The sequence below is a fragment of the Equus quagga genome, chromosome 1 (genome assembly GCF_021613505.1).
Source record: "Equus quagga isolate Etosha38 chromosome 1, UCLA_HA_Equagga_1.0, whole genome shotgun sequence".
Taxonomy (NCBI): domain Eukaryota; kingdom Metazoa; phylum Chordata; class Mammalia; order Perissodactyla; family Equidae; genus Equus; species Equus quagga.
The window spans coordinates 75,189,161-75,261,249 of NC_060267.1; the positions used below are offsets into that span (position 1 = coordinate 75,189,161).

At 41.0% G+C, this 72,089-nt stretch overlaps 2 protein-coding genes across 2 annotated transcripts in view; one reads left to right on the forward strand and one right to left on the reverse strand.

The window, feature by feature from the left end:
• KIAA1958 (KIAA1958 ortholog) overlaps positions 1 to 14,230 on the forward strand; it is a 150,859-nt gene extending 136,629 nt beyond the window's left edge. Inside the window, exon 4 of the mRNA XM_046663783.1 lies at positions 9,980 to 14,230. Within this exon, the coding sequence (XP_046519739.1) occupies positions 9,980 to 10,786 (807 nt within the window). The 3' untranslated portion in view covers positions 10,787 to 14,230. The remainder of the gene's footprint in view (positions 1 to 9,979) is intronic.
• An 18,095-nt stretch (positions 14,231 to 32,325) lies between these two features.
• INIP (INTS3 and NABP interacting protein) lies at positions 32,326 to 56,514 on the reverse strand. Its single transcript, XM_046663793.1, has 5 exons — positions 56,375 to 56,514; positions 55,206 to 55,288; positions 38,713 to 38,815; positions 36,232 to 36,322; positions 32,326 to 35,087 (listed from the first exon to the last, which is right to left on the reverse strand). Exons 2-5 carry the CDS (start codon positions 55,228 to 55,230, stop codon positions 34,992 to 34,994), a joined length of 315 nt encoding a protein of 104 aa, XP_046519749.1. The 5' UTR covers positions 55,231 to 55,288; positions 56,375 to 56,514; the 3' UTR covers positions 32,326 to 34,991.
• Between the last annotated feature and the right edge of the window lie 15,575 nt (positions 56,515 to 72,089).

Sequence of the window (72,089 nt, forward strand, 5' to 3'; positions counted from 1 at the left end):
GGCCAGTCAAGTTTTTTTTTTCCTAAGGAAGATTCACCCTAAGCTAACATCTGTTCCCAATCTTCCTCTTTTTGTGCTTGAGGAAGTTTAGCCCTCAGCTAATATCTGTGCCAATCTTCCTTTATTTTATGTGTGGGTTGCTGCCACAGCATGGCTGACGAGTGGTGTAAGTCTGCGCCTGGGATCTGAACCTGTGAATCCTGGCCACTGATTCAGAGCATGCTGAACTTAACCACTACACCATGGGGCCAGCCCCTAAAATTAAATATTTTTAATAACAAATTCTTAAGAAAGAGGCCAATATCTTAGAGAAATAGCCAATATTTAGTTAAAAGAAGGAATTGTGGCATCAAGGCCCATACTCTTTAATCTCACTTTCTTGGTCTTAATGCAACGTATTTTTGGTCTAGATGTGTCTTTAAAGATAGTTACAGCTGGCAGCAGACGAGGGAGGGAACAGCTCTTGATGACTGTTTGGCAACTGGTGATCCTTGAATATAGTTGTTTGTTCAAGGAAGAAGGCAAGGAGTCAAATCAGACTTGAAAATGTTATCTAAATAAGCAGAGTGTACACTGCCACTCTGTGGTCACACTATGATCTACCAAGTGTGTTCCGCATAGTATTTTTTCTTCACAAGTGTGGCCTAATCCTCACTGATTCATCTCCCTCAAGGTTGCTATCTCATCAATGGGTATTCCTTAGACTCACTCAGAAAATAGAGCATTCTGAAGTTCCATACCTATCTTTCTGAATAAAGTAAAATTTGGTAACTGCAAAATGAAGTCATTTTTGTTGTCAGCAATGGTTACTTCAAGATTCATTTTGTTTTCCTATAAGAGTATTTGTAGTTCATAAGCATTTTCTCCATCCACCTAGACAGGATTACCACAAAGGGGAGTTTGAAGCATTCCCCAAAAGTAACTCTTGGTTTTGCTTGTCTTATAACTCTTTCAAGTGTCAAGGATTACTGTGTAGTTCCAGAACTTTGGAACTTGTCAAACAGTTCAATTTTTCTTTATTCCGGTCTTTCCCACCTGGAGTCATCAGCCTTCTGACCAAGCTCTTACATCTCTTTGGTCTTTTTGTTGTTGTTGCTGGTGGTGGTGGTGAGGAAGATTGGCCCTGAGCTAACATCTGTTGCCAGTTTTCCTCTTTTTGCTTGAGGAAGATTGTCCCTGAGCTAACATCTGTGCCAATCTTCCTCTGTTTTGTATGTGGGATACTGCTACAGCATGGCTTGATGAACGGTGTGTAGGTCCACGCCTTGGATCCAAACCCGTGAACCCTGGGCTGCCGAAGAGGAGTATACAAACTTAACCACTGTGCCACTTGGGCTGGTCCCTCCCTTTGGTCATTTTCATGTCAAGGAAGCCAGATTTATAATCCATGGTGAATTTTGACATGGTAAATATGTTCAGAGTGGATAATGAAGGAAAATAGTTCTTGCAGTGTCTTTGTAGCAAATTGAAGACCTTGGTAACCTGGAGGAATAATCACCAACGAAAACTCAGTGTGAGAAAACTAAGGAGGCAGCCAACATGGGCAGAATGAATGGTTTCTTGTGTGCAAACAATATAAATTTTGTGACTTGACATTTCTCTAGGAATTGCTTTCGCTATGATCTTATTTTGAAATTTGTGATATTCTGTGTAAATCAAGAAAAATGTTCTGCCTCCTAAGTCAACTTGGTTCTCCTGACTCCAAAGTTAATTCAGTAGTTTAACCCTTGTGTATCAGTTCATTGGGTCTCAATGATATATTTCAGTCAAACGGTGTTGGAGACCCAGTCGTGTATAAGATGTAGTGCTTGCTTTCAGGGAGCTTTCAGTCCACTTCGAGAAACAGACATATAATTAGACAAAAGACTGTGCAATATGGAGAGGACCATAATAAAATTTAAATTAAGTGCCATGAGATCCCAGTTGAGAGAGTAACTTTGCTTAGGAAAGCTGGAGAAGGCTTTATATAAGCAGAATTTGAGCTAGTTCTGAAATTGAATATTGCAAATAGAGAAGGTTAGAAAAAAAGCATTCTAGATAGAGGAAGTGCATGTGCAAAGACTTAGAAGCATGAAAGAGCCTGGTGGTTTCTATGAATGGCACAAAGTTCAGTAAGCCTGGAAAACAGAGTACAAAGAGAACAGAAGATGAGGCTAGAGAAATAGGGTGTGTACCAGTTATCTATTGCTGCATAACAAACCACCCGAAAACTCACTGGCTTAAAGCAACATTCACTTTATTTGCTCATGGTTCTATGGGTTGTACTCAGCTGGATGGTTCTTTTACTGGTCTCACTTGGGGTACTCATGTGGGTGCAGTCATCTGTATATTAGATGGGAGACAGCTTGTCTCTGCCTCCTGTGTTCCTGAGGTCTAACTGGCTTCCTCACGCGGCAACATCATGTACTAAGATGATGAAAGCAGAGCCTGTAAGAACCTATAAGACGAAAGCAGATGAAAGCAGCATCTCTTGAGGCCTAGGCTTGGATTCACACATTGTCACTTCTGCCATATTCTATGGTCCAATTAAGTCATGGCCAGTGCAGATTCCAAGGTTGGGAAAATAGATTCCACCTCTTGATGGGAAGACCAGCAAAGTCGCAGTGCAAAGGGGTGTGAGAACAGGGAGGGGAGGAATTGTGGCTGTCTTTGCAAACAATCTACCATAGGGTGGAAGCAGATTGTGAAGACTCGTATACAAGGTACACAGTTTGGAATTTGTCCTAAGAGCAACAGGAAGCTATCAGAGGTTAGTTGTTTTGTTTTATTTTGTTTTTAAGCACTAGGGTAATAAGGTTTTCTGCTCAGCACCTCTTATTTAGGAACCATTTCTCTTCTGTACTCCCCAGGGTTACTGCAGAAGCCATCATATTAGTACAGTGCCCCACCTTTTGGTCAGTTGGTTGGATCAGGAGTGGGCCAATCCGAATCCTTCCTTTAGACTTTTTCTACTGAAATGAGAGTTGGACTCATGCCAGTGGCTGAAACTGTAAGACATAAACCTTGGGGAGTGCTAGGTGGCTATGTTTTGAGCTATATAAAGAAAGCTGCTCTGTACAGAGAAGCAGAGATGAGAGGTAGAGAGTGTCCTGATGACCTTGGAGTCCACTAATTCTGATACCCCTCTTTGCCTAGGCTTGTTTGAGTTTGGACTATCTCTTGCAACCAAATGAGTCCCAACTAATACAAAGAGAGGTTAACATCTGCAAGTAGGGGGTTGTAAGTGACAACATAAAAATCTGAAACCAGCTGATTGGGGTGTCATGGTTATTGAGAAGTTATTTTAACTGGTTTCTACAGGTATGTAAGACAGCTGTTACTTTTTACATTTTGTATACAGCTACCCTCCTCTTCCATTTTCCTTTCCTATATGTGTATATACATACATATGTTTGTGTGTGTGTGTGTAATTTCTTTTTCTTGTCTTACCTGGTAGGCTAGAACCTCCAGCCCAGTATTATATAATAGCAGTGATATTCAGCATGCTCATCCTATTCCTGACTTTATTAAAAGTATTTTAATGTTTTCATCTTGGTTATAATTTTTATAGCTCTTGTCTGTAAAATCCTCTTCATCTAAGTAAGAGGATTTTTTTCTTCCAATCTAAATTTAATTTGAATTTTTAAAAATTTGAAATGGATGTCACATTCTTTCAAATTATTTCAGTAATTATCAAGTTCATATTATTTCTCCTTAATATACAAATGTCAATTATATTAAAATATTTAAGATTGAGTCATCCTTATACTTTACAGTAATCCCTACTTGTCATGATGTAGTTTTGCTTTCCTGCAAAGTAGCAATTAACATGGTACTACACAAAACAAGGACTGCCTATATTATCAAATCAAATTCAGGACTGCAGGAAAGCAATTATTTGAGAAGTCCCAAGGCTGATTGGAGATTCTCAAAGTTTTATTTTCTTTTTCTTCTTTTGCTGAGGAAGATTAGCCCTGAGCTAACACCTGTGCCAGTCTTCCTCCACTTTATATGTGGGTCGCTGCCACAGCATGGCTGACAAGTGGTGTAGGTCTGCGCCCAGGATTCAAACCTGTGAATCTGGACTTAAAAGCAGAGTGCGCCAAAGTTAACCACTACACTACAGGGCAGCCCCTCAAAGTTTTCTTAAGTCAAAAGAAAGACTTTAATTTTAGGACAGGTTCATCAAAAATATCAAAAAGTTTTAAAACATTTGGTGAAATGGGAAACAATGCTTAGTTATCCATTCAGTCAAGGTGACAACATAAACAGTCAAAGGCAAACAGAGTTAAAACAGTCCAAAACCCTTAACAGAGAGACCTCAGTCTCTTTGAACAGAGGAAATTACTTTAACAAAATTTAGATTTTTCTCTCTCTTAGGTAAATTCACTCAAAGAAGAACCTTTTATATAACCTCTTTGTCAAGAGTACACCAAAAGTTTAAGAGAATATCTTTTTAAGAGAGAAAACCAAATTCTGATTTTGTACCAGGTTACTTTTGATATTGAAACTCATTCATTTAATTGAATTCATTTTAATCTCAGCCAACTTGACCATGTATAAAACTCATCAGGGTTTTACTTCTTTAAACCTTCTGTCATTTACTTTTTTACATTCAGAATTTGTCCCTTGTTTTCTTTTGCTTTTTTCTTTCCTCTACTTTAGGACAAATTTATCTTTTTTTAACAAAACAAAAATATCTCTATTCTTTATACTTTCTTTACTGAAAACATACATTTTACTTTGTATACAGACTTTTTTGAAATATGTGCTTTCTCATAAGAAATTTCTCAGCATGCACAAAACACGTTTATTAATAAACTTCAGCATCTTTCAGTTTCTCTGAGATAAACCAAAGGCAGACAAATCTATGCTTAGTCAATTGCTAATATTTTATCTTATATGGAAATGACATAGATATTCAACAGGTTTTTATCACTTAATTTAGCAAAACTCTAAAGTTTTAAGTTACCAAAAAAGATTTTGGAAGCTATTTTTTAAATTATAGTACCCAAAATCTCTTACCAATTTTTGTGTAAATTATTTGTTTCCAACAATTATGTTTAGATTAGATTGCTTTCAAACTTTATGTGGCATTAAAGCAGTTAACCGTCATCGTAAGTTGTTTTAAGAACATACATTATAACGTGATTCTTGTTAAAAGTTTCTCCAAAAACTTTTATCTTTTTTTACATCTATTTAGTTTCCCTGTCCTCCTCAATTATATTTAGATTGTCTACAAAAACCTCATGAGACATCAAACAAAATCAGTTGTTATTCTAGGTTATTGCTTTTGCTGGCAAATTTTGTAAGAGATAACATGAGTTCATTTGACCAGTAAACCCAGGCTGTATGTGTGCATCATATCCAATGGTGATAACTCTGAGGACATGCCTATTTTAATAGAACCAGCAAACTTAAGTAAACTTTTATTTATTAAAGATTATTTCTTATCATGTTAACTTAAAAGACATTTGGGTTAGTTTCTGTTACATTTAGAAATAATTTATGTAAGCATTTACTTTAAGCCAATTAAACAGAGCTCTTAATTTTGGCCATACCATCCACAGGTAAAATATCATATATATGTGTGGTCATACATATATCAAAATCATACATGATATCAAAATATCATATATGTATATAACATATTCATAGACACACATACATTTAAGGACTCCATAGTTAATGTTTTAAAAATTTAGGACAATGTACCGCATCTTTAAAAGTCTGCGTAAAGCATTTAACAAAGGCCCTCTTTCTAAATGTACAGTTTAACCTTAGACCAATTTACCTTGTGTGTGGAGAAGCCTTATTACCATTTTAGTGTCTGATATTAGTCTCTAGTTTTGTCTCATATGGTGTGGGCTCAGGCAACCTTATTGCCTTCCCTTTAGTATGTTTAATTAACATTGTCTGATGGGCAGATTTACCCCCACAATCAGGCAAAAAGAGATGCAATCATTTTATGTAAAGCTCATTCAAATACACCACTTTTTACAAAATTTTATTTTAATTTTGTCAACACTTAAACCTCTAATTACATCTTATATTAGGATTTCCTTAACAAGTTTCATTATTATAGTACTGCATGGGGAAGCATTCCCAGCCAGACATAACATCTATTTCCAAAAAACATTTAGTCAAAGTTGAGAAAACTTTTTCATATAGTATTAGCTTAAACATTTTAATCTTTAGGGGCCGGCCCGGTGGCGCAACGGTTAAGTGCACACGTTCTGCTTCTCTGCAGCCCGGGGTTCACCAGTTTGGATCCCGGGTGCAGACAGGGCACCACTTGGCAAAAGCCATGCTGTGGTAGGTGTCCCACATGTAAAGTAGAGGAGGATGGGCATGGATGTTGGCTGGGGCCAGGCTTCCTCAGCAAAAAGAGGAGGACTGGCAGTAGTTAGCTCAGGGCTAATCTTCCTCACACACACAAAAAAATTTTAATCTTTATAGTCTTATGAACCTTAGCAGCCTAACTCTTGCCCCAAACAATTGTTGGTCAGGTTTCTCATTGTGATTTCTGCCTTCTGGCCTTTTAAATTTTTTCAAACTGGGGTGAATAGAATGGGCTTGTCTGAGGTCCTTTAATGTTGAGGAGGACCACTAGGGGTCCTTTTAGCCCGTCTAACCTTAGGCAGTGTTTTATTCGAACCTCTGTTTTAACTTCACTCATGTCATTCTATTCATCCCATTTTCATTTTTAATAACTGGCTAAACATTTCCATCCTGTTGGGATGAGTCCGGTGGCTGTTCCCTTTCTGACTTTTCGTTGTTTCTCCCTCTTTAATATTTGTCTTATTTACCTATTATTATTATCATAGTTTTAAAAACGCCTTTAAAAATTGCCACCTTGTTGAAGAGTCCCTTTATTTTTCCTCAACTTTCTTTTATTCTTTTGTTAACTTAATGTTTTCATTAGCATCTGTAAGACCATGAGAAGCTGAGACCCCAAGTTTATTTAAGTTCTCAAGACTAGTCATTGTATTTTTCCTTTAATTTGGCCTTTTCATAGGTACCAATAAAACAGCTGTTTATGATGGGAGCTCTCTAAAAATTTTTCCAACTTAAGGATCCTTTGTTTGGCCATTTTTTTCCTCCAGAGTCTAAACAATATTGTGGCCATGTGGTATTACAAAATCATCCTTTTTAGACATTGTCTTATAACTATAATCAGACTTTCTACTCAGAATCAGCCCCAGTGGGCTCTGCTTGGGGACAGATGGCATGTTCCCCATTCCAATACACAAAGACAGACAGACACACAGATCATCAGACACAGAAAAACCAGACACCAGTGAACTGGTTCCCAGATTTAGAGTAGAAAGTCCTACAACTGTTCCCACTCCAAATATGTGCCCAGATGGCCCCTCTGTGAACAGAAGGGACCCCAGATGGCCCTGCCATAAATGGAAGGACCCCAGACAGCCCTGCCATAAATGGAATGATCCCAGATGGAGGGCAAGACAGTTCGCAGGCATCCCCAAGGTGACTTACCCTATTCCACATTGAGTCCATTGACTCACCAGAAGCAAAAACAAACAAATCTAGAGCCTGTTTCCTTACACAAGAAAATGTGCCTAGGGCCAGCAGAGCTGCATCAGGTCAAAAGTACTGGGGACAGTCCCTAGGATAAATCACCTAGGCAGCTGCTGAACTGCCTCCCAGGAAATCCCAGTCAGCCTGGAGCCACAGAGCCATGAGCAAGAGCTTCCTGGCTGCTTGCAAAATTGTTACCCGGCCACAAACACCAGGCTGATGGCAAGGAAAAGGTTTATTATTATCAAAAGGCAGCCGGACGAGGAGATGGGAGTTAGTTAGAATTCAGATCCACCTCCTTGAAGGGAGAAAGGTAGAGGATTTTATCTGGGGTTTTAGGTAGGGGAGGGGGAGCATGTGCTGGGGTTTTAGGTAGGGGACGTTTAGCATGTGGACTTGCTGGTTGCCACCTTTCCACCAGCCTGCATTTGGCCTTAAGATGGAATTTCTTTTTCCCTGACTGTCTGGACTTTTCTGGTTAGATTTTATCTTCAGCCTGTGTTTTGCCTTGTGAGGCTGCTTGCAGAGAAGGGGATGGCGAGATGAGGGAATCCACAGGTGGGTGTCCTTGGTTGTCTGCCTCTGTGATGGGTGGTGGATTCTGGGGCCAGGAAGCTGAGGAGTTGGAGTCTGGGAAGCTTCAGGTTCTTGATATTCTCTGGATATCAGTCTTCCTGTAACAAACCTCAAGAACCCGTAATTAGCCAAAACTTCAGTGTGAGCCTAGGGTGAGGCCACCTGGGTTTTTTTAAAAACCATTTGTAACTTCTATTTGCCTTGTGCAGTTCAGGGATACAAAGGTTTGAAAAACTGCTATTTGCTTATGACTGTAACTTAGAGAAGCAGGGAAAGGAGATGTGTGCTTTTGCTTTTAACCCCATGTATGAACTGATATCAGGGGCAGCATCCTCTTTGGGAGCGCTGTACATCTTTGACAATCATTTCACTCCCTTGTTTGGGGCTCTTCAGATTTTTTACCTCCATTGAACCAAGTTTGGCAGTTTATATGTTGCTACAAAATTGTTCAGGCTATCTAGATTTTCAAATTAATATGCATAAAGTATATGACATTTTTCATATTCTTTATTCATTTTCTGTAGTTATAGTCTTTCTAATTCCTAATATTGTTTAAATATATATATTTCCTTTCCTTTTCTTTCTCTCTCTTTCTGTCAGACCTGCTAGAAATTCGTCAGCTTTATAGGTCTTTTCGAAGATTATATATTTTCATTTTTTATCTATCCCAATTTATAACTTTTCTAGTTCATTATTTTATGTTTTATTTTTATCGATTCACTCTACTATTTTTGAATTTGGTTTACTTTTTTAGCTTTTGAAATTGTGTTTGCTTATTTTCAGTGAAATTTCCTAACAAAGTCATTCAAGACTATGGTGCTATTGGAGTGTATTTAGCAACATCTCATACATTTTGATATGTAACATTTTGTTTGGTTCACTTTTCATCTATAATCCGGTTTTTATTTTCTCTTTGGCCCAAGGGCTATTAGAAGAACGAATGCTACCTGTACAGTTTCTGCTTTTAAAACATTTTTTATTGAGACTTTCTTTTGTCCTAGAATATTTATTCAGCCTGAATTGACTATGAGCAAGGTCTGGTTTTCCCTTGATAGCTCCCTCTTGAAAATAAAGCTTTCTTACCAGCCAACCTTCCTTTCTTCCCACCATGCCCAAATAAAGAGCTCTCTCTAATTGTCAGTATAATCCTAAAGTTTTTCATTTCTTTTGAACAAATATCGATATTGAAACCCTATGGATCATTAAGCCAGAGATCTTTCTGGACCTATTCAGATAAATTCAAGTGAAAAATCAAGGCGCAGTAACTTGCTATGCAAAATGAACACGTCAGTCGTCTTTCCTACAGCACCATGTTTAGTACCAGCAGTACCAAACAGTATGTGCAGATATCAAGGAAATTAATGTTGGAATGATTCAGAGTTTAAGTTTAGCTCAGGAATTCTTCAGAGAGGATGGTTGAATTTTGTTGAAGGGGAGGGAGGGAAGGAAATGCTTTGCTAGAGGAGAAGAAGAAAGAGCTTTCCGGAGAGGAAGGGTGAAAGTTACAAAGGCCAATAATAATAATAATGTGTGTGTGTGTGTGTGTGTGTGTGTGTGTTCATTACTATTTCCAAATCCTTTCACATCCACTCCTTTATTTAAGCGTTATAATAATCCTTTGGGAAGATATTGATTATTATGTCCCATTTTGCTGCTTGAAACACTGAGGTTTTAAGAGACTCAGAGCCAAGTATGGAAGCTAGATCATCCAGCTTGAAGTTCGCTGTCCTTTCTACTGTAGCATGCTAAGGAGTCACCCCTCTAGAGGCCACAAAATGTCTTGGCCACAGTCCAGCCCCTGGTGAGGATTAGGAGAAGGAAGGAGGGGTCTGGCTGTTTGGGTGTCCTCAAATGTGTAACCTCAGTGTTTGTCTCATTTGAGATCCCTGCAGTGAAGTTGAACGAGCTGCTCGAGAACTTTTACGTCACCGTGAAGAAGAGTGACGGCTCAGACTTCTTGGCCACCTCGCTCCATGCCATTCGCCGAGGTCTGGACCGTATCCTGAAGAATGCAGGTGTGGGCTTTTCCATCACCAGCAGCACCTTCAATTCTTCCACCAAGAAACTCAAGGAGAAGCTGTGGGTGCTGAGTAAGGCAGGGATGTCAGGTGCCCGTTCCCGCAATATTGTCTACTTCTCCCTTTCTGATGAGGAGGAGATGTGGCAAACAGGGTGTCTAGGGGATGACAGCCCTATCACTCTCCTCTCCACTGTGGTCAAGTACAACAGCCAATACCTGAATATGCGGACGCTGCAGGAGCATGCAGATCTGATGTATGGTGACATTGAGCTGCTCAAAGACCCACAAAACCAGCCCTATTTTGCCCGGACAGACAGTGTCAAGCGGGAGAGTCGGAGTGGTTCCACTAGAGTGTGTCACGGGAAGATCTACCATGAGCATTCCAGGGGACACAAACAGTGCCCTTACTGCCTCCTCTACAAGTACATGTACATCCACCGGCCGCCCACCCAAATGGAAGCCAAGTCTCCTTTCTACCTTACCGCCAGGAAGGAGGCCACTGACATGGGCAGTGTGTGGTATGAGGAACAGAGAATGGGACTGCGGTCTCTTCGGGGAATTGTCCCAAACTTAGCCAAGAAGGTCAAGCTGGAAAACTGTGAGAACTTCACCTTCGTCTCGTTTACTCAGGTGTCTAGGAGGCTTGGCTCCCACAGCTTCTGCCAGTGATTCCCTGGCTCCAGGCCACCTTCCTGCTCATCCTGATAGGCGAGCGCTCCCTCAGGCGGCCGCGGCCGGAGCCCTGAGGAGGCAGGAGATGACCAGGACTTCATGGTCATGCTGGTCTCTGTCAGTGTGACCTGCTATATCTTTGAGTTTGTTTTTTAACTGGAAGTAGAAGAGTATGAAAAATTAGGATGTTTTATCCAAATGTGTGTAACCTTTGTGAAATTACAGAATCTAATACAATGTATAATTGCTACATACGCAAGAGTGAGGAAGTTCATTTTATCTAGTGCCTTTTTAGCACAGATTTTCTCAAAAAAAAAATGGTGGGAAGAAAAAGGAAAACTGTTTAAGTAGTCATTAAAAAAAATCCCAGTAGCCTAGTAGCTTTAGAATGTTATAAAGACTAATACACTTCATTGAATTACACTCACAGTAAAGAACTAGAACCAGAGAGGCAGACACATGAACTAGTTCAAGGAGAAAAATTGCACTTGACACTTCTTTATATTTTGTGGATGGCTAGCTTGGTTCTGCAGAGCGAGCAGCCGTGCATGATGGAAGACGGTGGAGCTGCGCTCACTCATGCTAAGGGAGAGGCAGGGAGCTGGCCGGCTGCCCTCAGCACTGGGAGGACCTTGATCTCTGCGTCAGTGGAGACAATTTTATGAAAAAAGATGAATGCACCCAAAGGTGTTGGTGAGAACAAGGTTTCCAATGAACTCGATGGTTTGTACCATAAGGGAATTTCCAGTAGTGAAAGAAAGTGGCTTGGAAAAGCGATCTGTGACCAAAATGTGAAAACCTCCTGCAGCAGAAGTGCCTACGTTTTATTTCTCAGCACCACGTGAAAGCTAGTTCCCTTTGAACATTTTTTAGAGTGTTTTTTCTGTGTTCTTTGTGTCCTGTGGTTGTTCTGTCAGCACATAGCACTGGATCTGTCAAACAACTAAAGGTGATTTTCAGGCTTAACCAGGAAAATCCAACCAAAACAAGGTGCAAAGAAAACAAACCCCTAAATGTGTTTATTAAAGAGCTTTGAAATATTTTTATCAAAGTAGGGCTTTTTCATCCACAGTAGATGTCATCGTTTTAGGTGGGCACCAATGCTTGGGACATGAGGATGCTGGCAGCCTACCAGGTAAGCACACCCGGCAGTAAAGACTTATTGTCCCCTCAGAGCATGGTGACGGGTCATTAATGCATTTTGAAACCGTGTCACTCAGATAAAATCCAACCTGAGCACACGTTATTGAAACAGCAGCAGAATTTCCTAATAACTACTCTGAATGCAATAGTTAGTGGAAAAGGAGCCCAAAGAGTGCTGATTAATAGTAATAATTTCTAGGGATCTTTATTTTGTATTTGAAGAAAGACTGCGACAACTTTATACCACTTTGTTCCTATGTGTGCTTTCTAATCCAAAATTAAAATTCCAATACAAATTCACTTTGCAGGAGTCTTAAAATCAGTCCTATTTTTTTTCAAAACAGTATTTTAGTGTTTAGTTTAATCAATTGTTTTTAAAAATCATTCACTGATCATTGAAATATGTGATACTTCCTTTCCCAGAGAAGACTCAACCAATGCTGCCTTAAGGTTTAATGGTGTTCCCTTTTCAGTTATTGCCCATTTATAATTTTGTTTACTAGTTGGTCTTTGCTGAGTATAGATTAATTTGGTCTGTCTCCATCCATATATAAACAACAGGTAATATTTAATAATCAATGTTATGACCTGATATTGCATACTGTTCTGTTGTAGTTTCCTATGGTGATTTTAGGGTTTTGATTAAAAAGAGACACAAAACATTAGATACAGTTTCCTTTAGTTTGCCAAACACCCAAAGGATATTTTGTTTGTGGAAAGCAGATGGTCATTTTTCTTGTCAGTTCTGCACTTAAACAGAAATGTAATCTATGTGAACTTCTGGGCAGAGCCGGTAGCCTAATTAAATAAAACCTCCATTTTTATTTTAAATAGATGCAAGAAGAAATTGCCCTTAGGAATCACTGGGATCTTTTCAGATTTTAACATTTTGAAAAGTAGCAATAACTGATCCAGAGGTTGTAATCTTTCTGTTGATAGTGGCTTTTCGTCATTTGAATAACCGTCTCTGCCTCACATTTGTTGCTTATCGCCTGTTTGATGTACTATAAATCCCCAGAGTTCTGAAGTGAATGAGTATAATAAAAAATCAGAAGGGGAATCTTCAGTGATATCTGATGGAAGAAAGAATTGTATCTCAGCATCCTAAATGGAGTTCCTTACATGCCTCCTTGGGGAATGGGAGTGAGGAAAAAAAGAAATTTATCGATTGCCACTCTGTGCCACCCATTGTACTAGTCACTTTTTCTATTATGTATTTGTGTAGAGGTGTGAGCGTGCACACACGCTTACATAAAATTCAAATTCAAATGCCTAGTAAACCTGCTAAAATGGCAAAGCACCTATCCTCCCATATGGCCATGACCCTCCTCAGAGGACCTGAAAGGCGGCCAGAGTGGCTAGTTCCAGTTGGCGCCTGGCTAAGGCACTTGCTCTGTCTTTCCAGCAGCTCTAAACCCTACCCGCTGGCGGCCCAACCCAGGAGACAGGAGAATCCCAGAGAAGGAGGGGGGGAGGTTAAGTGTTTTCTACACTAATCTTCAGATTTTTTTTTTACTCAAAAATGGGAATGGATCTCAGGAGTTCGTGAGTTCCTCTGAGCACACGTTGCCTCTGGGCTCTGTGTCAGGAATGGTAGGTGTGACCCGTGGAGTCCTTTGCGTGACCCCTGCCCACAGCACCTTCTGCGTCTGCTCTAAAGTGAGGCCTGCTTGCTTGGTGCCCTCCTCCCCAGAATCCAGACCCTGGAAAGTCTCCCCCTGGAAGTTTATCCTGGCAGAGATGATAGGCCGTCAGCTTGAAGGACGTGACTCAATCAAATATAAAAGGTTTAGCACAACAGCAGCGCATGGGAGGCATGCAATAAACGTTAGCTCTTTCACTTACAACTTTTTGGTGATGGGATTAATTAATATTATTCGACTAACCTGCATTCTGTCACTTACTTCTTCCATTATGGAGATTCTCTCTTCCTTAAACTTTTAAACTTGAAGAGGAAACCAAACATGATAATCTGGTCACATTAATGCCCACGAATTCTACCTCCAACACAGCCAAGCCCTGATACCTCAGATACGAGCAAAAACAAGTGAAGGACAAACAGAGCGGCCATAAGAGGCTTTAGGAGAAAGCTTTTCGTTGTTTAGTGTGTTGGCAAAGGGGAATATTATTGGAGTACGTAACCAAAGTTGTGAAAGAAATGGTCTCCTTGGTCATGTGGCATTTTCCAGCTTTCCTGGGATTAAATGCTGTGTTAATCCGCCCTGACTGATAAATGGTGTTTGAAGAAATGTGAAATTCTGTTACTTTGATTTTTATTTTATTTTAACCTTATTAAAAGCATCAAGCACTATACCACTCTCTCAGCATGTTCATAGACAGTCGTTAGGAGAATCTGCACAAAGTAACCCTCCCGTAGAAGCGGAAGCCTCTTGCTGTAGTAGAAAGACGACTAGACTGGGAGCCCCTTCACCGCCCACTTGGCAAATTGTGCTCTCCCTTTCCGCAGTGATATAGTGGGATCATTGGATGGAGCATCTCCGAAGCGAACAACGTTACACTTCTCTAGCTCCTCAAGGTCACGTAGTTAGCAAGTGGCAAAACTAGGAAGCAAATTTCATAATGCCTCAGGGTCATATGGTAAGTCTCCTAATTTAGTGCTTCTGCCTGGAATGCTTTCTTTAAAAATAAGATTTTTCTTGAATTTTCAAGTTTCACACCTTCTAAAATTACTTTGCTATCTCTAGGCAGCAGAATGCTGAATATTTTTCTCAGTTTAGGCTAACACTGACCACACTGTTACTGGTTAAATAAAGTAAACAGAATGATTAAATGTTATCCTAATCGAAGATTCATCCTGTTGCTTTTAGTGAAATCTGGATTGCTAAATATTTTTGAGCTAGTAACCAGTTATCCTTTAGGCTCAATAAATGCAAATAGTGCAGACCTCAGTGCAGAGTTACCTCATTTTGTCTGCGAGCTCTAATTTAGTCTGTTAAGGCCCATACGTATTTAGAAGCTGTTAACAGACAGCCCTGAACAAAAGAATACATTAAAAGTTTCAAATTGGTAGATATCTTTAGATGCTTTTGCTTTGGGGTAAAATTTTTTTTTTTTTGGTGAGGAAATTGGCCCTGAGCTAACATTTGTTGCCAATCTTCCTCTTTTTGCTTGGGGAAGATTGTCGCTGAGCTAACATCTGTGCCCATCTTCCTCTACTTCATATGTGGGACACGACCACAGCTTGGCTTGATGAGCTGTGTGTATGTCCACAATCAGGATCCGAATCCAGCAACCTAGGCCGCTGAAGCAGAGCGGGCAAACTTAACCATTATGCCACCAGGCTGGCCCCAAGGGGTGAATTTTTAATGCTCTGAATTAAAAGAAAAACGTAACAGTTGTTTTGGCAGTTTTCTTAGGTAAAAATCTTTGTTGTATTTTCCCATATAAATTATTAACTACCACCAAAACATAACTGGAGGCAGAGATTCATGGTGACCTCAGGCCAGGCTTTCTGAGAGAAGAAGAGGCCGTGTGGGATGATAAACTAAGTCATCTCTGGAAATTCCTGTGTATTCTATATCCGTGTGTTCTGACATCACAGGATTTCCCACAATGCCTTTGAGGGAAGCGGCCCCTCCTTCCAGCCAATTTCACCTATTATTATGATTTTGAGTACTTCCATTCTTTACGGTCCAGGAAATCCAGACGAGTTCTCCATGTTCAGTTGTTGACCAGAATTAAATTATGTTCAACTAAAGTGCTTTATTATTCATCTAATGCAGCTCATAGGGAAATTAATCATTTCAGGAAATATTAATTTATTAAGATAAAAAATCACTAGGTTATATGTAGGTGCATATTGCTTCCATTACTATTAATAGCAATTAGAGCCCTCTCCCCCATTGAGATGAGAATGGGCTCCTAGATACTTTAGGTCAGTATAACTAATTTGATTAATTTGCATTTAACTGTAGTTAGTGTTACTGATTTGTTCAAATAAAAGTTTCTAGAAGGTTCAGATTTGCCTAACGCTGACTATGGTAAGCACTTTCTTACAGCTGCCTCATGTCCTCATTTAATTCTCACAGCAGCTCTGCAAGATAGGTCTAATTATTCCCATTTTACTTCTTGAGAAACCAAGGCTCAGAGAAGTTAAGTAAACTTCCCAAAGTCTCACAGAGCTAATAGGTTGGAGAACCCTGGTCTTCTGACTCCAAATCCAGCACACGATCCATTAGACCAAACTTCCTTCTTCAGGCCCACGGAGGTCCATTTATCACAGAGCTTTTAAAAAATTAAGCAGTTTCTATTTGTTTGGGAAAGATTTCATTTCCTAAGCTGTACTGTGTTATACCGTATATGTACTGGCCTACGAATTGATGGGCCACTTGGTATAATTTAGTAGTTCCTGGAAAGCCTGCTGGTTTTCCGTGAATGAGTATAACGTTTTCTGTCAATTGAGAACCTTCTGTCTTTATCTAACAAATAACCTATATTACCTATTATCTATCTTAAGGGGCAGATGGTTATGCCACTTTATTCTAATAAAAAGTCAATTACTTTATAAACTCTACCTGTTTTGACATTGGTATCATTGCTCAAAAGGTAAAGGACTTCCCAACCTATGTCACAAGTACATGCTGAGGTTTTTTACTTTTGCTTTTAAATTTTGGTGTCAGAGGATTTTTAAATCTTTAGGCTTATTTAGTCATTTGTTTCGCATGCTGTCCTTTATCAGGGCATGTTTATTTTCTGTTTTGAGACAAAAAACAATAGGTTATGGGTAACTCTGAGATAGACCAGTCATATTCCCTCATTTTACCAATAAGGAAATTGAAGCCCAGAGATACTACGGGCAGCCAGACTATCAGTAGTAGATTCAGGACTGGAAAATTAGTCCAGAGCACTTTCCTCCATATCACAGCTGGGAAGATTTGGATTTTTAAAAATTAATTAATGGAACTGCATCTGCAGAACAACATCTGGCTAGCAGAAGCCCCCGATGAACTCCTGCCTTCCCAGAAAACACACTCATAAAGACCCAGTTGAAGGCCACATCTCAATTCTAGAATCTAGAAGGAATCGATACAATTGGTGAGGCATATGGAGATGGATTGAGGCAAAACCTTCCAGGTTGCAGCTCAGTGTTTTCTCGGCTTCACTTCATGAAAGAGAGGCCCTGTGAAATAAAAAATTTGAAAGAGATTTAATATTTCTTCTCCCCAACCATGTCTGTCTCCTAACTCAGAGCCAGAGAGGTAGCCGGCAGATCCTGCCTCTCAACCAGGTGCCACACCGTGAAGTGAAACATTTCTCTCTTCCTTCTCCCCACCCCACCTCCTCTTCATGCCATCCAAGACTCCAAATCCTAGGGCTAAAACACAGCAGAAAGCAGAGAGGATCTATTAGAGGCATCGTGCGTTCTGAGAAAAATGCCCTTTAAGTGAGGGCAGCAACAGTAAATAACTAGGCAGCAGAAAATGCAAATATTTTGATGTTTTCATGTACAGTGTTGGTGCCGAGATCCAGAAGACCAGGCGATGGGAAGGAAAAGGATGCCCCTTCAATGGAAAAGTGTTTAACTAGAAACTGGACGTGGAAGTAGGTGCATTTCCTTACCGTCACACCTGCACATCCACAAAAGGGGTTTGACCACACTCAAGGGGACAGATAGCGTAACCAAGGGCAAACACTGAGTCTGGGACCAAAGGATCACATTTAAGGATGAGTATAGAGTAGAAAGCGAAAGAAGGCATATAAAATGCTGAACCAAGGAAAATGAATAGCTTCCAGAACACTTGAAAATGAAAGTGTTCTGCAAGAAACAAGAAAATTTTAGGATTCTCTGTCACAATTGAAAGAACGGAAGAATTGCTTCTATGCAGCCGTAGTGGGTTATCTTAACATGGGAATGGGCTCAGAGAGAAAGGCAATTGAAGAAAATGAAGGAGAAGATTAGAAAGAAGGATTTCCAGGAAGCGAAAAACACAATAGCAGATCAAAATCCGCACTGGAAGCAGAAAAGAATACTGATGCTTAAAAAAACACAAATCAATAATGTGAAGGACAGACTTGAGATTTTCTTCCTAATGTTCTTTCAAAAGAAATAAGAGATGAAAATAATGGGGAAAGATAATGGATTTGGAAGACAGAACATTAGCTAACATTACTGACATTTGCTTTTCTGCTGGAAAGACTATATGAGAAAAAATGTCATCAGACTATAAAATGAAAGCTTTCCTGAACAGAATGAAAATCTGTGTGTGTAGATTAAAAGGGCTCACTGCATTCCAGTAAAAAAAAAGGCGAGAGAGACCCACACATAAGCACCTGGCAAAATTGTTGATTTACCAAGGATGGAGAAGGAAGAATCCTGCGGGCAGTCCAGTCAGAAAGTAACCAGTTTCCTTTTCAAAAACAAGAGCATTCTGGCTTCAGACTTCTACTCTATAGCACCAAATGCCAGGAAACAATAGAGAATTTGGGGGGGGGAAAGTTGTGATTTTGGAATTTGATACATAGTTTATATGTTAAGATACAGAAAATATTTTTAGTTATGACATGCATTCAGAAAATAAACCATCTATGTGTTACTCCTTTAAAGGGAAACTGTACTGCAACCTACAAAGCTCGGTTAAAAAACCCTGCAATTTTAAGGAAAAAAATAAATGAAGCACAGGTAAAAGGACCTACACCTAGAGTATTCAACTGTGTACTAGTGGGGGGCTTTGGGGAGAAGGAGGGAAAAAAATGAAGCAGACTGGCAACAGCTGTTAGCTCAGGTGCCAATCTTTAAAAAAAAAAACCAAAGCAGTTTTTCCTCCATATCATAATTTCAAGGGACTCTGGGGTATTAAACATCAGATCATTACCCACGAGGAGGAAATGTATCCTTTTTAATAGATAATATAGCTAGAAGCCACAAATCTGAAAGTGCCCAAGGTCCTTACAGGAAGGAGCAAAACTAATACAAGAAAATGTCTCTGAAAATAACTGCCATATCGCAGCATCGTGTTTCTTCATTTTTATTACTGAAGTAATGCCTGATCATTATAGTATAGATAGAAGATTCAGATACATCTTTTATAAATTAAATTTAAATTGCTCTCGGTTTTCCCCACTACCATTTAAAACACTAGCCTGGGAGAGTTCCTTGCTTCCAAGTGAGAGAAGGCCAGGCGTCCCCACCTTTGCTTTGGGGTCTGACCTCCTGGACTAGAACTTGCTGAGGCCATCTCTTGTGCTTCTCAGCTCAGCTGCAAGATTAGGAAATTGCAGGATATATATCTGCGTTTTAAAAAAGAGATCAGGAAAAAGGAACTTTACTTTAGAATACAAATGCAAGAAAAGTTGGGTTTCAACAGCGGGAAGCTGGTCTGGGGCAGTGAGGTGCTTTCTTAGCTGCACTTGAAGTTTTATGCAACTGTGTTTAAATTCAGATAGTAAGTGAGTAAAGCAGTTAAGGAAACAAAAAAACAATTGCTTCCAGAGTCCACCATGTCTGTGTTAGGACTAAAGCTGGGTGGTTTTGCTTCTCATTTGCTTGCGCTGGAAGGACTTGAAAACACCCAGGAATGCAGAGTAGCATCGGCCTTAATGCTCAGTTCCTTCCCGGCAGTGTAAAGGTTTTATCTGTGCCCTAAGTTGTCTTGCCAATTTAAAGTCCAAATTTTCAACACCCCCAGCATGGCTGCTTTAAATTTAGCGCTAGAATGGTTGGTGGGTCGCTTTGTGGTTGCTTAGTTTTTCATTCAGAAGCACAGCGAACCTCTTCCAGATGGAGGGGGTCTCTCCGGGACAGCTTCCAAGTACCACCTCTCCCGGGGTCTCCTCTTGCTTGGCTGCGACTGACAAAAGTCTGTTCACTTTAACTACTTAGATAAGAAATACAATGCTTTTATTTAAAATTTTAATATTTTCTATGTGACCGAATGTTCCAAATGATAGCAACAAAACTGTGTCGTAATGTTTTCACTGTTCTGGATTTTTTTTTTTTTAATGTAGAGGAGGATATTCATCATTCCTTAACACTGGAAACATCATTCTGAATGACAGAGGAAATGGTCGGTAACTTGAATGATTTTATTGGGCCGTTTTCAACTTCTTCTTTCTTCCTCACCGATGCTGCCCATGTGCACACATGTAAGAGCATGTGGGAGCACGAGTGGGGCAGCACGTGTAGCATCTATTTTCTGTCACAGAGTGTCTAGCCCAGCCCTCTAGTTGATAGTCTAGTAGAGTCTGTTAACAATTTGCAAGATTCCGGGTTTTTTTTTTTAAACTTGGTGTTTGGTTTGGTTTATGTATATGCAGCTTGACTGTTTAACCCCGATTTTTGAAAATAAAAAAAGTTAATGTATATTTTATGTCTGTTTTATTAAAATAACTTAGTTATTTTAACTTAATCAGCAGTATGTATGGTTTCTGAATGTTTTTTATTTTAGTATCACATTCCTGGAAGTAATGTTTTCCTCTGTATTTTGCAACGTTAGACATTTTGAACAGTTCTGTATGCATATTCTATGCTTCCAAGCTAATGCTCCGAAGAAATAGTTGCTCTGCCTGACTCTCCCTCTGGTTCTTTGACGGATTTCTCCACTGGGTTGAGTCCATTGGAAAGCTCTTATGCTGATTAGGTATTGACCATTGTATACATACCTCTCATTGGTATTTTTCTGCTCTTTAAATGATTATTTATGGTTTTGGGTGAGTACATTTAATCCTAAAAACTTTTAAAGTAGAAATTTACTGCTCTGTATATACAACAGCTAAAATCATTCCTGAGAGACAAGTTTCTGAAAAATACATCCGAATGAGTATAATGGTGGTAATGGTGAAAAGATGAAGTGTTTCATTGACAATAATTGACCCTCAGGCAAATTGACTCTCTTCTCATTGTTCTACTTAGAGCAATAATTTTAAAATTTTAGACTCCTAAACCAGTTTAAAAAGTCAATAAGGGGCCAGCCCGATGGCACAGTGGTTAAGTGTGCACATTCTGCTTCTTGGCGGCCCAGGGTTCGCCGGTTCAGATCCTGGGTGTGGACATGGCACCACTTGGCAAAAAGCCATGCTGTGGTAGGCGTCCCACATATAAAGTAGAGGAAGATGGGCGTGGATGTTAGCTCGGGGCCAGTCTTCCTCAGCAAAAAGAGGATTGGCAGTAGTTAGCTCAGGGCTAATCATCCTCAAAAAAAAAAGAAAGTCAATGAAAGCTACAGACCATTTTCTTAGGAAGATGCATATGTGCCTGCAACATTTTACATACATAAACCCAGGTTTAAAGACTCCTGCACCAGATTTTTTAAAAAGAGTTCTTTTGTGTATGTGTGAGGAAGATTGGCCCTGAGCTAACATTTGTTGCTAATCCTCCTCTTTTCGCTTGAGGAAGACTTTTGCTGAGCTAACATCTGTGCCAATCTTCCTCTATTTCATGTGGGATGCCACCACAGCATGGCTTGACAAGCAGTGCTAGGTCCGTGCCCAGGATCCGAACCTGCAGACCCCTGGCCGCCAAAGTGGAGTGTTCAAACTTAACCACTACGCCACGAAGCCAGCCCCTAAAAAGAGTTGTCTTTTTGAGATATAGTCTAAAATATTTAAGGCTTTGCTTCAAAATAATCCAGAGGGGTAGAGACAGTGGAGGTGGAGGTGATATACAAATTGGCCTTGAGGAGATCATTGTTAAAGCAAATTGATGGGTACATGAGAGTTCATTATACTCTTCCCTGTTTTTTGTATATGTTTGAAATTTTCTATAAGGCAGAGTTTAAAATAAACACACACACACACAAATCTCCTGTACTAGAGATTCCACAACCCTCCTTACCAGTCTCATAGAATCAGAGAATCTTCAAGCTGAAAGGAAGGTCCTGAGGAGAGATGGGATAATGATGCTGACAAACACAGATGAGACCCTCCAGCTAATACCCGAGATAGATTTTTAGGTGTGGGAGCTGGGTTGGAGCAGTCATGGCAAGAACCAGTGAAATTTGGATTATTAACATGAATTTGTTTGTACCTACCAGATGGGAACATATTTTGTTCTTTCCCTTTAATGCAGAAAGTAGATCTGTGGAAATCTTGGGGGCTGATTCCGGCAGCCTTAAGAGAGCTGTAGTTATGACATACAGATTGAGATGCGATCCAGTCATGCTGAAAGTACTATGGAGACTGGTACACTGAGCCAGGAGGTCCAAGGGCCTGGGGTAGCTCATGGCCTTGAGGATAAACACGCCTGTTGGAGTTGCTATGGAAACTATATGCTACTGAAACTTTGAAAGAAAGAGAGAACCTCCATGCGAGCACTAGCAAAGGATGCGATGCAGAGCGTAGATGCATCAGTGGCCTGGTGCGTGCCCACTCTCGCTGAGGTGTCAAGACGTTATTTCCCAGTCCCTGAGGGAGTCTCATGACCGATGCCTTCTGGCTTATTTCACTGTGTTCCATCCTGCTCTTTCTTGCCCTCGCCTAGATTACGGCCTGGAGCCCCAGAAGCTGTGTGTGTTTTCCTCCCCCGGTGCATTTCTTTTCCTTGTCGTCCTTTCAGTTTTCCTGTTTTGTTTCTTCCTCTGCTTTGGAGCATTTTCACTACCGTTTTTGCTGGTAAGACACCAGGGACAGACATGAAAGACATTAAACAAGATATATTTCAGCAATAAACAAGATTCTTGTATTTCTCCTGGGATCCCAAAGAAATAAGGATGAGAAATAAAAATTCCTGCTGGAGTATTTACAATGTACTCAGCTGTTGAAATGTTGAAATGCAATCAAGGAAGTAATTTAGCACATTTCTAATACACTTAACTACGGCAATAATGTCTAAGAGTTTGGCCAAATTTAAAGAACCCAGTGGATCTTTTAGGACATTCTTAAAGAACCTAACCACCACCAATAACAAATACATTTTTGACAGTGAATAGTTAATACTCTATGTGTTTGTGGCTTTTGTTATGTCTGTCCCTAGGATAATGGCCCAGAATTGAAAGGATGCAATTTGACCTTCCCCAGGCAGGGAACAGTATGATCCAGATGTGTAGCCTATGTGTAGTGCCCTGTCATGTATTTCTCTTGCTCTCTCATTTTTTCTCAGTGTAACCATCCAGCCAGGGCACTTTGCCAAGAGCCATTCATTCATGTGCCTCCTTCACAATTTTTGTGATAGCTGAGTCCATTTGTCCTATTATTTATTTGCTATTTTCTTTAAATTAATTCTTTTTTTTTTTTAAGGATTGGCACCTGGGCTAACAACTGTTGCCAATCTTTTTTTTTTTTTTCTGCTTTATCTCCCCAAACCCCCCCTGTACACAGTTGTATATCTTAGTTGCAGCTCCTTCTAGTTGTGGGATGTGGGATGCCGCCTCAATGTGGCCTGATGAGCAGTGCCATGTCCGCGCCCAGGATCCGAACCCTGGGCTGCTGCAGCAGAGTGCGCGAACTTAACCACTCGGCCATGGAACCAGCCCCTAATTCATTTTTTTACTTGAATTTATTTTAAAGCAAGAAATAAGTACTTTTTTTTTTAAGCGGGGTTCCTGGAGTGAAATCACTTGGGTTCAAATTCCAGCTCTGCTTCTTACTAGTTTGACATTGGGTAAGTTATTTGACCTCTCTGTGCCTAAATTTCTTCGTCTTTAAAGGGCGGGTAACAATATTATCTATCTTGTGGAGTTGTGGTAAGGATTCACTAATAATATTCATACATATAAAGCTCTTAGAATGATGCCTGGTACATAATAACTGTCAAGAAATAATAACTGTTAGCTATGGTTGTTTATATTACTACATAAATGCTGTATTAACGCAATAAATATAAATTCATAAATATTAAAATTAGAAAGGTTTGCCCATATATACCCAAGAATCACCTCTAGCATCATCGCAGTGGCACAGTAACCACACTTTGGGAAACAGCTTGATGCCCCCCCCCCTTTCTGAAATCATCTTCGCCTTGGCTTCCATGATAACGTAAGGTGTCACTGTCTCCTGGTTTTTCCACTGTGTCTCTAGATTCTCTTTCTTAGGCTCTTCATCCTTGACCCTCATTTATACTGATTCAGTTTTATACACTTTCTCGGGGCAATTTCATCCGTTCCCATGGCCTTAGATAAGAAGACCCACATTATCTAAAACTTTCTCCCAGGGGTTCTTCATCTGAACCACAGAATGCAGAAAATGACTCGAGTGCCTATTTTCTCAGTTCTCTCAGGGAGAACTGAGGTGCACGACCAGTACCATTCTAGGTGCAGGGGAGAGACGTTAACTCACTCCAGACAGGAGAGGCCTTGGGGCATTAGGGCTTACTTCTCTAGTGGAACTTGAGTTGCGAAAGGCTCCTCAGCCCCATGTCCCCACCCCCTATTTCTTCCTAAGGAAGTGCTACCTGCATCCACCATGTTGCCCAACCAGAACCCTGACAGTCGTTCTAGGACTCCTCTTCCCTGTTCCTCTCTCATCCTCCATCACCAGTTTCCATTATTGGATAACTCTGCCTATCTTAATAACCTTTGAACCCCTTCCCTTTCCATTCTCCTCACTGCCACCAGTTTGGCCGGCTCATACCATTTTGCCCCATGATTGCTTAATTGCAACCTGACTGGTCTCCGTGCCTTTACTGGTCTCCACTGCTTCCTGGGAAAATCTCACTAAATCTTAATCTTATTCTATCATTTCCCCTTCAGTGGCTCTCCAAAGCCTTTCTGATAAAGCTTCAAACCCTCCACATGGATTGCTGGCTCCTGCTGTTACACCATTCCCTCCCTCTCTGCCATTGTGGCTGCTCCTCCTCTCACCCTCTGCCTGGGATGCCCTCTCCCTTCCACTCGCTCCTCTGCCATCGCCCCTTTCTTTTGTAACAGTCTTAGCCTTCAGTTCTCATCTAGCATGCTGTACATGTGAGCTCCTCTAAGGAGCAGCCAGTCCTCTTGGATTCTGCAGCCTCAGAAATTAGCAACGTTGAAAAGAATCTACAAGCCGATCACTGCCATCCTGCAGGTTGTCTCCTGTTCCCAAGGAGCCAAGTGTATTCAAAGGGAGCAGCTTTGCATGTGTGAGCATTTGACTCATGCAGTGGCTAAACTGGGAGAAGAACTCAGTTGTCTGATGCAGGTTTGCACCTTGTGGGATGGAGGCCTGTGCTTCAGCTCGTGGCTGCTCAGAGCCTGTATTTTCACCGTTGGATGTCTTCCTAAGAAACTTGAGTAGCTCCGTAAAGAAGAATGAGAGGCTGGCACACACTCCTGTTTTCTTAACAGTAATATGGCTGCCAGCTTCACGGTATTTACTGCAATATCGTAAAGCTCAGAATCTCCTGGGGGACTCCCAATGGTACTAACACCTGTGGACTTGAGAAGATTCCCAGAAGACTACATTGGAGAAGCAGCTAAAGAGGCAGCAGCTAAATTCCTTTTGATCAAAAGATTTGAACCTGGCACCCATGGCCGGGCTGCAGGGAGTCTAGGAATCCCCTAGAATCATAGGCATAGTTTTTTGTGTATATGTATGTGTACATTTCCCTTGGGGAGACGGTGCACTGCTGAGGACTGAGATGCCAGATTTCCCTTGGGATGGTCAGACTTGTTTCATTTATTCATTAAAATGTTGGAACACTTGCTGTGATGCAACAGGCACTTTGCTAAACACTGGAGATATTTATCAGTGAAAAAAAAAACATAAAAGTATCTGCACTTACAGCATTTATATTCCAGTAGGAGAAGGCAGACAATAAACAAAATAAGAAAGTAAGTTACATTCTATGTTAGAAGGTGCTAAGTGCCACAGGGAAAGATTAAGGAAGGTTGTACTCGGGGAGGGAGATGAAATTTTAAATAGAGTGGTCAAAGATGACTTTTTTTTTTTAAGATTTTTTTTACTTTTCCTTTTTCTCCCCAAAGCCCTCTGGTACATAGTTGTGTATTTTTAATTGTGGGTCCTTCTAGTTGTGGCATGTGGGACACCACCTCAGCATGGCCTGATGAGTGGTGCCATGTCCACACCCAGGATCCGAACTGGTGTAACCCTGGGCCACCGAAGCAGAGCGCGTGAACTTAACCACTCCGCCACAGGGCTGGCCCCCAGGAGATGACTTCTAGGTAAAGACTTGAGACTGTTGAAGGAGCAAGCTGCATGGGTATAAGGAAGAAGAGCATGCCAGGCAGGGGGAACAGCAGGTGCAAAGGCCCTGAGGTCCCAGAAGTATCTGGAGGACTGTCTCTTCAAAGTTGCTTTTGCCTGACATTAAGGCAGACAGCAGGGGCTAAGAAAACATCATCCCCTTCCTGCAGAGTGGATGGGCTGAGCATCTTGGGTCAAAGCACTTTCTGTTTGATGGACGAGGCTGGTTTGCCTGACCAAAGCTATAAAGAATAAGGATATTGCTGTGGACCAGGGACTGACATTCGTCATCATTCAGACCTGTGAGTTCCAACGGGATGGAAGCACATATACTTTTGGCTCAAATTTCAATTGTCATTTTGGTCACTGGCAGTTTTCAATAGATCAACCACCTCTCAATAGAAGAGCTTAGTAACTCTAAGGGGGAAAGAGAAAGACTACGTTAAGATTCAAGGGGGACAAAACTTCACTCTGCCTGTTTTCAGCTAAGTTTTTTTGTCCAACAAATAGACTCATTTGACAATATTTTGTATATTGTCATCCATTGTAAAGACTCTGGCTTTTACTCTTAGTGAGATGGAAACTCACTAGAGAAGAAAAATGACATGATCATATTTATAGTAAAAAATTCATTATGAGGGCCGGCCCTGTGGCCAAGTGGTTAAGTTTGCACACTCTGCTTTGGTGACCTAGAGTTACACCAGTTCGGATCCTGGGTGTGGACATGGCACCGCTCATCAGGCCATGCTGAGGTGGCGTCCCACATGCCACAACTAGAAGGACCCACAACTAAAAATACATAACTGTACTGGGGGGCTTTGGGAGAAAAAGGAAAAATACAATCTTTAAAAAAAATTTATTATGGTAAAATATACATAAAATTTTACCATTTTAAGCATTTTTAAATGTTATGGTTCAGTGGCATTAAGTACATTCACATTGTTGTACGACTGTCCATTTCCAGAACTTTTTCATCATCTCATAATGTAACTCTGTACCCATTGAACAGTGACTCCTCATTTCCCCTTGCCCCCAGCCCCAGGAACCACCATTCTCTTTTCTGTCTCTATGAATCTGACTACTCTAGGTACCACATATAAGTGGAATCATGCAGTATTTGTCCTTTTGTGTCTGGCTTATTTCACGTAGCATAATGGCTTCAAGGTTCATCTATATTGTAGCACGTCTCAGAATTTCCTTCCTTTTTAAGGCTGAGTAACACCCCATTGTATGTATATACCACTTTTTAACCCATTCATCTGTTGATGGACATTTGGGTTGTTTCCACCTTTTGGCTATTGTGAATACTGCTGCTGTGAACATGGGTGCACAAATATCTGTTTGAGCCCCCGCGTTCAATTCTTTTGGGTATATGCCCAGAAGTAGGATTACTGGATCAAATGATAATTCTATGTTTAATTTTTTTGAGGAACTGCTATACTGTTTTCCACAGCAGCTGTGACATTTTACATTCCCACCAACAGTACATGAGGGTTCCAATTCCTCCACATCCTCACCAACACCTGTTGTCTGTTTTTTGGGTAATAGCCGTCCTAATGAATGGTCCTAGTGGTCTCATTGTAGTTTTTGATTTGCATTTCCCTCATGATTAGTGATGCCGAGCATCGTTTTTGGGTGCCTCACTTGCTTGTTTAAAGTATCACTCTGGCCACTGTGTTGAATATTCTCAACTGTGGGGTGAGATGGAGGGCAGGGGGCAAACATGGAAGGAGGAAGCCCAGGTCGAAGGCTACTGCAGTAGTCTCAGTAAGTGATGACTGGTGGCGTGGGACAAGATGAGAACAGTGGAAGTAGTAAGAATTTCTGGGGTTCTGGATATATTCTGAGGCTAGAGCTGCCAAGATTAAAAGAGGAATGTGAGGAAGTAGCCTAGAATGACTCTCATGTTAAGGGCAGTGCAAATAGCCATTTACTGAGATGGAGGGAAGAGCATGCTGGGAAGGTGAGCGATGAAGAGTCTGACTTTGGAGTCAGCCGTGATGGCCTAGGGGTTAAAGTTTGGTGCCCTCCGCTTCGGCGGCCCAGGTTCAGTTCTTGGGCACGGAACCACACCACCCATCTGTCAGTAGCCATGCTGTGGTGGCAGCTCACACAGAAGAACTAGAAGGACTTACCACTAGAATATACAACTATGGACTGGGGCTTTGGGAAGGGGGAAAAAAAAGATGCAGATGAAGACTGATTTTGGACATGTTAAGTTTGGATGCCTGTTAGACTTCCAAATGGAGATGCCATGTTGACAGTGGAGATGGGAGTTTGGAGATCAAGAGTATTTAGGTTATCTTTTGCTGCATAATAAACTACCCCCAAACTTAGAGGTTTAAAACAGCAACAGTTTATTATTTCTTACAATTTTGTGGGTTGACTGGGCCCAGCTTGGCAGCTCCGCTCTATGTGGCATCAGTTGGGGTCACTCACTTGGCTGCGTTCAGCTTGTAGCTGGGCTGAGCAGGAAGGCCCACGGTGGATTCACTCACATTTCTGGCACCTGAGTGCCCCACCATATGGCCTCTCTATGTGGCTAGCTCAGGCTTCCTCACAGCATGGTGGTCACAGGGAGTCAGACTTCTCACATAGTGGCTGGCTTCTCCAGAAAGGACAAGAGCAAGAAGCTCTTCAGGCCTCTTAAAGGATAGGTCTGAATTGACATCACGTCTCTTCTGCCACATCCTATTTGTCAAAACACATCACAAGGCCAGCATGTATGCACGGGGAGGGGAAACAGACTCCCCCTTTTCATGAGAACAGTGGTGTATGCCTACGGGGACAGGAGGAATTGATAGTAGCCATCTTTGGAGACTAACCACCACAAAGGGGCAGATCAGGGCTGGTGATATAAGTTTGAAAGTAATCAGAAGATAGTCAGTACTTAAAGCCATGATACTAGATAGGATTACCCAGGGAATGACTGTAGAAAGAAAAAAGATGGAAAGGCTGGTCTTTAGGGTAGTCCAACATTTTGCATTTGGAAGGAGGAGAAGCCAACAAATGAAACAGAGAAGAAACAACCAATAAAGTAAGAGGAAAACCAGAAAAGTACGGTGTTGCTGAAGACAAGGGCAGATAGCGTTTCAAGGAGGAAGAAGTGATCCGTTGCGGAAAATGCTGAGAATTCAAGTAGGACAAGGGATGAAGATCAACAATTGGATTTGGCCAAGTGGAGATGACTGGTGCTTTTATGAGAATAATTTCAGTGAATTTGTGGAGATATAAGCTTGATTAGGGTGAGTTCCAGAGACAATGGGAGAAGAAAAATTAAATGCAGCTAGCATAGACAACTCTTTGTTATACAGGGAAGCAGAGAAATGGGGCAGTAATGGAACAGAATATAGATCAAGGGAAGAAAAATGTAGAAATCAGCCTTCAAAAGGAAGGTGAACCATTCATTCACTACAGCCAGAAAGGCAGAGTATATGGTCACAAATGCAGGTAGGGTGACTACGTGTGGTACTGGGAGGCGCTGTGGAAACAAATACAGTCTGTTGGTGAAGGGACAGTCAGGTCAGGCTTGAACAAGACATAAGATCATTGGAAGGTCTAAGTAAATTCCCATTTATAGGGGAAAAGCATGATTCTGTGGAGAGAGAGAGGAATGAAAAGAGGTAACTGACAGTGTGAAATCTCCGAGTATGTGGCTACAGAACAGCATTCAGAACCTAGGGATGAAGAAGGTAGGGATATCCGATTCCAGATTCAGGGAATGGCCAGTGTGTGGTGACTAGAGAATGGAGAAGGCAGTCTTTGGAGCAGAGGACCTGAGGGCCTGGGAGACAAGGGTATTAGTTCAAAGTAAGATGGCTGCCGGTGTTCTCAGGGTAACAGCAGGGGTAATGTAGATAAAGACTGAAGTCGGAGTCCAGGTCCTTCTTGACTCAAGGATCAAGGTGCTAAGGAATGTGAGGGAGTGCTCAAACATAGTGCTTGGCAATGATGGCGCTGGAGTTTTTAAGTGAGGAGGGGGCGTGCATTTTTAAGAAGTGAATTCTGAAATGCAGTTACAACAATATTCTGGAGCTGCAGTGGTGAGCGAGCCGGAAACTAGCTGAACCCACAGCCGGGATTTGAACCCGTGATCTGCTGCCTCCTGATCCTGTGCCTGTACAGGCGCGAGACCGCAGAGCTCAAGAGAAAGCTGGGTGCTGAGAAACAGTCGGGACGCATAGATATATTTTGGTGATTGAACCAAGGGAATTCCAGAGATCGCAGTAGTGCACTCATCAGGAAAGGACGTGGCATGGAAGGGTTAAGGTTGGCAGGGGCAAGGCAGGAGACTGGACTGCAAGGGAGAGAATGCACAGGCAGCTAATTTGATGAGATGAAGAATGGCCTAAGGCGGAGGCACCACTGTGCGGTCCTGAGGAGAAATCGGAGTTTTAGAGTTCTGCTTTCCCTTAGCTGTGTGGCTAAGAGATTAGTGAGCAAGTTAGTACATCTTGTCTTAGGGCATTTAGGTGGCCAGTGACAGAAAGCCTACTGTAATCTGGCTTAAACAATAATGAGGATTTATTACTTCCTATAATAGAGGAAGGAATTTAGGGATTGGTTCACTCAGCGGTGCAAAGACGTCATCAGGGACCCAGTTTCTTTCTATTTCTCTGCTGCACCTTTTATGGTGGTGGCTTCATCCTGAGACTGGTCCCACCTCATGGTCACATAATGGCTGCCCACCCACACTCAGGTAAATATATATATATTTCCTTTTACACATCTAGAAAGATTCTCTTTTGGTAGCATTCCCAGAAAGGTGAGAACACATCTTTTCCATAAGCCCAGCATACCTCTCCTGGTCTCATTTGGGTTGAATTTGGGTAACATATGCAATCTTGAACCAATTCCTGTGGTCTGTAAAATACCACGTGCTGACTGGCTGTGGTAAAAGCGATTTGCCCTGATGGATTTGGAGCATGAAGGCCCACTCCTGTTGCTGGGACAGTCAGCTTCCCCTGAAGCACACTGGCTGTACTGGCGAAAGGGCATGCCCAATAGAAATCTGGTATTGTTAGGAAGGGGAAAGGAAGAACTAATGCTGAGTAGATTATGGAAAACATCCGCTACCACACTGAGCTGACGTGACGATTAAATGCATACTGTGTGAGGATGTCTTGCCTTTTCTTTCCTAAAAGGTTCTTGGAGGTAGAGATACAGAGTAAAGCTGGGGACGAGAAGACAGGCAGATAAGGGGGGGGGGGGGGGGGAAAAGGAAAGTTGGGGGGAGGGTCCCAGAACTAAATGGAAGAGACAGCAGAGGCAGATGGGGCTGGAGTTGAAATGTAGATGTGAACAGCACACACGTGTCTGAAATCTCAATAGAAACTGAGTAGTATTCTTCTGGCAAGCTCCCTCTCCTGAGAGCCGATGAGGGCCCAGGTGGTTCATCTCTGTACCTGCCTACACGCAGCAATGTTCAGTAGCTCCCAAGCATACACCAGCTAAAGATATTTGCCTCACTCTAGAATTCAAGACTCTAGAATACGAATTCAGCCTACTTTTGACCTACTTTCTGATTACTGCCGAGTACAAATTTATCCAAATCTATCCATACAAGTCGCTTTTTTTTTGGGTCGCTTCCCAACTGCCCCTACAGCCCTCTCCTCCCTGTATTTGTGCGGGCTTTTCCTTTGCTTTGAAGGTTGCTCCATCCGTCCGGGCTGAAATCCTCTCATCTTGAAAGCCGAGTTCAAACGCTTGTTCTCTGATGTTGCCTCTGCTGGTCCTTCCAGGCTCATGGACTCATTCTCTCCTCACTAGGTTGCACCCTAGCTGTGAGTGTGCTTGTCTCGCCCACTCTAGACTGTCAGATTCTTGAGGACGGTCAAGTTCTCTTCCTCCATCCATGTTCATTCTTTATTTGCTCGTTAAAAAAAGCTGTGGGTGTCTACTGTGCACTAGTCACTGTGCACACAGAGATGAACAAGAAAAGCACTCAGTAAATATTGGTTGAGCTTAACGCTGTTGAAGTGGGACTTGTGCTGACTGATGGGATCCCGGTAGTGGAACTGCACTGATGAATGGACATTCTCTCAGCTGGTCTTATATTCTTAGTGTAACCATATTTGCCAAAACCCTTGCCTCATTAAACTCATTTAAAGGCTGAGTTTTTATTGCCAAAGTGAAGCAAAGAACTGAGACAACCTGAGACAGCGTCTAGATTGTTCAGAAAAAAAATCTGCCTTTGCAATGATTGAGTCATTTCAGTTTTTATTCCAGAATCATACAAAGCACTATCATCTGTATCATTTACCAGTGGCTTTCAAAACTTTTTTGCCATGACTCACAGTAAAAAAAAAAAACCCTTTACATCATGATCCGGGTCATATTTATTCATTCAGTCGTTCCTTCAGTAAGTAGGTACTGACCCCTACTATACGCCAAATACTATTCTAAGCAGAATACAGTAGTGAACAAAGAGGAAGGCAGGGAGGGGAGAAGGGAAACCAAAATCCCTGTCTTCAAGGACCTTACACACTGGTGGAGCACACAATGAACACAATAGGTAAAACACACAAACAGAAGATTGATGAAACAAAACCTCCTGTTACTACATGCCACGCACGCTGTTTTCTATTTTATTTAAAAAAAAAAAAAGCTAGTCACACACCATTAAGCCATTCAGTTGGCTTCTCTATTCAGTAATGGGTTGAGATCTGCACTTTGAAAAATCCTGGTCTAGACAATTTATGAAATAGGCAGAGTGTTCCTATTTTACAGACGAGATGGGACGACATGTAGAGAGGCTGAGGGAGCACGCCAAATTCACCTGCAACCCAAGGGAAGCGTGCTGGAACTTCACCTGGGGCTTCTGAGTCCACTGCTGCCCTTGCCGTTATTCCCTGCAGGCCTCACAATTGTCTTGGTTCCTGCTTCTCTTTGATTATGAAATCCTGACCTTTGCCTGGAGCGGCTCTTCCCTCTTGCCAGGTAACATCATACCGATACTTCTAGGCCCATCTAGACTGCTCCACGCTCCAGGATGCCTGTCCCCTCCCACTCCCTGCAGCCTGGCGTCCTCTGTCACTACCAGAGGAGGCTGCTCCGCACTGTGACTGCCTGAAGAGCAGGTGTCCCTCATCTTTGCCCCTAACGCACTTTACAGAGTAGATATTAATCCATATACATGGAATTGAACTGAATTTATAAGTGACTCAAAGGAGAGGAGTGGGAGGAAGTGCTCACTAGCCAGGACTGCAGGATTTAGGCCACATCTATTTATCAGGCTAAGAGACTAGCAAAGATACCACTGGGAAAAAAGATCTCTTTACCTAGGTTATAAAAGTCATAAATCAGGTAGAGGGTTCAATAGTATAAAAATTATACAATCCAAATTTTTTTATCTCCCTAGCATCAGTAGATAGATTTAGAAGCATGCCAGTGGGTCAAGGATCACACAGAATAGAAACTTAGTCAAATTAATTCAGGAAAATGAGGGCCACTTATTAGGAGGCCCAGGGAATAGCTGGATGGAGCTGAGGCAGGCCGGGACCCAGGGGCCCCTGGGGAGCTCCTCAGCAGCAGGAGTAGGGGCACCTTTACTGTAATGGTGACCATTACAACAGGGACAGCTGCCAACTCACCCAACTGAAGAAAATCAGTTCAGATTCTCAAGAGAGAATCCAAATGGCACAGTCAAGTCTAGATTGTTCATAGATTAGAGGATTGTGAGTGCTTTTGTGAGTGCATAGATGAGGATTGTGACTCCTCCTGCTTCACAGAGTTTGGGTAAGATGAGGCTGCGTGGCTGGTGCCAATATGTAGGGAAGGAGGGAGAGGACACTCTGAAAAGGGAGATGAATTTGGACTAAATATTGACCCAAACTGGAATTTTAAGTTTCATCCTACCAGCAGAGAGGACCGGGTGGGACTCAAGGCCAAGATGAGGTCAGTATAAGTAGTTATATAAAATACTATATCTGTGATATAGTGTAAAATATAATTTCAGTCCTAGTGAAAAATTTAAAAAATGTAGGATTTTAGCTAAACGACCTCTAAGTTTCAGAGACCTACTAATCTATGAGTTTATAAATACCTATCATGAAAACTGAATTCTCTAACCCATGGTTTTCAGACTTTATTTTGAATTAGAGATTCTAACTCTGTTGGATTAGGCTAAGGTAGTGAGAACTGCATATTTAAGTTAGAAGCCCAAATTCTGTTAAAGATGTGGCATGTTGAGAAATTGGCTTAATCTAACTCCTTCTTCCTTGAAATAATTAAAAAGGGGCTCAACTTGCATACATTTCTAATTAGAACAAAAACAGACAACGCGACCATGCAGGCACACCATTTATGCAGTAACACTAAATAAGAGCGTGTACAAATTTTAAAACCATTACATTTCTTATCATTGTTTTTAACAGCATTTAGTCACATAATTTATAGTGGCATAGGTTTATAAAAAATGTTTAAGACTGGTTGGTAACTTAGTCTTATCTTTTCTTTTAAAATTGAGAATAGGGGAACCAGCTATGAGTTAAGGGATATTCAGGATGGCACATTGCCCATAAACTGAAAAGGTGCACTGACATCAGTTCCATGAACAGCAAACACAAATGCAACTTACTTAAGCCTAGTAGTTCATGTTTTTAAAAAGCACCCTTGTTTCTCTAAAGTACCACAAATGGCCCTTGAAAGTCCACTATGAACATGATATACTCAGTCCAACTAGTTGGGGGCTGGGGGTGAGTGGCGTGCCGTCTGATGCAGAGTCTGATTCAGGGTGAAAAATCAAACTGCGTGACAAGCAGTTACAGTCCTGGCAGCATAATCGGTTTCTCAGATAAAACAATTTCCAAAGCTCTCATCATCCGGGTTACCCTCCTTTTTTTCTTTCACTTACACATACCTTTCTTTTAAAGAAGCAAAAAATAGAAAAGTTCACCAAAATTCTGCAAGTCACAGTTCACGCAGCACTGAATGATAGTAGCTTTGGCATTTGATATTAAAGTCACTTTCAGTACAAATATTTTCTTCATTCTGGGTCAAGGCGAGGTAAAACAGGAAGAATAAGATTCCCAAATGCAGAGTCTTGAGTTATGAAGTATCCGGATGAATGTGCGTGTGCGTGCTGGGAAAGAGTTAAAAAAAAAAAAAAAGGAAAAAAGGGCAATTAAGCTAGTAAGAGTCATGATTCTTCAACCGAGGCGCTAAAATTACTTATCCTTTCTGAGTGCTTGACACCAAATTTATTTTAAAAATCAGTTCTTATGCTGCTAATTTTGTTTAAATACACAGGAGATGGACACCAATAAAGAATTCACATTAACAAGTTGCACCAGTACCCATTTATCATGCCCGCTCTCCCGTGTGATTCTCGAGTCATAAATGAACTCATGTCTTCAGTCAAAGGCCTGAACTACTTTGTTCCTTGCGGGATAGGGGGGGACTAGCAACAAAGGTTGCAGAGTCCTCTGCTCTTGATCGACAAAGCAGGAGCTGAGGAAGGGCAGTAGTTGGAAGGAGAGCGGGGAAAAGGCGGCTGATTACTGGTGATTTGTAGAGAACGTTGGAACGTAAAGAACAGAAAACCACCAGTGACGTCCTCCTGCCACTACAGAAAGGAGGACCGTTTTTAAGTTATCTAAAGTGAGATGATCATTAATATCCCTTCCAATTCTGAGATTCTAAGGTTTAAAAGCATAACGATGTCTTGACCAAGGTCTCTGGGAATCTTAATTAAATTATCCAAGATCAGTATAATACTTAAACTATATATTACTATGAAGAACATTATTTTTTAAACTGATGGATTATCACATTCCTACGGTAAGAGTTAGTCTTCATCATGCACAACAGTCATGCCGACCCTTAAAAAAAGAATCCAAACAACACTAATAAACCCGTAAGACTATCAAAGGATATAATGGCATGACAAATTTGAAAAACTATATATGTACTATTAAACTAGCCATCTCAGCTTTTAAGATCATTCTGTCTATCCAAATATCCTCGACTTTTGTGCACAAACAGTCCCTCGCCAGGTACAGCACAGAATCAATCATGATCGCATCAGCACCATAAAAGATACTTTCATTACTGCTATATTGGTCCTTCAAATCCTTTGGGTGTGACTGAACGTCAGCAAACCACTGCAATTATGTGTGGAACATTTTTATTGATATTGCTCCACTGAAATACAAATTAGGAATTGCGCTGGCTTCCAAGACGCAGGAAGTCTCCAGAGACGAGAATGTCAGTTACACTTTGCTCACCTGCAAAGCTGCCTTCTGTTGGGCTGCAATATGCTGCTGCTCAGCATGATCCCGGAAGTCCTTATTAAGAGAGGGTCTCGAAAGCGCAATGCTAAAATGGGAATCTTAGTTACTCGGCTGTTTAAGGTAGGGACTTCCTTACTTCTCAATCATATTTATCATTATATGCTCTTTATAGGGATAAAAAAGACCTTCCAGAATAAGTCTTTTTTCTTTCTCCCACTGTCTACGTTAATTTATATGAAGAAAGCCTATGTTATTTACTCGGGCTTCAAATTATCTCCTTTTTATTGATGATTTATGGTGTCCTACTTTCAAACAGATGTGAGGTACTCCAGTCCATCATAAAGTTCCATTTATGGTGAAAAATGAAGAATTGAATGTTTCAAGCAGAAGGTGTATACTGTGCAAAAAGAAAAGACCTGGGGCAAGAGAGCTTGACATGTTTGAAGAAATCAGAGTTCAGTAGGACTAGAGGGCAGGGCTGGGGAGCGGTGAAGTGGGTTGGCAAAAAATGAGGCTGGGGAGGAAGGCAGGTGTCAGGATACGAATAGCCTTGTGAAATGAACTGAGAAATGTAGACCTTATCCTAACAGTAAAGGGAGACTTACAAAGAGTGTTATGAGAGGAGTGACACGATCAGAAGCACCTCAGGACGGTTCAGACAGACCAATGCTATGGCAGATAGTGTGGTCACCTCCTCAACATCTGTTTATCTCCCTTCCTCCTTGCTAATGGAACCCAAACTTAGTTCAATTATTGGTGGTCCCATGCTTTAAGGGCAGGCCAGGCTCATCCCTCAAGGGGTGAACTTCGACTGGTCTAACACAATGCCATTCCCCTTGCTGGTTCCTGGTTTAAGCAAAAGAAAGGTACACAATTCTGGGCAACTAGACTTGATGGGCAGTCCAGTGGAAGGCTTCGGAGAACATTATCCTCACTCTTACGAAAGGGACATAGGAGAGGAACCTTCCTGGCTGTTGCCTCTACAGGTGGCTCAGTGGAGAGGTGACACCTAGGCTACTGCAGTCATACTTTGACCATTAGGGAGCTGCTGACCCATGGAGAAAGGCAGAAAGGAAAGACGAAAGGAAGCTGGGCCACTGCTGACACTGCTGTTCCACTGCATTAGGCTACTCTGGAACCACCTTACCTTCATGCTCCTGGTTAACACACATCCTAATGTTTATGCCAACTTTGTTGGTTTTCTGTTACTTCCAGATTAAAACACCCTAACTTACACAACTGATAAACGTATTCAAGAGGACTTAAGATTAGAGGAAATTCAATGAGGAAGCAGTTATGGTAATTGAGGCAAGAAATGAAGAGTGGCTAGGACGAGGGCAGCACCAGCAGCAATGAAGAAAAATGGACAGATTCAAGACACATTTCAAAGTATAAACTTACGTTTGTATCTCATGTTTTATCTCTCATGAGAATAATAAATGCTTGGAGATGGAAGTGAAAGAGAACAACAAACAATTAAAGTTCACATTTCTGACTCTGGTAACTAGTAGATCAGCACCGCTCACTGGGACAAGAAACCCAAGAAGATTAAGTAGTTAGAGGGAAAGGAAGATGAGTTTAGTCTGGGAACGCCTGTTGGACACTGAAGTGGAGGAGGCAGTATGGTGCTTGGGGGAGAGGACTAGGCTAGAGATGCAAATGTTTGAAAGTTACTGCCACATAACTAACAGGTTGTGAAAGTGGATGCTACTGTCCAGTGAAAAGAAGTAACTTGGAAACTGAGTTCTCAGAACTCTGAGGAACATCAATATTCAAGAGAGAGGCAGTGGAGAAATGTCTGCAAAAAAAAATCAAGATAGTATAACAAGAAGAAAGAGAATTTTAAAGAGCAAAGGATCAGTGGTGTCAAATAATGCTAAGATGTCTAACCAGAAGATGTCTAACAGGAAAAGGACTTTGGCCACAACATTTAGCCACAAGGAGGTTGCAAGTGACCTGGGCTCGAACCTGTTCTTTGGTGCGGGGACGAGGGGCCAGGAAGTCAGATTGTAGTGGGTTGAGGAGTCAATCAGAAAGCAGAACTGAGCATAGATAACTCCTTTAAGAGGTCTGGCTGAAAAAAGAGAGGAGAAAGTTAGGGTGGCGGTTGAAGGGGATAATGGATCTCAGGGGAGAGACTCAAGATGGCAGAAACTGAATATGATAAAGATCATTAAGCTACCTAAATTTTACCTACTTTGCAGACTGTTTAAAAGTGGGACACTAGCAATAATTTCAGTAACAAAAAAAACATACAAAACTCCTCTTTTTTAAAGAGTAGTCTGTAGGGAAAATGAAATATTCTAATTAGAATTAAAATATTTAAAATCTAATCAGTCTAACTTTTTCAAATCTAACTAAGAAACATAATGTAAATTCCAATGTTAAAGAAACAAACCACTGCTAACCAATTTGAATTATTTTGTCCAAGTTTTTTTTATCACTGAATATAAAAACCACATTATTCTTCAATACCTCGCTCCAGGATGATTTGTTGAAGATTGGTTCTGCATTAGTAATTTTCTTTTCTCTTTGTCCAGTTCTGCCAAGATTGCAACTCTATTTTTGTTTTGAAAACCTAAAAAAGAGAGCGGGTAAGGGAAGAAAAGGGAGAGAGAGAAAAAAACATTTTAGAGGCATTTTATAAACCTAGGCCATCTAGAAACCCGGAAAGCAAAATTCTTTTCTCTAACATGATAATGAACTTACTAATAAGTATAGTCATGTGCCACATAACAGCATTTCAGTCAACAATGGACCACATATACGATGGTGGTCCCATAAGATTAGTACCATATAGCCTAGGTCTCTAGGCTATGCCATCTAGGTTTGTGTAAGTACACGCTACGATGTTCACACAACGATGAAATCACCTAAGGATGCGTTTCTCAGGGAGTGTCCCTGTCACTAAATGAGCCATGCCTGTAGTTTCCCTAGATGGTTATGCTTCCCTTCTGCCTATTTCTCAACAACTTTAACAGCACAATACACAGATATACACAATATATGCAATGGAAGACTTTTAAGACTTAGTTCTAAACAATTTTAATCACTAAGGTATGGGTAGCAGCATTTGCTTTTTTTAACAAAATCTCTGAGCCCCCAAATGCTACAGGGACCAATCCTTTTCCTGCACAATCTCTGGGAGTGGAGAGTTTCTTAGTTCTGTTTTAGGCCTCTTTGTGAATTCCTCTTTCATGGGGGAAAAAGCATTAGACATACTCAGATCAAAACAATACTTCTTTTTCTCAACTGCTTTCATTCAGAAATGACACACAACCTTTCAAGGAACAAGTCAAAGAATTGCATCTGATAGAAAGCAATTCTGAGAAAGAAACGGAGCAGAAAAGACAGGGTACAAAGATACGTCCTTTATCAAATACTTAATCCTGGGCTTGATTTTGAGCTCCAAACTTAGATAAGATCTAGAGTAGAGGTTGCAAAGTCCTGGCCCAGGAGCAGCATCCAACTACGCTTTAAAAATCTGAATTAAATGCCAACATGTAAACACTGAGAGAGAGTCTACAAAATTCTCAGGTTTCTTGCTTCTCTTGAAACAGCTCAAGATCTGGCAACACGGGCCAGCCCAGTGGCGCAGTGGTTAAGTTTGCACATTCCGCTTTGGTGGCCTGTGGTTCGCCAGTTCGCATCCAGGGTGCAGACATACACATCGCTTGTCAAGCCATGCTGTGGCAGGTGTGCCACATATAAAGTAGAGGAAGATGGACACGGAGGTTAGCTCAGGGCCAGTCTTCCTCGAAAAAAAAACCCAAAAACCAGAAACATCTGGCAACAGGGTCTGGATGCCCCCATGATAACAATTAACTAGAACTAAGAAATAGTTGTTCCGTTTACCTGGACACTCTCCAGCTTGTTACAGTCTTTATCAGACTTATTTATATCTGTAGGCATTTAAGTTTCTGATCCCTAATTTAAAAGAAAACGAATGGAAAAGTTAAAGGACTGGAAAAGAAATATGGGGGGGAAAAGGCCTGGGGGACTAGAATCACTGGGTTAGAAGAAAGAAAGAAGATGGCGGGAAGGAGGGAGCATTTTTTTAAGCAGAGCAGACCTAAGCACTAAGGACGCTCACATGACGGATTCTAAGAATTTTATGTTGATTATAAAGGAGAACTGGGCAGTAGGGTGCATCTCTCCCTCCTCTCCTGGGGAGAGGGCAGAGATTGGTTGGGGACAGGGCAAGACGGACAAGGGAAAAGGAGCGTTCACTCTGAGATTGGGCTGAACTAGGAGCAGCTGAGGCCTGCAGCATTTTCAACTAACCTGCTCTTAAACCCAGCATCAGCATACTGACTGTGGCCAGGACTCCGAGCAAAATGTCTCTCTGTCACGCCCATTTTAGGAATTCATCATCTCCCATTTTTGTTCTCTGCCCACTCATGCTTATGCCATCAACTTGTCATCAAATTCTAGTAACAGCCAACTCCCTCTTTTTGGATCAGATAACTCAGGCTGATACATTCTGGTACCTCTGAGAGTATTTTGCAGATCTTCTAGGTGATTCTTCATCTATTCTAATCCTAACTCTAATCCTCCTTCCTACCTGATGTCTTAGTTAAATCTTCCAGGGAAGAAGCTCTGGAGGGCCTTTACACAGCACACGTCATTACCTACTCCACCCACCCTTACAGAGAGGAGTGTCTCAGGAGAAGTCTTCTATTTAAGGAAAGATTTAGTACAGCCAAACTCCCAAGAGTATGTGATATTTATGCCTGTGGATGCTAATATTATGGTAAAGGATGCGTATGTAATAATAATTGAAACTTTGTCAAAATATTATTAAAGGAACGCCATTACCAAAGTAATATATGATTTCAAGTCCAGTGATTTAGAGAATCAGAAATAACAACTACCTGGCAGGGGTAGAGAAATGGGAGAGATAAAGTGTACCCCACCCCGACCGCCCCCACAATGTGTGACATGCAACTGTATATTTCAATATTAATATCTTTCTTAAAATCAAGATGGAGTTAAGAGATCCTCAGATTCCCAATTTTAAAGACAAGGCTGGTCAGAGAACTATCGTGAGGAGAAGAAATGTGGTCTGTCTGATATTTTGGAATCCCACAGTGACTCATTTAAAGGCCATGTGTCTCCCAGAAACAGCCATAGAAAAGATCATTGAGTTCTGAAGACTTCAATGTTTGAATTCCAAGCTACAGTATTCTTTTCACTGATTTTCTGAATTTCTAGGTGTCTTAATACCTGAGACATTTTTTAGGAATTTTGTATTTGCATTATTTTTATTTAAAATTCTGATTCTTTCTCTTTAGTAGTAATCTATTAAATTTAAAATATAAAGATAATTGTCATAAAAAACCAAACACGCAGAATGGGATGCATGAAGTTTCAAAAAGGAGGTTTGAAAAAGCTCATCTGTTAGAATTTTTTTTTTTTTGGCAGGGGAAGATTTGCCCTAAGCTAACATCTGTTGCCAGTCTTCCTCCTTTTCTTCCCCTCCTCTTTCCCCCACAAAGCTCCAGTACATCGTTGTGTATAGTTGTAAGTTCTTCTGCTGCTTCTATGTGAGCAGCCACCACAGCATGGCTACTGACAGACGAGTGGTGTGGTTCTGTGCCTGGGAACCAAACGCAGGCTGCTGAAGCGGAGCGTGCTGAACTTTAACTGCTAGGCCATCGGGGCTGGCTCATTAGAAATTTAAGTTGAATGTACCTTTCCACTTGGTATCAGAGATTTGGTTGACCATGTGAATTCTTATTGGGCAGTCTGATTACTTCAAACCAGCGATTCCCAAACTTTCTCAGTTCACAGTGCCCTTAGTATCTCAGGAATTTTTGTACGACACTCCCAGGCCAAAAGAAATACCAAACAATTCTGTTTAGTAAGTAGTGAGATCCAAACAACCTAATAAGCATGATGTCTTAACATCTTATAGTTGTATTAAAAAATAACACATAAATTGAAAGAAAAGTACTTGATTTCATCTTTAAATAATCACTTATGGGATGGATGTGTGTGCCTGGTTGTATAACTTTTCAAACCTTGGAATCAGTTCAGACACTACCATCCTCGTCCTGTTCCACACTGATTTTCACACAGTACTTGTTTTTTAATCAAAGCAATTTCCAGAAACCCATTTTACAAAAATATGACATCATCTGAAGGAATGTAGTGCACTGGTGAAGCTGTACACTGTCTCAAGCTAATTCACAGGATGTCCAACAAATGTCAAGTTGTGTTTCCTTTGAAAACTTAATTTTCCCTGAGGCCCCAGGAATTTCTCTGTGGTGTAGCCTAGGGTGCCAGGGTACATAGTTTGCAAACCACAGCTTTAGACCTTTACCCCAACTACCACCAAAACAACTGATGAGTAATTTTTCTTTCCTTCTATCAAAGCAAGCTGCCAAAAGGGTTTGAAAATTAGGTACTGTACAAATAAAAGCAATACAAAAAATTGGGGGGCCGGCCCGGTGGAACAGTGGTTAAGTGGGCACGTTTGGCTTCGGCGGCCTGGGGTTCACCAGTTCGGATCCTGGCTGTGGACATGGCACTGTTTGGCAAGCCATGCTGTGGGAGGCATCCCACATACAAAGTGGAGGAAGATGGGCACGGATGTTAGCTCAGGGCTAGTCTTCCTCAGCAAAAAGAGGAGGATTGGCAGCAGATGTTAGCTCAGGGCTAATCTTCCTCAAAAAAAAAAAAAAAAATTATTCTGTCCCCCTTCATTTTACTAAGTTTGCCAAATAGTCAAAAGGGGTGGGTGGCAGGCATTCCTGGTGGAGGGAGGTTCATATAGGAAGATATATATCAATGGAATAGTGTTAGTGGTCAACGACACCTTATAATGAAGAAAAATGGTAAGATATAAAAAGATGTAGTAATGTTAAACAGGGCCACCACTGACAACATATGCCTTAAAAGAAACATGTTTCCCTGTTTGTCACTACAATGGCAAGCCACAACGCCTTCCCCCTTATCATCAACTCCATGGGGAACTAATTTTGGTCTCAAATACCATCCTCCATTAAAAGGAACCAGAATTCTAATGAAAGTACTAGTTTCATGTCTTAGGGCAGGGGAAAAAAATCAAGATGTGCCTGGAAAATCTTGTTGTCAGAAAGCAAGAAGATTTTTTTAAAAAGGGAGAAGCCACTTTGAGGTTAGCCAGGCTGTCATGATCGGAACATTAAAAAAAAATAATTATAGCTAAATGGAAGAAATGGAATCATGATAAGCTATGAATTCATAATAAGATACAAAAAGGAAAGTTAAAGTACATAAAAAGATAGCTGTAAAGAAGGGTGAAAATAATAGTTATTATGTTAATAATTAGGTTAGTGTTAACATTTAGGTGTTTTTTTCCTGATATTAAGCATATGTCTGTTTATAAAGTATAGCTGTGTACTTTTTTGTTAAGGTGCAGGAGGAAGGGGCAGATACAGAGAACTGTAGCTAAGCCAGATAGCTCCAGAAAAAGCAAGTTATGTACCAACAGGAGAGTCAGATCAGTGCAGGTCCTCATACATACGTACCATTTAAAAGGAGATCCAGTGGTTGATGGGCACCCATGGTCACACGCAATGACCATGTAGAAACTATGAGTTCTAACTGGATGAATTAATGAAATACCCTAAAGAGAGCTAACCGTACAGACCTGATCCCTGATCTCTTGGGAGACGAAACATCTATAATTCCTGGCAGTAATGCTACCAGAAAAGGGCAATTCATAATGACAACAGAACAGTGGGTTATGAAACACTAATCACATACAAAAAAAGAAAGTATTTCATTCAGGGAATAACTCCAGGTTGCAAGAAACTAAAAATCGATGAGAAAGGCAGGAGCTTAAAAAAAAATCCCCTTAACTTAGCAGATAAAGTTTAATTGTAGAAGAGACCCAAGACACACCAATACAGCTTTTAATCATCTTTAAAGGCATAACCAAATCTTATGTTTTAGCTAAGAATCAAATCCATCAGCAACCCTAAACTCTGACTAAGCTGAAATGCTGTTTTGTTTTGGTAGTGGTAAGATTACCATAACCCTAGGAAGGTAGAGAAAATTATCATAATCCTGGGAAAGTATAGAACTAAGAGTCTGGGAAGATTATTATAACCCTGGGAAGATATTAAAAAAACAAGTACAGAGAGAGTAAATGAACTGATGAAATATTAACGGGTTAATATTTTAAAATAGATTTAATTGTAAGGGTAGTAAGTTTTGCAATTACTATATAAAGTATTACAGAAGTCATATTAATTGTAATTGTAATTTAAACTGTTATTAAAGAGAATTTAAACTAAATAAGCTTGTAATCAATTCTAAATGGTTACAAATTTTTATTTTTGAACTTAGTTTATTAGATAAGCAGGTTTAATAAACTGAGTATTAATTAAATTATGAGCAGTGATGAGTATTTTTCTCCACACACAAAATCCCCTCGGACATTAAAGAACTTGTGAAAACAGTTAACCAAGAGGTCATCAGATGCGGTAGCTCCTGGCCCTCCTTCCCTGGTAAAGATGAGATAATGCTTATCTCTGTATTTCACTTCATGCCCCATGTTTTCACCCAGAAGCCCAATTTTTATCCTTATAACATGTCCCTCTTCCTACCCACATCCAACCAATGACCTAGACCAACCAATTTTATCTCCTGAATGTCTCTAACTTCCCCTCTCAACTCCTACTACACAGTCCAACCAGGCACGGTTATCCCTTGCGTAACAGTCTAGAGATTAATGTCTACATATAGGCAGTCAAGAGCCACAAAAGTTACTTCACAGGGAAAGGGGATGGTCAGGTCTATCAGGCCTTATTTTCTGATCTTGTCTAATGCCCCTGAATCCTATGCTTCCTTCTTGAGCTTTAAAAAATAATCTAGTATTAATTTACATGTCAGTTTATATTATGAAAGTATATAAAAGTCAATAGATAGCACTTAGGTAATAATAACAGCTTATTTCAAACTTGAAATTTAAGGCACAAACTAGGTAGTCTATCTGGTTATGTGAAGTAGTTCAGTATAATTTTCTATAGTAAGATTCTCCCACCTTCAAGGTTTAGACAAACTTACTCTAACTAGGACATCAATACATAACATTTAACTAACATCTATTATACTCACTACATAAGGGTTTTTGTTTTTTTTAACACACACTGTCTTTTGCCATAATTTCACATTTTACTTTTTCATGTATCTTACAGTTACATGTAACTTTTACGTTCTTTTTAAAAAAATTTTTAATATTTCCTTCTTCTCCCCAAAGCCCCCCAGTACATGGCTGTATACTTTAGCTGTGGATCCTTCTAGTTGTGGCATGTGGGACACTGCCTCAGCATGAGCTGATGAGGAGTGCTTGGTCTGGATCCAGGATCTGAACCAGCGAAACCCTGGGTCACCAAAGCAGAGTGCATGAACTTACCCACTCAGCCATGGGGCTGGCCCCATAACTTTTTACATTCTTAGAAGCAGAGTGTTAAAATACATTATGATATACTTTTAATATATTATATATATGTTATATAACATATACTATTATATCATATATATAAAATATACTATATTATATAATATATAATATATATTATTAATAAAATATATTATCTTGTATACAGTAGGAATTACTTAATATTCCTTTATAACTAACCTTTTTCCTAATACAATTTTCTTAGAATAAAGCAGCATACTCTAACAATATTTCCACTTTTAGAACTATAACCCTATCTCTATTTACAATCATATAGATTCTCATTTCCACATTCATTCATAGAAACACTTAACTCCCACACATTTCTTTGTCACTAAAAATATTCTCAGGTAACTAACATTACATCTAATTGTATTTAAAACCTAACAGCTGATATTCACTTTAGGCGAAGAGCTCTATCACACTTAAACAAGGACTAACTGGAATTCTTTTTAGTGAAAAAAATCCAAAACTAAAGAATGAAAAGTATTTTGTTTGATTAGTGAGGTTATGGATAATCTACTTTCGAATTACAGTTGTATTGCTTTCATGACAATGATTTTTAAAAAGATATTTTAAAGTATTCTTCAAATCCTTTCACGTGGTTATCCTACAAACTATATACTCTTCACTATAGAGTAAACCACAGTACCATACTTAAGACATTTGTTTGGTACTGGAGGAAAGTCACTGTGGCACTACTGGTTTAACATGTTTTAAGTTATTTCTTGATTCAACATACATTTCTTGTGTATCTGTCACATACAGGCACTAAGGTAGGTTCTAAGGATACAATGATGAGCCAAAGCGTGACATGATTCTGGCTCTCAAGGTTCTCAAACAGTCCACTGAAGACAGAGATTACCAAATAATTACACAAATGAATGTATAATTAGAATCTGAGGGGTTGGCCCGTGGCTGAGTGGTTAAGTTTGCATGCTCCGCTTCGGCGGCCCAGGGTTTCGCCGGTTCGAATCCTGGGCATGGACATGGCACTGCTCATCAGGCCACGCTGAGGCGGCATTCCACATGCCACAACTAGAAAGGACCCACAACTAAAAATACACAACTATGTACCGGGGGGCTTTGGGGAGAAAAAGGAAAATAAAATCTTTAAAAAAAATAAAAAAGAAAAGAATAATAATAATAATAAAAGAATCTGAGATGAGCAATAAAATTCTATAAGCATTTCTAACAATCATTATTGTAGGAATGGAGGTTGAATAAACCTGACCTAGACTAGGAGCGTGGGGAGCAGTGTCAGAGAAGTCTTCCAGAGGAAGTAATGCCTGAGCTGAAATCTAAAGGATGAGTAAGTTAATTAGGTTAATTAGGGGTGAGGGATAAAATAACTCTTCTGCCTTTAAAAAGATCACTGTAGCTGCAACGCTGAGAACAGACTAGACAAGAGAAAACAGGAGACTATCACAGTAGAACAAGCTAGACATGAGAGTTGCGAGTGGCCAGGGAAATGGAGAGAAAGGAACAGAGCTATTTAGGAAGTTAAATCAACAGGACAGTGATAGAGAAGGTCTCACGAATGGCTCCTAGATTTTGGGCTCATATAGTTAAATGGTGTGTTATTGCTATTTTTCTATTGCTGCTGTAACAAATTACCACCAACTTACCAGCTTCAAACAACACAAATCTATTATCCTACAGTTCTATAGGTGAGTGGTCTCACTGGGCTAAAATCAAGGGTTCCCTTCTGGAGGCTCTAGGAGAGAATCTGTTCCCTTGCCTTTTTCAGCTTCTAGAAGCTGCTGGAGGTCCTTGGCTCGCGGTCCCCTTTCTCCACCTTCAAAGCCAGCAACACTGCATTTCTCTGACCCTTCTTCTGTGGTCATTCCTCTCTCTGACCACAGCCAGGAAAAAGTTCTCTGCTTTTAAGGGCTCATGTGATTAAAATGGGCCCACTTGGATAATCCAGGATAATCTTCCCATCTCAAAGCCCTTAACCTTAATTACATGTGCAAAGTTCCTCTTGCTATGTAACGTAACACAGTCACAGTCTGGGGATTATGACGTGGGCAGTTCTGGAGAGGAGGGGGTGGTGGTGGTGGTATTTTGCCCACAAATATGTGAAATGCATTCAGCGGTGAAAGCTCACACCTTATCCAGGGGAGACTGCTTGATGTCTAAGGCTTAGCAGGATAAAAAATGCAACATGAATTGATTGGTACCGGTAATTAGTCTTCTAGGCATCTGGTTAATGGCAAACACTTCCTTTAACTTTGGAGACTAAAAAACTATTCAACCCTTAGCCGCCTTTTGGAATTACTAAAAATACATCTCAAAGGAAAGGAATAAACCCTAATGTCTGCTCAGGTGATCTCTCTGTATTCAAGTTCTCTCTCACTCGGACCCCAAGGACTTACTCCTTTTAAGCAACTGCCACTTTTTCTATCCATTGAGGCTTCTGGTCTTCAGGACTGGCTAAATGAGATGGTGAAATATCTTCTGCCTGAATCAATCTTTCCTCCTCACTCATTTCTCTCTTCCTCTTAAAGATAAACTCACAGGCCCATTTCACTGTAAAGATTTTCTGCTTAATAAAGATGCAGAAGGGATATAAAGTTGAAGAAGAGGTCTTTTGCCCCTAGTCTAGAGCTCCCATTTTTTCTTAGAAGCTATCACTAGAATGTTCTAATCTCCCAGCTAAAGTGCAGTAGGGGACTTGCACACAGAATCAATCTGGGTTCTCATCTCAGTACTACCTATTTAACAGTAGGAAAATTACCTCACTATGAGTAATAAAAATTACCTCACTATGACCAGTAGAGTAACAGTAACAACTTCGAAGGGTGGTTATATGACATATAGAAAATATAAGTAAAATACCTAGCACCCTGCCACGTGGTAGTTGCTTAATAAATAATAGCTATTACTGTTATTATCTACCATTCTCTCTCTCCCTATTAGTTGGTTAAAACACTAGAATCTTGTCAGGCCCATTCTGACAATTCTCTTTCAGTGAACAGTTTTTCATTACAAAGGGGACAACCGATTAGCATGCAGCTTTCTGGGCTACACTCACAGGACAGGCCTCCCAGGCCAGTCTGAATGGACCTGGGGAATCCCAAGCTCTCTCCCAACTATACAAACGATCTGAAGCTACTTTACATCATATTCTGCCTCGACTCACTTTCGTTCCTATTTGAACCTGGGGCCTAGCAATCAATCCTAGCATCAGGGGGCCAGCCCGGTGGCACAGCAGTTAAGTTCACACCTTCCACTTCAGCGGCTGGGGGTTCGCTGGTTCGGATCCCGGGTGCGGACATGGCACTGCTTGGCAAGCCATGCTGTGGTAGGAGTCCAACATATAAAGTAGAGGAAGATGGGCGTGGATGTTAGCTCAGGGCTAATCTTCCTCAAAAACAAAAACAAAACAAAACAAAATCCTAGCATCAGAAAAATACTGCACTCTCTTTGCCTTGGCAATTAAAAGTGAGATAAAAAGAAATCTAGCTTTAAAAAACTTACTCCAGGCAACAAAAGACCTCGAATTGCTAAACCAATCCTGAGAAAAAAAGAACAAAACGGGAGGTATCACAATCCCTGACTTCAAAACATACTACAAAGCTACAGTAATCAAAACAGCATGGTACTGGTACAAAAACAGGTGCACAGATCAATGGAACAGAATTGAAAGCCCAGAAATAGAACCACACATCTATGGACAGCTTATCTTCAACAAAGGAGCTGAGGGCCTACAATGGAGAAAAGAAAGTCTTTTCAACAAATGGCGCTGGGAAAACTGGAAAGCCATATGTAAAAGAATGACAATTGACCATTCTTTCTCACCATTCACCAAAATAAACTCAAAATGGATCAAAGACCTAAAGGTGAGACCTGAAACCATAAGGCTTCTGGAAGAAAACGTAGGCAGTACACTCTTTGACATCAGTATTAAAAGGATCTTTTCGGACACCATGTTTTCTCAGAGAAGGGAAACAAGAGAAAGAATAAACAAATGGGACTTAATCAGACTAAAGAGCTTCTTCAAGGCAAATGAAAACAGGATTGAAACAAAAAAACAACCCACTAACTGGGAAAAAATATTTGCAAGTCATATATCTGACAAAGGCTTAATATCCATAATATATAAAGAACTCAAACAACTGAACAACAAAAAATCAAACAACCCAATCAAAAAAGGGGCTGAAGACATGAATAGACATTTCTCCAAAGAAGATATACGGATGGCCAATAGGCACATGAAAAGATGTTCATCATCACTGATCATCAGGGAAATGCAAATCAAAACCACACTAAGATATCACCTTACACCCGTTAGAATGACAAAAATATCTAAAACTAATACTAACAAATGTTGGAGAGGTTGTGGAGAAAAAGGAACCCTCATACGCTGCTGGTGGGAATGCAATCTGGTGCAGTCACTATGGAAAACAGTATGGAGATTCCTCAAAAAATTAAAAATAGAACTACCATACGATCCAGCTATCCCACTATTGGGTATCTATCCAAAGAGCTTGAAGTCAGTAATTCCAAAAGTCCGATGCACCCCAATGTTCATTGCAGCATTATTTACAATAGCCAAGACGTGGAAGCAACCTAAGTGCCCATCAAGAGATGAATGGATAAAGAAGATGTGGTGTATATATATATATATACAATGGAATACTACTCAGACGTAAAACAGAACAAAACCGTCCCATTTGCAACAACATGGATGGACCTTGAGGGAATTATGTTAAGTGAAATAAGCCAGTTAGAGAAGGACAATCTCTGTATGACTCCACTCATATGAGGAATTTAAAAATGTAGACAAAGAGAACAGATTAGTGGCTACCAGAGGAAAGATGGGGTTGGGGGTGGGCACAAAGGGTGAAGGGGTGCACCTACAACACGACTGACAAACTATAATGTACAACTGAAATTTCACAAGATTGTAACCTATCATTAACTCAATAAAAAAAAGGAAATACAAATTAAAAACAAACAAAAAACTTACTCCAAATTGTGTCTTTGCATCCACATTCTCATCTTTAAAAAGGTACAAGTACTAGAATTTTAAGGTGATTTTTATCCATCACTGAGAAAAACTCCTTTTTTTTTTTAAATTCCACTTCTCTCTCGAAAATTCAGGATAGTCTTTAACACATTTTTTTTAAGATTTTTTATTTTTTTCCTTTTTCTCCCCAAAGCCCCCCAGTACATAGTTGTACATTCTTTGTTGTGGGTCCTTCCAGTTGTGGCATGTGGGACGCCGCCTCAGCGTGGTTTGATGAGCAGTGCCATATTCGCGCCCAGGATTGGAACCAACGACACACTGGGCCGCCTGCAGCGGAGCGCACGAACCCAACCACTCAGCCACGGGGCCAGCCCCAAGACAAACTCTTAATTGAGAGGTAGCACACTTTAGTACAAGCCTGAAGCGTAAATCTGCTTTCCTTCTAGATCACAGATGGTTTAGATAAGACTTGTGCTTGGGTCTGAGGTCAAGGAAGACACCTCCCAGGAGCCATGCCATCTCACTCCTACTCAGCACCCTGAAATCCAGCTAAGAGCATCCAGAGTGGCCCCAAATCACAGTTCTCACCACTTGATCTGCAGGACTTATAGTTAGTACAAGCAGCATTTTGAGATAACTATAAAATAAAAGAAAGAATTCATGTTCCTTACACAGTATTTCACCAGATTTCTCTGTGAATCTGAAATCAGGTTGGACCAATTCAACTGTCCCCACATGATCATAGGATATTTGACATTTACCAATAATGAAAGACTCTTTACATAGGAATGGTACCTTAGCCAAATTCGTTTGACAATCTGCCGCTACGTATTAAAATTCTCAAAATGTGACTTTTTTTTCTTCTTCTTCTCCCCAAAGCCCCCCAGTACATAGTTGTATATTCTAGTTGTAGGTCCCTCTAGTTCTGCTCTGTGGGACACCGCCTCAACATGGCTTGATGAACGGTGCTAGGTCTGCGCCGAGGATCCAAACCAGCGAAGGTCTGGGCCGCCGAAGCAGAGCACGTGAACTTAACCACTCAGCCATGGGGCCAGCCCCAAAATGTGACTTCTTATAAATCAAATAATTATTAAGAACCTACCAAATGTTTCACACTACGATGGATGCTAAGAAGAATATGAAACTTCAGTTAACTGTCTGCCAAGAGCTTACAAAATTTAGCAGTCCTGATTACTACTGTAGTATGACAGACTGCTAGTCTTGAAAGAGGGCTTAGCGAACACAATGGACTCCGTCCCCTACACCAGGGGTATTAATAAATTACAATGCACACATCAACATTTTTTTAAGTGATTGTTCTTTCATTTATCATTGTAAGATAACTACGGCACTTGGCCTGCAGTCTCCTTAAGAAGTAGTTCGTATCACGTAAACAGTACAGAAATAATTTAATATAGAGGGTAAAATGTAATAGATCCAAATAAATAAGAATTTGAAAATTTCACTGAGCGTCTGGGAATCTATAGAACATGATAAGGACTCCCTCTGCTGGTGCCTAATTGCAGCAGCTCCGTGATGCCAACAAAATAACGACAAAAGGGCAACAAAAGCCAAGGACCAATCTAAATTCACTTCTATTTAGATTACAGAATGTTTCATAGTGAATTTGACTATGGATCAATCAAAGGCAACACTAAAAATGACCATGTTTTATCGCAACTGCTAAAAAAGAGTAACAAGCAAATTGTAAATCTCAATTATTTGTGCTATTAGAACAGAGGGATAATTTAAAATTTATTTTCATTGGGACTGCATTGTGTGATTTTTAGCAGCATATTTTCTTTCCCAAATAGACTTCTTTTAGTTTTCATTTTGGTTCAAATTAAATGATTTTTAATCTGAGTCCTTTATAGCTTGGTGAAAAGAAGTCAAAGACCAAAAAGGGGAATGTTGACCTGTGATTGGTCCACAGAGCATACAAATCACACACGGTCAGGTGAGCGGAGAAGAGAACAGGATCAGCTGCTTCCAGCTGGTACAGCTGTCACCACAGCTAGCTTTTTACAATAATACACTTTTATAAAACTCAGCCAACCTTTAGTTTGTCCTAAATGCAACTACTATACTAAAACAGATTCAGTGGGCTTCCAATTTCCAGTACTGGCATAGTTTGGTTAGACTAACCCTGCCGCAAATATAAATTCTGGACGAAATATCAAACATTCATTATTTGAAGGCACTAGAGAGTGACCAAAACCAGGCAGAAACTGCAGCTAGTGAGATTTGGGAATTTGTGGCCTTACCCCTGAAGCCCTCCTTAATCCACAAACAGCCTGGATAGCATCACCTTACTGGCTTGAGGTATCAGAGGACAGAGTTCAGTGCTGACAGAGGAGCCAGAAAATTAGGGGAAAAAGGGGAAAGCAGAAGGAGTAAAGCCCAAAACAAGCCTATAAAATCCACCCAAAGTTTTTGCTTCCAGTTAAACTACACATATATGGGGGAGACCCGAGGCAGCCAGCAATAAAGGAGCAACTGGAAGCTGAAAAGAATGAACAGAGATTTCAGGTGCTGCCCAAGACAAGGGAGACAAGAGTTTAGACTATGAGTCGAGCCAAGCCATCTGCTAAAACAAATACCACATTTCAGAGGAATACAACAGAATCCACAGTCTCTACAAGTATTAGTCATAATATGCAGTATCCAATAACAAACAAATCACTAAGTAGAGTAACAAAAAGGAAAATGTGACCCATACTCCAAAAAAATGCAGTCAACAGAAACCAACTCCAAGATGATGCAAATGATGCAATTAGCAGTGATAAAGAACCTTTACCGAGATTCTAAAAAAAGAAACGACTTGATAATCAAAAGAAATAACCCAGTTTTTAAAAAATGAGCAAAAGGGGCTGGCCCCGTGGCCGAGTGGTTGAGTTCGCGCGCTCCGCTGCAGGCGGCCCAGTGTTTCGTTGGTTCGAATCCTGGGCGCGGACATGGCACTGCTCATTAAACCACGCTGAGGCAGCGTCCCACATGCCACAACTAGAAGGACCCATAACAAAGAATATACAACTGTGTACTGGGGGGCTTTGGGGAGAAAAAGGAAAAAATAAAATCTTAAAAAAAAAAAAAATGAGCAAAAGACTTGAACACTCCACAAAGGAAGATTTATAATGGTCAATAAGTACATAAAAAAGTGCTCAACAGTTGTCATCAGGGAAATACCAGTTAATACCACAATGAGATGTCACTTCACACCCTCTAAAATGGCTAAAAGTAAAAAGACCAACAACGCTATATGTGGAGCAACCAGAATTTTCACACATTGCTAGAGGAAATGTAAGAAGGGTACAACCACTTCGGGAAAAGGTTGGGCAAGTTTTTCATAAGGTTAACTATACACTCAGCTGCTCCATTCCTAGATGTTTATCCAAATATCTACAAAAAGACTTACAAACAGTCAAAGCAGCTTTATTCACGATGGCCAAAACTGAGACAACCCCAGAGCACCCCAAACAGGAGAATGAATAAACAAATTGTGGTAAATTCATTAAATGGAATATCACTCCGCAACAAAAAGGAATTAACTAGTGATACAAGGCACAACATAGAGGAATCTCACAAACGGTATCTTGAGTGAAAGAAGTTGGCCACAAATGAGTATACACTTTATGATTCCATTTAATATGAAGTCTAAGATAAGACAAAACTAAGATGAAAAAAATAAGAACAGGGCTGGCCCGGTAGCGCAGCGGTCAAGTTTGCATGTTCCGCTTCAGCAGCCCGGGGGTTTGCCAGTTTGGATCCCGGGTGTGGACATGGCACCGCTTGGCACACCATGCTGTGGTAGGCATCCCACATATAAAGCAGAGGAAGATGGGCATGGATGTTAGCTCAGGGCCAGTCTTCCTCAGGATAAAGAGGAGGATTGGCAGCAGTTAGCTCAGGGCTAATCTTCCTCGGAAAAAAAAAATGTCAGAACAGAGACGAGTAATAAAAAAAATATGATGGGTCAAATAGGAGTTGAGACTTGATATGGAAAGGAAAGAGAGGTTTGCTGCAAGTTTTTAAGCAGGAAACTACTTACAAAGTGGGATTTAATGCTTTCTAGAGATTAAATTTTACTTTTTAAAACTTATTTTTAAATAAAAATTCCTTCTTTAGGAAGTGTCAGGCTTGATTTGCTTTAGGGAGCTCTTAACACAGGTGAAATGTGTATGGAAGTTTTTAGATCAAATGAAGATAAAGGCATGGATATTGCCTGGTGGCAGTACAACTTCTTTAAAAGCGGTTCTGATTTCAAGTAAAAGAGCAAGAAAACACAGACGTCAGAGGAGGACCTAAGGTTTACAATGTGAAAAATTTAACTCAGATTAAAATATAGGATTAATAGCTATTAAAGATGTTATATATCTGATACAATGTTGGACTTGCTTCAAATATGGAGTTTTACTTTGGTATTTTTGCTATGCATTTTTTATTCTGGCTACAGTAACTGCCTTATGCTAAATTTTCTATCAAAATACACTTACTATATGGGGAAAAAGTTCCTAGTAATAAAGAAATTCCAGCCTGCATTACCTTGTCCAGAAGAGTTTGCTGCCATCTTCCTATTTTCTGTTTCAACTATGTTCAGTGGCAAGTGGTCAGCACTTTACACTCACCTGTAAAAAATATGTGTACACACATATAAAATGCACCATACTTTAATAACAAATTAAAAGTTGTCAGAACAGCTAGGCTCCCTACAATGAAACGTTTGCAATTTCATCATCTCTTCAGAAACACACATCTGAAAAGCACAGACTTAAATCACAAATATAAACTCTGCAAGCTCCTCAAGTGAATCACAGGGAGAAGGTTAAGTATTTTTTCTGTACATGTTGATACCAACACTTAGCATTACTGTCTTTAATATACATCATTAAGCTGTGTTATCAGCCAATTGATAGTATCACTACGATCACAGTGCTGGAAAGAAAAATCACTTATCTATGGTGCCTCTCGGTTCACTTAGACCCAGCAACTACTGTGTACAATGAAAGCTGAAAAGGAAAACGAGGCTAACATTTACCGAGTACATACTCTGCACCACACACTAGTAAGATCCTTGAAATTCGTTATTTTACTTATCACCATTTTATAGATGAGGAAATCGTGCCCAAGATCACAAAAATAGTACGAATACTTTGGGCTGTTAGTTTCCAAATTTCGTGCTTTTGTACCAGGCCTTGCGGAGATTCCAAATAAGCAAGACCCTACTCCTGCCCTCAAGGATCATATAATCCGGTGGGAAAATATAGTCTCGTTCAATCAATCGTACTAAAAATGTTTAACAATGCGCTCTTCAAAAGGCGTCAACAGTGTTCTGGAAGCAAAGAAGTGATTCTATTGGAGTGATGAGGGATGCCAAAATATCTTTAGGTGTCTCCTGCAGCCGAGGCACAGAGCGAGCAAAGGCGGGTTAGGGCCGGGGGAGGTGAGGGGGGCAAGAGGGCCATCCTGTGAAGGGGAACGTCAAGCTGAGACGTGACAGGGCTGAACCTGCATCTCAAAAGGGTTCCCGGAGGCAGACGTGGAGGGCAGGCTGGGCGGGGGCTGCGGCCGAGACGAAGGAGAGGGAGTGAGAAACGATGGGAGGCAAGAAAGGCAGGGAGGCCACTGCCCTGTGGCAACAGGGACCGCGGCAGCAGGTCAGCGCCAGGACCACACACCTTTATCCCTGGGCGCCGCCAGGCGGCCCTACTTACCGGGAAAGCTAGAGCACCTGCGACCGCCTCGCCGTCGGATCGCGCTCTCGAAAAGGGTGCGACCACTTAAAGACCTGCAAACCGAGCCCAACGTGCCGCTCTACAACCTTCCCGCCCCCGCTGCGCTTCCGCGTCCTGATGACGTACCCCCGACGGAACGGAAGTCCCGCCTCCACCAGACCCAACAGCCACTGCCCACGGCGATTCGTATCTTATCGGCCGCCTCGGTGCAGACGCAACTTCCTTTCCGAAGAGCGGCAGCCGACGAGGCTCACGGGAAATGCAGGCCGCAATGTTGTAGGCGGGGCCCGAGCGGGGCGGGGCCCTGGTGGGGCGGGCGCGGTGACCTATCCCGCAGGCTCAGCTGGGCAGGGGCGGGGCCGGAGACTAGCGGCATCCCCAGCTCCGGGGATGGCTGTTTCGTCAAGGCCGCTGGTCGGATAAAAGCCATCAGCTCGCCGGTCCTACGATGGTGTGAATCCACTTCGTCTGGGACTGAGGCGCGGCCACCGTCGGGTCTTGGAGAGCGAGACTTTCATAGGTTGGGCTTGCTTTCAGGATTCACCAACCATCTCGGGTTGTACACACCCTTACAAATCCCAGGAATATTTTTCTTTTATAATTTACGTATTTATAGATAAGAAAAGCACTAAACATGTAGAAGTTTTTACTACTGTGTAATAATCCCCATGTAAGAAATGGCTGTGCCACATCTCGGAACGGTTAAGACGCTCCTGGTGGGATCACCTGATGCCTGATTACCGCACAATAGATCTACATATTTACGTTGAAAGGTGACCGTATATTGATGTGTGTCACCTGTTCGGTGCTCCTTAACTCCTGTTAGGCATCTTTTCCAGGATTTGAACATATGTTCTTAATAATCGATGTTTGCTCAATGGTAAATGTTTGTGATGCACAATTTTGTTGTGCATGGATCTGTGACTGAAATGATAACATCACCAAGCATTTATTGAGTGCCCTTTGCGTGCTAGGTGCTTCTTGCGCATTAGCCCCGGTCCTGTCATTCCTTGATTTATATATCATTTCTATATTTATATTTATTTATGATTTATATATGAAACTGAGGAATGTTGAGCTACTTTATGTGAAATGGCAGGCTGAGTTTCGAAGGACTGAAGGTCTGCCAGATGCTAAGGCCCAGGTTCTTAAATCTCACACATTGTCTCTGCCCTGGAGGAAGGAATTCCTCTGAGACCTGCTCTTGCTGACTTCTTTAATCTAGTTGTAAAGAATAACACATGAGCATTTTGGTAGTCGGCCAGGACTCCTTTTCAGGGAAGACTTTTTGAGTCCTGGCCTGACTAAAAAGATGATGGACGTGTACATGGTGACACAACCTAAGGAGAACTTTCTGGTTTTAGGTGGCCTAACTAGATGACACAAAAACTAAGGCATAAGAAGGCTCCAGTCCAAGTCCCAAATGGACACTCTGAACAAAGCTTATTTAAGGAGAAAAAAAAAAAAAAGAGAGAGAGTTCTACCCTCAGAACAACATTTTGTAATTTCCTGGCAAGTTTAGCTTCCCAGGGTTGGGAGAACATCATCAGAAGAAAAATAAATTTGACTTGCTCTTGATTCTTTTGCCCTTTATTCGGTGGGTGTTAGCCCTTGAACCCCTCTACCTTCTCCTTGAGAGATTTTGGAACTTCTGCCTCACAAGAATTTTAACATATTGGTGAACAGTGGGTCAGCTTACCTGAGTTCAGATCCCAGCTCTGACACTTAATGATTGTGAGCCTTTGTTTAACCTGACAGTGCTTCTGTTCTGTCATCTATAAAAGGGAAATAAAAATAAGTGAGTGACCACTTCACACCCATTAGATGGCTACTATCAAAAAACCAGAAAATAAAATAACAAGTGTAGGGGCTGGCTCCGTGGCCAAGTGGTTAAGTTCGCACGCTCCGCTGCAGGCGGCCCAGTGTTTCGTTGGTTCAAATCCTGGGCGCGGACATGGCACCACTCATCAAACCACGCTGAGGCAGCGTCCCACATGCCACAACTAGAAGGACCCACAACTAAAAATATACAACTATGTACCGGGGGGGCTTTGGGGAGAAAAAGGGGGAAAAAAAATCTTAAAAAAAAATAAATAACAAGTGTTACCGAACCAGGTTCGTTTTTGCCTGTCGCCCAGAAAACCAAACACCGAGATGACGAGATTGCAGCAGAGAGAGGGTTTCAATCACAAGGCAGCCAAGCGAGGAAGCGGAAGAACGAGTCTCAGATCCGCCTCCTTGAAAATGGGGACTCAGGGATATTTATGGGGTAAGGGGCAAAGTGGTCTGAAATGTGGAGATAGGTGATTGGAGGTGAGGAGAGGTAAGGTAATTGATGATATGCGCAAGCGTCGTCAGACTCCATGCCTCTACATAGGACGCGTGCTCACAAAATAGTGACGTCAGCGTGATCTGAGGGTGGAGTTTTTAGCCTCTTCACGTCAAAAGGTCACTCACTTCTCAGGCATCCACGCAGGCCCAGTTGATGGGTTGGTGGTCTCAATCGGCCTGAACTGTACAAAGGGGTCCTAATTCCTGAAAAGCAGCTCAAACACCCATTACCATGGTGACCCAGGCGCCAGGGAGATGTTATCTATAAGAGCCCAGTGGGAGTCGATAGCATGTTGCCTAAACAGCACAGTTAACAATGGGTGGGTGAACAACTAAAGGCTATAATCAGTAATTGCAAAAAAGAAAAAAAACTTTAGTTACTAGCTACCTAATCATCAATGGCCAACTGTTTACCAGTTTCGCAAGTGTTGGCAGAGAAATTGGAACCCCTGTGCACAGTTGGCAGGAATGTAAATTGGTGCAGCTGCTGTGGAAAACAGTATGGAGGGTGACTCAAAAATTAAAAATAGAATTACCATATAATCTATCAATTCTATTTCTGGGTATATACACAAAAGAATTGAAAGCAGGGCCTCAAAGAGATATTTTTACACTTATGTTCATAGCAGCACTATTCACAACAGCCAAGAGGTGGCAACAACCCAAGTGTCCATCGATGGATGAATGGATAAGCAAAATGTGGTATATACATACAATGGAATATTAGTCAGCCTTAAAAAAGAAGGAAATTCTGACGTATGCTACAGCATACATGAACCTTGAGGACATTATGCTAAGTGAAATAAGCCAGTCACAAAAAGACAAATACTGTGTGATTCCACTTATATGAGGTACTTAGAGTAATCAAAATCATAGAGACAGAAAACGGAATAGAGGTTGCTAGGGGCTGGGGAGAAGGGAACAATGGAGAGTTGTTTAATGGATATACAGTTTCAGTTTTACAAGATGAAAAGAGTTCTGGAGATGGAAGTTGGTGATGGTGGCAACCATGAAAGATCTGTGTTTTACTGGATATCTTGGTACGTCAGTAGGTCAGCTGATAAATACATAGATCCTACATATCTACTAGGGGAAAGTCCAAGACATAAGGAACACATGTTATAGTCCTGTGGCTCTGTTAACTGATAAGGAAATGCCAGGTAGCAGTCTGTGAATTGCTTTGTCTTGAAGCCATTGTGATTATTACACCCCTTCAATATCAAAGTGGAGAGTTGAGAATAGTTCCCAGTTTCTAATTGGAGCCACCCTAACCCTCTTGTGCTGTTTTGTGATCAAATATTTATGGGAAGTGCATTGAGCTAGACAGCCTTTAAAATCAAGTTTGTAGAAGTTTGAGACAATTACTATATTAGTTATCTATTACTTGTAACAAATTACCCCAAAACTTGGCAGCTTAAAACACAAATATTTATTCTCTTATGGTTTCTGAGGGGCTGCAATTGAGGCAGCATGGATGGGTAGTTCTGGTGTAGGATCTTTTGTAAGATTGCGGTCATGATGCTAGCTGGGACTAGAGTTGTTTGAAAGCCCCACGGGATGGAAAGATCTGCTTGCAAGCTCAGTCTTGTGGCTAATAGCAGGAGGCATTAATTCCTCACCACACAGGCCTTTCCATGGAGTTGCTCATGACATGGCAACTCACAGCCAGAACAAGTGATACAGGAGTGAGAGAGAGTGACCAAGAGAGAAGCCACAGTGTCTTTTATAACCTGATCTTGAAAGTGATCAGTTCTGCCGTGTACTGTTGGTCACACAGACCAACCTTGGTACAGTGTGGAGGGGCGACTACAAGACTGTGAATATTGCGAGTTGGGATCACTGGGGACTGTCTTAGTCTGTTCAGGATACTGTAACAGAATACCATAGACTGGATGGCTTATAAACAACAGAAATTTATTTCTCACAGTTCTGGAGGGTGGGAGGTCCAAGATCAACGTGCCAGCATGGTTGGTCTCTGGTGAAGGCCTGCTTCCTCATTTATAGATGGCTGTCTTTTTGCAACAACGTCACATGGTAGTAGAGGTGAGAGATCTCTCTGGAGTTTCTTTTATAAGGGCACTAATCCCATTTATGAAGGTTCTGCCCTCATGACCTAATCACCTCCCAAAGGTCCTACCTCTGAATACCATCACGTTGGGGATTAGGATGTGGTACGGGGCACGGACACAAATATTCAGTCCAAAGCAGAGACCATCTTTTTTTTTTTGGGGGGCGGGGGAAGATTAGCCTTGAGCTAACTGCTGCCAATCCTCCTCTTTTTGCTGAGGAAGACTGGCCCTGAGCTAACATCCATGCCCATCCTCCTCCACTTTATATGTGGGACGCCTACCACAGCATGGCTTGCCAAGCGGTGCCATATCCGCACCTGGGATCCGAACCGACGAACCCCAGGCCGCCAAGTGGAACGTGGGAACTTTAACTGCTGCACCACCGGGCAGGCCCTGAAGAGACCATCTTAGAAGCTGGCTACCACAACTACAACTACATTACTCAAACGAAATGTATTCCTATTTCAGATCCTTTAACAGGAAACGAGCTGAACTCAGTCTAGGAGACTTTTAGCCATAAAAAGGGGCAGAATTGCCTACTGGTTAAGAGAGCAGCCTCTAGAACCAGACTCTCTGGGTTCAGATTTTGGCTCTGCCCCTTACTGGGTGAACACTTAGACAAGTTACTTAACTTCTCTATTCCTCAATTTCCTCATCGGTGGAAAGGGATAATCAAGGCACCCCTTACCATGATATGTATGGTTGGACACAAGCATTTTCCACCTTACAGGAATACAAGGGAAGCTACCGTTGAAGAAGAGGTTAATTTCAGTTAAATCAGAAGGTCAACAGATGGTTACCTGATTTGGTTAAGGAGACTGTGTTTACTGTGGAATGAAACCTCTAGAATCTTTGGGGGAAATTGGTATCTTCTATTGAATCTTTACTATATGCTAGGACTCCACGTGCATTATCTTAAGACCAGCCTTTAAGAAGGATACAATTATCATCTACCTATTTTAAAGATGTGGAGACATTGAAACTTTGAAAAATGAAGTAACTTGTCTGAGATGCCACCATGTTTTGTTTACAATAATGAACTAAACCGCTAGGTGGAGCTGCCGCTTGTGTTTACAACCGCGGCCAAAGGTACGAATGGGAAGCGTGGTCACGTGCGGCCAGCTGGTGAGGACTGAGTCCCGTGTGGAGTCAGGTCTAGTCCACAGTTTGCAGGCCAAGTCTGTGTGGCACAGACACCAAGGCGGTGGGTCGCTGCCTCTTTCCCCACGGAGGGAGGTAAAGGGCGCCCCCCTCAGGTGGGGCAAGGCGAGGAGGTCCACAAGAGTGGATGAAGCTTAGACTGGAAATGTTTTATTTAACAGATTGACTGACTTCAAAAAGTAAGAATTTTATTTTGCCGCTGGTTTGTCCCTTTACTTAGATTGAACCCTGACGTGTTCAGTGGGCGATGAAGAGGACTCACGAGCTGCATTCAGCTCCTCCCGGAGTGTGGCAGCGTGCGTGCAATGCAATGCTTCCCGTCATCCGCTTCTAATTTGGTCACCTCTAAGGGGCCAGGTTCCCAGTACATTTTAGTATCCTCACAGTGCCCAGAAGAGAGCGACAGGTGCACCTGCCAACTGATGTTTAATTTAAACCCAATTAAAGCTGAAACTTGCCCTTTTATTCATTTATTCAATAAATATTTAATGAAAATACAAACTGAATAATTTGCCCTTGTCTGTCAGAGGCTTTTGAGTGTGCAGGCCAGAATCCCACTTTTGCTTCTTCACTGCTTTAAAAGGTAATCTAATCCCTTTGTCAGGTGATGCTTTGTGGGCTCTCACTGTGTGCAGCCAGGATGCTCACTGCATCACTGTTAGCACTATTAACAACTCCACCAGCCTTGGTGCCATTTATAAATTTAATGATTTTGCTGAAGGGCTCTTATTTGAGATCATTAATGATAAAATACCACCCCATGCTGCATGCCCCAAATCCCCTAGCATTCTTAAAGCTCCTTTTTAATTAATTAGTACCTTTTATTTACTGCTCTTGAGTGAATCTTATTCAACCTCAACCTTAGGAAAGGACTGCATTCCTATTGTGACTAAAGGCAGAGGTATTTGGGGTCAGGACCGGATCCTGGGAACCAGTAAATGTTAACTCATATGGGAAAAGGGTCTTTGCAGAGGTGATTGGGTTAATGATCTTGAGATGGGGAGAGTATTCAGGACTATCCAAGTGGGCCCTAAATGCAATCACAAATGTCCTTATAAGAGAGAGGCAGAGAGAGATTTGACATTGGCAGAAGAGAAGGCAGTGTGATCAAAGAGGCAGAGACTGGAGTGATGCAGCCATAAACAAAGGAAGGCTGGCAGCTACCAGGAGCTGGAAGACCCAAGGAACATTCTCCCGTCCGGTGGCGGTGGGGGGAGGTGGCCCTGCTGACCTCTTGATTTCAGCACAAACTGATTTCAGACTTCTGGCCTCCAAAACTGTGAGAGGATGAGTTTCTGTTCTTTTAAGGAACCAAGTTTGTGGTCATTTGTTACAGCTGCCACAGGAAACAAATATGGTACTTTTCACAGCCCACTCAGATCACATGTGAGAATACTTGAGAAACAAATGCTGGAAAGGTTTTTTTTTTTGTTTGGGTTGCATTTTAACAAAATATTTCAGACTTCTAAGAATATATAGCTAATAATACAAGAGACACCCGGGAACATACCACCTATATCTACAGAGCATGGTGTGAAGTCATTCGGATTTCATTAGGCCCCCTACTACGAATAGGCCCAAACTAGAGGGGCTCCTGTCCCCACCTTTTAGAGGGTCCTGCATAACACACACGTGTATACACATACATTTTTGTTAAAGAACAGATGAGAACCTCTGACACTTGGGATCTGGCTCTTGGCACTGGCCTAGCACAACCTAGAATCCTGAACATCTGCTCCTACCACCATTCAGGCCCCATGAAAACTCATCTCTTGCCCTATGTTCCTAAAGCAAAAGGGAGCTGGGTTGGAATGCTATGAAGCTTTATCGGTTATGCCCCATTGAGGTCCGAGTCAAGGAAAAAACCCAGTCTTCCTCCTGTGTTTCTCCTGTACTCTCACACTGCTACCAGACTTAAACAAGGCTTCTGACACCAGATGTGTGTGTGTTGGGGGAGGTTCCCACAACAAGCAATTCTGTGACACCAGCTGACTGTCCTACAATTTAATTCAATTCTGACACTGTCTATCTGGAGGTAGCATCAGATGCTGCAGGTTAAGGGCTCAGTCCCTCAAGACTGCCTTCCCCTCCAGACGCCAATTGCGAATAGTAGCTCCCCAGGCTACGCACAACTTCTGTTTGACCTGGCTACAAATCAGAGGTTCCCATGACCTCCTCCCCGCTTTGATTCGATTATTTGCTCTAACAGCTCACAGAACTCAGGAAACACTTATGTTTACCACTTTCTCAACGGATACGAAGAAAGATAGAGATGAACGGCCAGATGAAGAGCTCCACAGGGCAACGTCTGGGAGGATGCCGAGTGCAGGAGCTTATGTCACCGTGGAGTTGGGGTGTGTCACCCTCCTGGTGTGAATGTGTTCAGCAACAGGGACCCTCTCCAAACCCTATACTTTTGGGATTTTTATGGAGGCTTCATCACATAGGCATGATCAGTCATTAACTCCATTTCCAGTCCCTCTTTCCTCTCTGGAGACTGGGGAATAAGGCTAAGAATCACAAGCTTTTAAGCATGACTTGGTCTTTCTGGTCATCAGCCCCCATCCAGGGGCCATCCAGGAATCCAAGCAGACTCACCTCATTAGAACAAAAGACACTCCCATCACCTAGGAAATTCCAATGGATTTAGGAACTCTGTGGGAGAAACCAGGGTCAAAGTCCAAGTATTAGAACAAAAGATGTTCCTAGTGTTCTTATCAATTAGGAATTTACAAGAGTTTCAGGAGCTCTGTGCCAGGAATGAGGTGGGGGGGTGGGAGGCAGAGATGACCAATAATATATTTTCTATTATCTCACAAGGTCAGAAATGGACTCTGCTTTTTAGTGCAGGGAATAGTTGAGCAGCAGAAGTCCTTGGGTAAGAGAAAAAGTAAATTATTAACTTCCAAATACTTCCTCTCAGATCAGGTGAATTCAATAAATTCTTGCATAACCAACAGTTATTTCTCTGTGGTGCTGAATGTCCATTTTCTTGCTTTTCTCCTTATTCTCATTGATTCTGGATTGCTCATGAATTAGTACAGTATTCACAACAATTGTACTGCTGCCTGAGGAACCTTTCTGCAATATTAAACAATAGATATTCCTCTTATATTTGCATAGACGTTGGTTTATATGTACCATGAATGAAGCATGATACAAGTTCTTTACTGTATGACTCTAGGTATTGCTTTAAGAGATAGTAAAAATTGCAATGTCAGTGATAATTTATGGTCAAATTAAAATATATTCTTATATTCTGCGGTGATTTATCATATGCATCCCCATTTCAACGTTTTAATATGATATGTAAAATTCATGATTGATTTCTGAATCTAAATATTACTTTAAGAATTTAATTGGCATTTTCAGTTGTCGTTCACGTACCAGAGAACACATTTTCTCTAAACTGAAATTCATGAAAAATTAAGAACTACAATCACTCAGGTAAGTTTGCCCAATTTGACATTACCGTTGTTAGATTAATTAAATAAGGACGCCATTAGACTGGCGTGGCTCTAATGCCCTGGCGGCCTACATAAGCAAACCAGAATCTAAGCCTGTAAATGCCTCATGGTTAGAAAATGGAACCTAAGGGTGACCAATCGCAAACAGCCAGCTAAGCTCCAAGCTATAGCCCATCAATCATTTCCTTATTTTGCTTCCACCTTTTCTCTATAAAAGTCTCTCCCCAACTCCTGTTGGCAGAGCACTCCTAACCACTTCCGGTTTGGCGCTGCCTGATTCCAATTGATTTGTGCTCGAATAAACTCTTAAAATGTTTAGGATGCCTCAGTTTGTCTTTTAACACTGTCAGTGGAGCACAATTTATGTTAAAAATTTTATAATCTTATAATACAAAAATATTTTGCTGCTATAAAGGCAAGAAAAATAAATTGTATTAACTGTTTATATATTTATTTTATTACTCATATCAAATATAACAGACTATCCAGACGTGAAAAATAATAAACTTCAGACATGAAAAATAATAAAGTTGGTTGTCTTTGATATTTAGCCAACTTTCAGTCATTTCAAAACCATAGCTTTACACATATTTGCTGGCTTGATTTATAACTTTTAAATATTTACACATATGGAATGTGAGCCTCATCTGCACTCTTGCCCCAGGCCCCACAGATGCTCAGATGGGCCTGACTGGGCACAAGTTTACATGTGTTCTTTCATCATTAGCATAAGAAAAGTAAAGTTCACATATTTGGTAGTTTTTTGATCTTTAATGTAAATGTGAGAACTAGCATCTTTTTCCTTAGTGGATTAAATAGTGGTCATCTGGATGACTCAGATTATGGTATGTTATATTTTAAATTCAGAATGTTTAAAAATTTTTATGACCATCATGAAAATGGAAACACTGAGAACATACCAGCTCCAGTTGAAAATACTGTACAGTAAGGGGCTGGCCCTGTGGCTGAGTGGTTAAGTTCACGCGCTCCGCTTCAGCGGCCTGGGGTTTTGCTGGTTCAGATCCTGGGTGTGGACATGGCACTGCTCGTCAGGCCATCTTGAAGTGGTGTCCCACACGCCACAACTAGAAGGACCCACAACTAAAGTATACAACTATGTACTGGGGGGATTCCAGGAGAAAAAGCACACACACACAAAATTCTTAAAAAAAAATATGGTACAGTTAATAGCAAAGAGACATAAGTTTGAAGTGTAAAAAACAATTCTAATAAGTAAAATTGAAATTTTTTCTAAAATTGGAAATGCTTCTGTAATGCATCTCAAATTATATGACGTGAATTCAACTTTGCTTGTTAGCCCATGTCAATACACATCTGATAAAAATGAAGTAGGACAAAAAGGAGTTGTAAAGTGGAGGAGAGAGGTGGGACATAGCTGTAAGGTGGCCTAGGATTGGGCCTGAAAATTGTCTTTGTTGCTATTGCGTAGTGTATAAATATAATTTGAAGTAGAAAGTGATACATGTCATAAGAGGTTTTTCAAAAAGTTCTATGGGGCCTGGCCTGGTGGTGTAGTGGTTAAGTTCACGCACTCTGCTCTGGTGGCCCAGGGTTCATGGGTTTGGATCCCAGATGCAGACCTACACACCGCTCATCAAGCCATGCTGTGGCAGCATCCCACATACAAAATAGAGGAAGACTGTCACAGATGATAGCTCAGGGCCAATCTTCCTCACCAAAAAAAAAAAAAAAAAAGTGCTATGAACTGTTAACTGGGGTATAATGGAGATTTCTTAAAGTTCTTTTTATAATTATATCACCTTAGGAGTAGAGAAAGATAAGCAAAAGGTTGGCTTATACAAAGAATGTTGCTTAGCCTTGGAAAAGAAGTAGGAGGCATTGTAAATATGGTTAACTCAGAGGTTTCATATGTTTTGATTTTTAAATTTTTCCTTATTGAAATTTTTAAACTGCAAAAGAAATAAATGCTCATTGTAGTGTGTGAAAATAAACAATATGAAGTTGTAGAAAGAAAATGTTAATCTTGTCTGCCCCTGCCCTGCTGTCCCCTACCCCAAGTTAAAAACTTGTTAACAGTCTGGTGCATATCCTGCCGTGAGTTGTCCTATTCCCATATGACATACACACATATACATTCATATACGTGCATATACACTGAAATACAGTGATCCCACTATACATATTCACCACTTGCCTTTTTAATTTATCAGAGATCTTCCAATACATAAAGCTCTAAGTCGTGTTTTATTGCTGCACAACATAGTGTGGATAAACTATAATTTGTTCAACCTTTTCCTTAGTGATGTATATGTCGGTTGTTTCCATTTTCTTTCTTCTATAACCAATGTTGCAGCAAACATCTTTGCACATATATCCTTAGGTACCCGTGCTATTATTTTGATAGCACTACAGGTTTCTGCCCACCCTGTTTGAGAGAACGCATTTCCCTGTATCCTCACCAGCAGGGGGATTCGGAGGCAGATTTCCTGTGAAGCTGATGAAGTTGCAGTTCCAGGGCCCTTTGCTCGAACATGTGTCTCTCTCCACCCTCCCCCACCTCCCAAGGCCCTGGGAGAAGTCTTAGCAATGTGCTTACAGGGTCATGTATTTTTGTAATATTTGAAAAAAGTAAGTAATTTTATCGACTAGTTAAGACAACTGTGCCTTTCCACTCTGATCCTCCTCCGTTCACGCTGCCCCTTGGGCTGGATGGCCTTGGAGTGGCTGCAGGCATTTTTGAAAGTTGAATTGGGATGCATTTATTTGAGTTTAGCAGGGTGTATTTATGGGGCTCACTGTCACTGCTGTGCATAGTGGGGTTATTGCTAGACACCCTGGTGTAGCAATAGATTCTGGGTATACTCCTGTGACAATGCAGGGTCAGAGGTCACATCGTGAAATGAACTTGTATCATGGCATCTGGCACCAGATGTATGAAGGGACTGGAGGAGAAACAAAGTTTGAAATGTATGGAGCCAGAAGCTGGTCTGTAGAAAATTCTTCCCATCATCAAAAATTATACAACCATAAGCGAGCGATTCTGTTCTCATTGATGGTTAGCCAAAACCAAAAGTTCTCTCCTATCAGGCATATCCTTGATAATGTAGTACCTACAACTATGAACTCACTATATTGTTTTTTCTTTTTGGTGGAACTTACCTAAAACAGAATAAGAATTCCCATGTTGAAAAAGTATTTACAAGTTATATATCCAACAAAGGGTTAATCTCCATAATATATAAAGAACTCACACAGCTCAACAACAAAAAAATCAAACAACCCGATCAAAAAATGGGCAGGGGACATGAACATTTCTCCAAAGAAGATATACGGATGGCCAATAGACACATGAAAAGATGCTCATCATCACTAATCATCAGGGAAATGCAAATCAAAACCACACTAAGATATCACCTTACACCCGTTAGAATGGCAAAAACAACCAAAACAAAAAGTGACAAATGTTGGAGAGGCTGTGGAGAAAAGGGAACCCTCATACACTGCTGGTGGGAATGCAAACTGATGCAGCCACTATGGAAAACAGTATGGAGATTTCTCAAAAAATTAAAAATAGAAATACCATATGACCCAGCCATCCCACTACTCGGTATCTATCCAAAGAACTCGAAATCAGCAATTCCAAAAGTTCCATGCACCCCTGTGTTCATTGCAGCATTATTTACAATAGCCAAGACATAGAAGCAACCTAAGTGCCCATCAACTGACGATTGGATAAAGAAGAAATGGTGTACAATGGAATACTACTCAGCCATAAAAAAGGATAAAATTGTCCCATTTGCAACAACATGGATGGACCTTGAGGGCATTATGTTAAGTGAAATAAGCCAGATAGAGAAAGACAAACTCTGTATGACTCCACTCATAGGTGGAACTTAAACATATAGACAAAGAGAACTGATTGGTGGTTACCAGGGGAAAGGGGGGTTGTGGGGGTGGGGACAGAGGGTGAAGTGGTGCACCTACAACATGACTGACAATAATGTACAACTGAAATTTTGCAAGGTTGTAAACTATCATAATCTTAATAAAAAGTGAAAAAAAAAGAATTCCCATGTTATTAGGCCAAATATCATAACAGTACTACAAATAGCAAGTATGTCTGGTGGTAAGCCATGTATTTTATGCCTGCCAATGTATCAGATTGGATCTTAGCACATTACCAACACTGTGTGTGAAGCTGAAAGAAACTTTTCTAATCAATAATAAAAAAAGCAAATTTCAATCAGCCATGCTAGAAGAAACTCTTCAGTATCTTTCTCTTCTCTCAATAGAAAATAATATTATTGGGCCAGCCCCAGTGGCCTAGTGGTTAAGTTTGGCGTGCTCTGCTTTGGTGGCCCAAATACAGTTCCCAGGTGTGGACCTACACCACTCGTCTGTCAGTGGCCATGCTGTGGTGGCAACCCACATGCAAAAAGAGGAAGATTGGCAGTGGATGTTAGCTCAGGACGAATCTTCCTCAGCCAAAAAAAAAAAAAAGAAAAAGGAAAATAATATTAAATAATATTATATAAAATATTATAGTAGAAGGTCTTAAGGAATATGCATCCCAAGACTATAGAAAATAGTACTGTAGAGGTGTGTCAGGCAGTTAATAAATAATTTTTTAATTTTTTGTGCTGTTTATCAGTTTTATAAAACTTGTAATTGTGGTGACTTATTTTCTCATTCTAAATAAATATTTACCTTTGTGCCAAGTTTTATATTTGAAATTTTAAATTCTTTTTCTTGAAAAGGGCCCCCTATATTCTTTCAATTTCAGATCTCTTAAAGTGTGAATCCTACCTGATTACAATTTATTGGTCTTGGAACGTTTGCCAATAGGATAAGCAAAATTTATATCTGTTTGCTTCGTTGACAGTTCATAGATCTCTTGTGAGATGCAACATTTTTTTCATGCATATATTAGCCATTTGTATTTTCTCTTTTTCGAATTGACTATATCCTTTTGTCCAATTTTTGGTTGATTGTTTCTTATTAATTTGTAGTGGCTCTGTGTATTAAGAATATTAATACCTAGTGGGTCATTTGTGTTCCAAACAGTTTTCTCTAGATTATCATTTATCTTTTTTTTGGTAACAGCTTTGTTGAGATCTAATTCACCATACAGTTCACCTGTTTATTTGTTTGCTTTTAAAATATATATTTCCAGCTTTACTGAGGTATAATTGACAAATAAAAATTGTATATATTTAAGGCGTACAACATGCTGTTTTGATATCTGTATACATTGTGAAATGATTATCACAATCAACTAATTTAACATATCCATCCATTCACTCAAAGTGTACAATTCAATGGTTTTTACTGTATTCACAGAGTTGTGCAACCATCTTCACAATCAATTTTATATGCTTTTTTTTTTAAAGATTGGTACCTGAGCTAACATCTGTTGCCAATCTTCTTTTTTTCCTTCTTCTTCTTCTCCCTGAAGCCCCCCAGTATATAGTTGTATATTTTAGTTGTAGGTCCTTCTGGTTGTGCTATGTGGGACACCACCTCAGCATGGCCCAATGAGCAGTGCCATGTCCGTGCCCAGGATCCGAACCGACGAAACCCTGGGCCACCAGAGCAGAGCACACGAACCCAACCACTCAGCCACGGGCTGGCCACACCATCTTCACAATCAATTTTAAAGCACCTTATAACCCTCCACCAAAAGTCCTTTACCCTTTAGCTATCACTACCAATTCCCCTTCACAATTTGTCCTTTGATACTCTATATGGTATTTTTAATATCAAATTTCCTTGATTTTTCTATAGTGAAATATCTCTCTTTTCTTTTACAGCTTCTACATTTCTAGTTCCTGGCTTAAGGTTTCCATTTTCCACAAGATTATTTAAATATTCTGCTAATATTTTATTTTTACATACGCATTTTTAATTCATCTGGAATGTGTTAATTCTTAATCTTTTCCTAGCCTCTAGTCAAGTAGACCTGCACTTCTTTTTTTTTTCTTTTTTTGGTGAGGAAGATTGGCCCTGAGCTAACATCTGTTGCCAATCTTCCTGGTTTTTTTTTTTTTTAAGATTTTATTTTTTTCCTTTTTCTCCCCAAAGCCCCCCCGGTACATAGTTGTATATTCTTTGTTGTGGGTCCTTCTAGTTGTGGCATGTGGGACGCTGCCTCAGCGTGGTTTGATGAGCAGTGCCATGTCCGCGCCCAGGATTCGAACCAACGAAACACTGGGCCGCCTGCAGCAGAGCGCACGAACTTAACCACTCGGCCCCCCTGGTTTTTTTTTTTTTTTGAGTAGATTTTGGGAAGAAATTACTGTACCTGATGAAAGAGAAGTTTCTCTTTCAACAGACTTGGGGGGAGATAAACCCTTGAGGGCCAGGCCCTAAGGGCAGGAGCAAGGAGGAGGAGCATCCTCAAAAGGCAAGGTCCCTATAGGGGTGTGTGTGTGTGTGTGTGTGTGTGTGTGTGTGTGTGTGTGGTGTGGTTGCTGCAGGGCACATCGTGCATACGCACATGACGCTTTGAGGCCTGCTTTGACCACATGACTTTCTCTTTGAAATAAAGAGCTGAATATGGGAACCTAACAGCAATGGTCAAAAAGGAGCCAAGTGGGGCCAGCCCGGTGGCGCAGAGGTTAAGTTCGTACATTCTGCTTCAGGGGCCTGGGGTTCGCCGGTTTGGATCCGGGGTACAGACGTGGC

Coding starts and splice junctions, on each gene's coding strand:
- INIP (XM_046663793.1), bottom strand. CDS start 55,230: ATGGCAGCAAACTCTTCTGGACAAG. Junction 38,816..55,205: donor AGCAAACTCTTCTGGACAAG/GTAATGCAGGCT, acceptor TCTCTTTTTTAG/GTTTTCAAAACAAAAATAGA. Junction 35,088..36,231: donor AACAGAAGGCAGCTTTGCAG/GTGAGCAAAGTG, acceptor ACTCTTTCCCAG/CACGCACACGCACATTCATC.